The sequence below is a fragment of the Oncorhynchus gorbuscha genome, linkage group LG13 (assembly GCF_021184085.1).
Source record: "Oncorhynchus gorbuscha isolate QuinsamMale2020 ecotype Even-year linkage group LG13, OgorEven_v1.0, whole genome shotgun sequence".
Lineage (NCBI taxonomy): Eukaryota > Metazoa > Chordata > Actinopteri > Salmoniformes > Salmonidae > Oncorhynchus > Oncorhynchus gorbuscha.
Window position 1 is genome coordinate 31,791,146 of NC_060185.1, and position 72,089 is coordinate 31,863,234.

The 72,089-nt window shown below is 44.7% G+C and overlaps 1 protein-coding gene, 1 long non-coding RNA gene and 1 pseudogene across 4 annotated transcripts in view; 1 reads left to right on the forward strand and 2 right to left on the reverse strand.

The window, feature by feature from the left end:
* Positions 1 to 617: 617 nt before the first annotated feature.
* Positions 618 to 35,055, reverse strand: LOC123992723 (serine/threonine-protein kinase TAO1). 2 transcript variants are annotated; one of them, XM_046294178.1, is made up of 20 exons: positions 34,650 to 35,055; positions 29,264 to 29,520; positions 29,090 to 29,161; positions 23,075 to 23,176; positions 22,915 to 22,960; positions 22,706 to 22,802; positions 22,458 to 22,571; positions 22,213 to 22,304; positions 21,848 to 21,941; positions 21,645 to 21,726; positions 15,621 to 15,791; positions 14,896 to 15,096; positions 13,568 to 13,708; positions 12,770 to 13,006; positions 12,506 to 12,634; positions 9,776 to 9,979; positions 9,287 to 9,526; positions 7,056 to 7,268; positions 6,472 to 6,654; positions 618 to 6,192 (listed from the first exon to the last, which is right to left on the reverse strand). In XM_046294178.1, exons 2-20 carry the CDS (start codon positions 29,393 to 29,395, stop codon positions 5,659 to 5,661), a joined length of 3,084 nt encoding a protein of 1,027 aa, XP_046150134.1. In that variant the 5' UTR covers positions 29,396 to 29,520; positions 34,650 to 35,055; the 3' UTR covers positions 618 to 5,658. The 2 variants fall into 2 exon arrangements, with proteins under 2 accessions (XP_046150134.1, XP_046150133.1); XM_046294177.1 differs by having other exon boundaries at positions 34,536 to 35,055.
* A 7,014-nt stretch (positions 35,056 to 42,069) lies between these two features.
* LOC123992278 lies at positions 42,070 to 59,898 on the forward strand (annotated as a pseudogene).
* A 43-nt stretch (positions 59,899 to 59,941) lies between these two features.
* Positions 59,942 to 72,089, reverse strand: part of LOC123992725 — a 19,317-nt gene continuing 7,169 nt past the window's right edge. Inside the window, exon 3 of one of the 2 annotated variants that reach the window (XR_006831300.1) lies at positions 59,942 to 60,220. This is a non-coding gene — a long non-coding RNA (uncharacterized LOC123992725). Of the gene's footprint in view, positions 60,221 to 70,635; positions 70,788 to 72,089 lie in introns of those variants that run through there. The other variant, XR_006831301.1, reaches the window with a different exon arrangement.

Here is a 72,089-nt window from a genome sequence, read left to right on the forward strand (position 1 = left end):
TTTTTGTATAACGGTTTGATCGCGGGGAGGCACTAGTAATGTCTGCAGTTTTCGGTTTGGCTATTTGTTTCAATTGTATTAGTCTATAAATAAATCTCTTTGCCAAAATTCGTAATCTCCCCCATGTCTTATTCGACGAGTAGTTCTGAAATGTTTATTGCTTGCCTACAAACTGATTTGTTGGAAAGGTGGCATCCTATGTTGGTGCTACGTTTAAAGTTACGGCGTTATTCAATAAGGCCATTCTACTGCCAATGTTTGACTATGGAGATTGCATGGCAATGTGATAAATTTTATACACCTGTCAGCAACGGGTGTGGCTGAAATAACCAAATCCACTCATTTGAAGGTGTCCACATACCTCTGTATATATAGTATATATATATATATATATATATATAATATAAATTCAAAAACTATGGAATTAAAATGCAATGTCTGTTAGCACTGAAATTGTGCCATACATATTCCAAATTTGGCAAATGACAGTACAGGTAGTGGAATGTAATAACTGAACAAAGAATGGCAACCAGGCTCAATGATTCTGTACAAAGTGAACATTTTCTAACACAATGTTCAAATTTCTTATGCTCCAAATTGAAAAGACAGGACACAAATTATATACTAAAATTACTTTATTACAGCTGATTTCTGTTCAATATCCCTCTGCCAGCACAATAGTCATTATAATACAAACAAAATAGTAGATTTGATCCTAGTTTTATTCTTCTGTTTCATGAATCTTTTTACACATTTCAATTAACTTTTTTGTATATTGTTTTGGTGAAAATGTATGTATAATCTTCATAATCTTTCAGACATTCAATAACAGGTTTCACAATTTATACATTTTAATACAGGTTATATATGAGTTGTAGTGGTAATGCTGTGCCAAAGAAGAATACTGACATCCTCATAGAAATGGATCCTCTGTTTTCATAAGTAGCCTATCACCACTCAATCTTTTCAAGCCTCTACATTGACCATCTGACCAGAATCAAATAGCTCACATCATGCTATTTTTAAAATGTCATGCCATCAGGCCAAGCCAAAGGGAACTCTGGAGATGAAACAATGCAGTGGTGTCTGGGCTTGGCAGCTCTGGGATGGCACAGTGTTTGACCAGAGGGAGGACCTCTATTTTTCTTTAGCTGACACCATCAATGCTAAATTATAATTAAAACATTATTCAGGTTGGTGGAGAAGCCTTGGTACATCATTAAAACAAATATGACTAAAAAATATCTATGTAGTCTCCCTCAAAAAAAAATATTTAAAAAACATGAACAAAAAGGTGTGATGGATTGGCAATCGATCTCGTATGAGATGAGGTTTCATTGGCGGTTAGTGCTATCCGGGATCCTTGGGACATCCCTGCCCTAAACCCTAAGTATTTGAAAATGTCAACTCCAATGGGGTAGGGACATCCCAAGGACCATGGATAGCAAGGACCTTTCATTGGCCTGACATGTGAATTAACCATTGACCTAAGAAGCTGTTGACCTGAACATGGGCTAGGTCCCAATAATCAGAAATACCTTTTTTCCCCTGACCACTGATCATAGAAGACTTGTTCGGTATAAGCATTATAGTGGTAAATTAACCTATTGAGGTGTTTCAACTCTATGTGGTTATAAATGAAAGGAAACATGAGGTGGAAGGTTTTGGAGAGTATTGGGACACACTCACAGCCCTATGTACTGTAACATAATGAAACCCATGCCTGCTTTTTGGAAAGGACAGTTGGATATGATTCTGAGGCAGATATTGGAGAATTGTATTGGGGGATTAGAGTCTGCAACCATTTAAAACAAACTTCTCCTGCATCTCTTTGTGCCCGTAAAAAAATCAAACAAGTTTTTGCCGCACAATTGTAGCATCACATTCAACAAGAACAAACATCAGAATAGGTACTAATCTGGTGGATGTGAATGTAGAGGGTGGAGTAGAAGGACACACAGGAAGTACAGACTTACTGCAATGACAGGTGTCATGAAGGGTGCAATGACTAACAAAGTGTGTGACAGTAAAGGAAAATGACAGTGTAGGCTATGCATGCACAGGAAGCAGTAAGAGTCAGTGTACACACAACCAAGCTCACTTTTACAGACCCTCATACCAATCTCAACATTGTTTGATATTTGGTTAGTGTCTGTCAAGTTAAATAATGTTAGTCTTATAGATTTCTTTAAAAAAAAATGTTCTTCGTCACAAAGCAAGTTTAGTTAAAACGTTTAATCTCTTAAATTGTTGATATAAACAATATGAACATTTCACCCCACTTTAATTTCCTAAGATATCTGCAACATTAGGTCTTTTAAAGCCTTGTGGCCTTCTCAATATATATGTTTATAAAATGTTTTAGATTTCCATACAGAGATAGTTAACCTCATAGTAAATGCAGACTTGGTGATTGAGGGAATGGAGGGTGAGAAAATAAAGAGGGGAACCACAATGGCATAAACTCACCCATGAAAGAAGCAGTTTCATGGGTGAGAGAACGAGATCACATATAGAACCCACTGTGGGTGTCCAAGGAAATAACTACATAAGTGCTTTGCCACCTTTAAAAGATGGAATCCGCATTAGGGGAAACAGTGCCACTGTCCACCCCAGCACCTTGGTTATTCATTTGTGGACGAAACTGAGAGGTGCGTTGAGCAGTGTGGTAAAAAAAAAGTGTTTGTTGTTTGCAGTAACTTCGGTTGTTGTAACATCCCAAATGGACGTGGCAGTTTTACCATTAAGGATTCCAGCTTTAACCACTTTTTAACCACTCACCAACATAAGTGTAGAATGATCATTTAGTGCGAGTGTTATATTTACATGCAGAACACCAGTAACTAACAAGTATATGCGCTTCATTTACCTGCCACTGTTACTTTTAGGGTGATGAGATGGTCTCTTTTTTCCTGATTGCAGAGTTTTTAGTGTTGCTCAAGTTGTGGACCATTATCATTTTAAACACTGACTGCATTACATTAACCAGCTCCCACAACATGTACTCCTTGCCAAGCCTGCTGTCATGGTCAAAAACAGCCATTACATTGAGATTAAATCTTTCCCTTTCAAACATATTCTGAAATCATATATAATTTGTCCTACTTATGGAAGCTATGCTCTACTGTGCCCACTTACTTCATGTTAAACCTGGCATGCAACATTTAGTGCAAAGGGTGTTTTTTAACCAAGCATACAATAAAAGTCCTTTAACTATCCCTGTCACCATATACCATAATCTGGTTCGTTCTTGTCCAACACGAGTCCTCCATAGAGCCATATAAATAGGTCTACATACTGGTATGACTCTGCTAACTCACTTGTAATTAACCCCAGGTATTCAAATTCTCACTACGTATCTGACTTAAGGTAAACTATGAGCTAAACTTTTCAACTTCCCCACCTCAACCACATAATACAGACACACAATATTCATCCCTCATGTTGCTGTGGCTAAAATAAAGTCAAACTACCATGTGTTTTACTGTATACATTGTATGTACTGTATAAAGTGCTTTGACAAGGCAGCAGTATTTAAAGGCACTAAAATAAAATCAACTGATAAATTTCAGACTTCAGTTCTTATTAAAGGTATTACAGAGTCTTGGCTCTTGTATCGGACAATCATGTAGCCCATCATTAATTATACTGATCCCCTCCTCGATCATTCAGCCAACTAAGATGGAACTCACAATCTGTCATCCTCCGCACAGCAGACACCCAGAACCAGCCCTCAAGTACCTGTATGCATGATATTATCACCTTTAGAACTTCTGTTCAATTGATCACTTCACAAAACTCCTGATATGGACATCATTTTCAGAGGTACATGAGGATAGATGTTAGGATCCTCTCTTCCTGAATTACATCATTTTCATTGAATGATGTGAAATGTAATACAAACTTGGTTAACTATTTAATAAATCTGAGCTGAACTAAAACATAAAAAATATGCCAGTTTTACACTGAGAATAAATGATCAGTATCAGGGCATACAAAGGCACCATCTTACTGAGTATTAACATACATATACACTTTTAGCTGTTAGCTAAGCCTATAGTTTATTATGGATCTGCCATGTCCCTCTGATTTTGGCTGATGTAGTAATGCTATGAGAGACACCGACCCACTTGGAAACCCTAAACAACAGTGAAGATTTGGATCTACTGTCGGTGGGCTATTATGGCCTAAGGAGCGGTTGAAGACTGCAACCTAGTGGCCAATGCCACACACTACAGTAGTACAGAACAGCTGAATGTGGCCATAGTTGAAGCTATGGTTAGCCTGGACCCCTAGCTTTGCATTCGAAACAGACAAATACAAAGAGTAGCATCTAAAAACATTCATATTCTGCTTTAGTGTTCTTATTGGCAAATGGATAAATTAGCAGCTTAAACTCCCACAGGGAGGCATAAAATAAAATGCAGATCACTAAATGTTGGCAAAATGCTCATTGATATAAAAAGATTCACTGTCTGTTACTGCTTCTTCAATATATTAAATGTAAACATTTAAATCTTTCAAACTGCAAGTCTAACTGTGAAATTCACAACAAAAATCCTACCTCGATGATATGACATTGCTAAAAACAAACTTCTCTTGCTCTTACCAGCTGCAATTACAAACAACTATTATCTTTCTTTCTTAATAAAAAAAAGGAGAAATAATAACAGCCAAAATATAATTGATCTAATTCTACAAAACCCTCAGATTCTTGTATGTAAAAACGTTTAAGAAAATCCTATTCACAAAAATTCACCACATTCCTGCAACAGGGGTTGATAGTAAATAAGTTTGTGAGATGTTTAATAACAACTGCCTGGCTTAAAAGTAGGCTTGGCTACAACAACAAAAGCGAGTTTCATGGAAGCTGGCAAAAATACAAGCCAACAACATTGTGTCCCAGTGTTCCTCACAATCTCAAACCTAAAATCTAATGTCAAACCAACTTTCATTTCTTTCAGGTATTGTCAAGCAGCTCTATACGGTATCTGAGCAGTTTATTAAACCTCTCCCTGTTAAAACATTTTAGAATGCAAAACTTTCTTCAGATTTGAAAAAAGAAACAATCTCTGCGATTTAAAATGACCATAAAAGCAGGCTAGCATAAGGAGAGTAAACAAATAAATAATAAAGTAACTGATAGATAGATGGGCCAATATATTATCAAATTTGGAGCAGGGGCATTTCCTGGGCTGTCTTAGTTTGCTGTGATTGGTAGACACTAAGCAACTTTTAAATTAAAAGCAGTTGGCAGATGTCAAAAGGCTTTTTGACAGTGGTCTCTGTGGTGCAAAAGGAGAGCAGTGGCTATGGATAACACATAAATGTACATGAAAATTATTTCTAAGAGAGAGAACACGAAATAATAAGTATTTAGTGTTGACACTGAATGGTTTCTATAGAAACTGAAGAACTGATCTGTATGTGTGCTAATAAACTGATGTGTAGAGGGGTGTGCCTCTTTCAGCCCTTTTGACCTGAGCAACATTTATTTCCACACGCATTCACATCTGTACACAGGACAGGAGAGGAATAGGAGAGAGGGGATGAGAAATGTGTGAAAGAGAGGTGGAGGTGTAGTAGAGCTCAGCCCATACTGTCCCACTCTGCTCTGTGGACTTGGCAGCATCCTATTCTGACTCTGGGACTGGGAGTCTATGTGTAGGACAGGTGCGACCCGTTGGATATCTGAGAGTTGACGCTGGTGCTTCTGCTCATAGCCTGCTCACTGCGCCCCCCTGAGGCTGTCCTGCTCAGTGCCTGGGGGCTGTTCTGCACTCCTCCACTGCCTCTGGCCCCCAGGGGCACTGCCGAGGGGTGGCCCCATGGCTGAGGACCCCCGCCCCCCTGCATGCCTTGGCCCCAGGCTTGCTGCATGGGGGACCCTCCTTGACCAGAGTGATAGTGGTGTTGGTGATGGCTGCCTTGGTGCCCTGACCCTCCACTGCCCCAGTGTGGCCCTTGAGAGCCCCCAGAATGGTGCTGTGTCTGGGGGTGGGCCCAGCTGCCTGGGGCCCCTGGGAAGCTGTGGCTAAAGGCCTCTGGGGAGAGGTTGGACAGCACCATGTTGTTGAAGCCTAGACGCATGCTCTCTGAGTCGAACGCTTCGATCTCCCTGGCCTGGCGCTCCAGCAGGCTACGGATCCTCTCCGAACGCTCGTTCTGAAGGGCCAGCATCTCCTCCTCAATCTGAAGATACACACAGCTGCTCAGTATCATAATATTTTAATGTAAAAATAACACTGGTTTAGCAATGATAAGAGCAAACTCTGGAGCTTGAAATTAAATAAAGCCTCAATTTCAATTGAAGCTTTTTGCCACTAATACCACATTACTACATCCCAAATGGCACCCTATCCACTTAAAATGCACTACTTTTGACCACAGTGCACTATACAGGGAATAGAGTGCCATTTGTGACGCACACCATGTAAAAAAAAAAACTGTTCCCAGTATGGAAGATCAGACCTTCTGCTCCAGTAGGGCCCTCCGGAGCGACACTCTCTGCTCAAGGTCCTTCCGCTCACGGTCGTGCTGGGCATCAGTCTGCATCTTGATCTTGCTCTGGTAGGCGTTGAGTAACTCCAGCTCCTGCTGCAGCTGCATCCTCAGCACCTGGCACTGAGCCTCCTGAGCCTCATCCAGACGCAGCTAGAGACGAGGGGTGCCAGACAGGGGGTCAACACAATGTTAATGTGATACTTCGGGATTTTGGCAATGAGGCCCGTATCTACTTCCCCAGAGTCAGATGAACTTGTGGATACCATTTTTATGCCTCTGTGTCCAGTATGAAGGAAGATAGAGGTAGTTTTGCTAACGAGGATTAGCACAATGACTGGAAGCCTATGGTATCTGCTAGCGTGCTAGTTTGCAACTTCCTTCAAACTACAAGCAGAGACATAAAAATGTTATCCATGAGTTCCTATGACTCTGGGGAAGTAGATAAAGGACCTCATTGCCAAAAGGCCTATCATCAGTAGTCAGCTTTTTAGAAACATATCCCTCTCCTGCCTCCCTCCCTGCAGTGTTTTCAAGGTCTCTGTGTGACTCACAGCCTGTGTGGAGAGCATCTCGTTGATAGAGTGGTCGTACTGCTCAGCCAGGATGGCCAGCTTGCGGGTCTGCTCCTCCTTTAGACGCTTCAGGACAGCCTTGTGGTCAGACTTTGGTGTGCTCTCCAGTAGGTGGTTTCTCAAGGCCTTGTACTGTCTGGTCTGGATCTTACATGTGTCTTGGAACTGTTTCTTAATCTGGAGCTCTTTGGACTGGGACAGAGGGAGGGAGGAAGAGAGGACAAACAGAACAGTGAGGGGTCAGGTCTGGAATTCTTTGTGGACTGGGACAGAGGGAGGAAGAGAGGACAAACAGAACAGTGAGGGGTCAGGTCTGGAATTCTTTGGACTGGGACAGAGGAGGGAGGAAGAGAGGACAAACAGAACAGTGAGGGGTCAGGTCTGGAATTCTTTGGACTGGGACAGAGGAGGGAGGAAGAGAGGACAAACAGAACAGTGAGGGGTCAGGTCTGGAGCTCTATGGACTGGGACAGAGGAGGGAGGACAAACAGAACAGTGAGGGGTCAGGTCTGGAGCTCTATGGACTGGGACAGAGGAGGGAGGACAAACAGAACAGAGAGGGTCAGGTCTGGAGCTCTTTGGACTGGGACAGAGGAGGGAGGACAAACAGAACAGAGAGGGTCAGGTCTGGAGCTCTTTGGACGGGGACAGAGGAGGGAGGACAAACAGAACAGAGAGGGTCAGGTCTGGAGCTCTTTGGACTGGGACAGAGGAGGGAGGACAAACAGAACAGAGAGGGGTCAGGTCTGGAGCTCTTTGGACGGGGACAGAGGACAAACAGAACAGTGAGGGGTCAGGTCTGGAGCTCTTTGGACTGGGACAGAGGACAAACAGAACAGTGAGGGGTCAGGTCTGGAGCTCTTTGGACTGGGACAGAGGAGGGAGGACAAACAGAACAGAGAGGGGTCAGGTCTGGAGCTCTTTGGACGGGGACAGAGGAGGGAGGACAAACAGAACAGAGAGGGTCAGGTCTGGAGCTCTTTGGACTGGGACAGAGGAGGGAGGACAAACAGAACAGTGAGGGGTCAGGTCTGGAGCTCTTTGGACTGGGACAGAGGACAAACAGAACAGTGAGGGGTCAGGTCTGGAGCTCTTTGGACTGGGACAGAGGACAAACAGAACAGTGAGGGGTCAGGTCTGGAGCTCTTTGGACTGGGACAGAGGAGGGAGGACAAACAGAACAGAGAGGGGTCAGGTCTGGAGCTCTTTGGACGGGGACAGAGGAGGGAGGACAAACAGAACAGTGAGGGGTCAGGTCTGGAGCTCTTTGGACTGGGACAGAGGAGGGAGGACAAACAGAACAGTGAGGGGTCAGGTCTGGAGCTCTTTGGACTGGGACAGAGGAGGGAGGACAAACAGAACAGTGAGGGGTCAGGTCTGGAGCTCTTTGGACTGGGACAGAGGACAAACAGAACAGTGAGGGGTCAGGTCTGGAGCTCTTTGGACTGGGACAGAGGAGGGAGGACAAACAGAACAGAGAGGGTCAGGTCTGGAGCTCTTTGGACTGGGACAGAGGAGGGAGGACAAACAGAACAGTGAGGGGTCAGATCTGGAGCTCTTTGGACTGGGACAGAGGACAAACAGAACAGAGAGGGGTCAGGTCTGGAGCTCTTTGGACTGGGACAGAGGAGGGAGGACAAACAGAACAGAGAGGGGTCAGGTCTGGAGCTCTTTGGACTGGGACAGAGGAGGGAGGAAGAGAGGACAAACAGAACAGAGAGGGGTCAGGTCTGGAGCTCTTTGGACTGGGACAGAGGAGGGAGGACAAACAGAACAGAGAGGGTCAGGTCTGGAGCTCTTTGGACTGGGACAGAGGAGGGAGGACAAACAGAACAGTGAGGGTCAGGTCTGGAGCTCTTTGGACTGGGACAGAGGAGGGAGGACAAACAGAACAGAGAGGGGTCAGGTCTGGAGCTCTTTGGACTGGGACAGAGGACAAACAGAACAGTGAGGGGTCAGGTCTGGAGCTCTTTGGACTGGGACAGAGGAGGGAGGACAAACAGAACAGAGAGGGGTCAGGTCTGGAGCTCTTTGGACTGGGACAGAGGAGGGAGGACAAACAGAACAGTGAGGGGTCAGGTCTGGAGCTCTTTGGACTGGGACAGAGGAGGGAGGACAAACAGAACAGTGAGGGGTCAGGTTCCTACATAATGGCCGTTAACAGTAAAAGAAAACAACAATTTGTCTGTTAGTATACAATGTGTGCTCACCTTGAGGCTCTTGGGCTGCTGTCGGACCTCCATGACGTGTTTGCGTCGGAGCTCTCTCTCCCTCCTCTTGTTGTATTCCTGCTGGTTGGTGAGTTCTGTCTGGTGCTGCAGGCGGATCAGCTCAGCCCTCATCTTCTGGATGGTGTTGACCTGGCGGAACTCCAGCTCCTGCATGGACTCATGGTGCCGCAGCAGCATGGCATGCTCCAGGTCCTTCTGCGTCTGACGCTTATTCAACTCCTACACACAGACGGACAGGCAGGGAGGAGAAACCATACAGGTTAGGAGAAAACTGCATTCTATAAGACAAAGGGCAGTATTCGAAAGGAATGTTTGAACTATGTATAGAAGTAGGAAAATGAGCAGAACACACAGCTGAGCCATGGTTACAAAACGAAGACCGAGAGCAGGCAAGGGGACACTCTTTTGAGGAGATTGAGAGAAACAAGGGACTGTATGAATGAGAAGAGCTGAGTGATTACAGCTAACCTCTCTCACTAGGTCCTGCTCCACGTTGTGGCGAGCGATGAGGATCCTCCTCTTGAAGCGTCGACACTCCAGCTCTAGGTATTGTCTCTGTCTCCTCAGCAGGTTGGCCTCCTCCTCAGCCTGGAAGTGCTGGAAGTTCTCCTTCTGCTTGGAGAGCCACTCCTGCTTCTCCTTCTTAGGGGTCGACTGGTTCTCATTCAATTCCTAGTGGAAGAACAAGGGCGGACATTAGTTTAGTTCAACTGTCGTACCCCATCAGTAGCCAAAATAGAGCTTGTTTTTCCAATGTTTGCAAACAACGTAAATGTAAACAACACTGTATAGCCTCAAAACATGGTTAAAACTATCATTTAGATATCATGGATGGTCAGTGTATTTTTCTACGGCTGGCCATGCTTTCCACCTGGCTACTCCTACCCCGGTCAACAGCACTGCACCCCCCACAGCAACTCGCCCAAGCCTTCCCCATTTCTCCTTCTCCCAAATCCAGTCAGCTGATGTTCTGAAAGAGCTGCAAAATCTGGACCCCTACAAATCAGCCGGGCTAGACAATCTTTTCTTTCTAAAATTATCTGCCGAAATTGTTGCCATCCCTATTACTAGCCTGTTCAACCTCTCTTTCGCGCCGTCTGAGATTCCCAAAGATTGGAAAGCAACTGCGGTCATCGCCCTCTTCAAAGGGGGGGACACTCTTGATCCAAACTGCTACAGACCTTTATCTATCCTACCCTGCCTTTCTAAGGTCTTCGAAAGCCAAGTCAACAAACAGATTACAGACCATTTCGAATCTCACCATACCCTCGCCTCTCTGTTATGCAATCTGGTTTCAGAGCTGGTCATGGGTGCACCTCAGCCACGCTCAAGGTCCTAAACGATATCTTAACCGACATCAATAAGAAACATTACTGTGCAGCCGTATTCATTGATCTGGCCAAGGCTTTCGACTCTGTCAATCACCACATCCTCATCGGGAGACTCGACAGCCTTGGTTTCTCAAATGATTGCCTCGCCTGGTTCACCAACTACTTCTCAGATAGAGTTCAGTGTGTCAAATTGGAGGGTCTGTTGTCCGGACCTCTGGTAGTCTCTATGGGGGTGCCACAGGGTTCAATTCTTGGACCGACTCTCTTCTCTGTATACATCAATGATGTCGCTCTTGCTGCTGGTGAGTCTCTGATCCACCTCTACGCAGACGACACCATACTGTATACTTCTGGCCCTTCTTTGGACACTGTTAACAACCCTCCAGGCAAGCTTCAATGCCATACAACTCTCCTTCCGTGGCCTCCAATTGCTCTTAAATACAAGTAAAACTAAATGCATGCTCTTCAACCGATCGCTGCCTGCACCTGCCCGCCTGTCCAACATCACTACTCTGGACGGCTCTGACTTAGAATATGTGGACAACTACAAATACCTAGGTGTCTGGTTAGACTGTAAAGACCCACATCAAACATCTCCAATACAAAGTTAAATCTAGAATCGGCTTCCTATTTCGCTACAAAGCATCCTTCACTCATGCTGCCAAACATACCCTTCTAAAACTGACCATTCTGCCAATCCTCGACTTCGGCGATGTAATTTACAAAATAGCCTCCAATACCCTACTCAACAAATTGGATGCAGTCTATCACAGTGCCACCCGTTTTGTCACCAAAGCCCCATATACTTCACCATTGCGACCTGTACTCTCTCGTTGGCTGGCCCTCGCTTCATACTCGTCGACCAAACCCACTGGCTCCATGTCATCTACAAGACCCTGCTAGGTAAAGCCCCCCTTATCTCAGCTCGCTGGTCACCATAGAATCACCCACCTGTAGCACGCACTCCAGCAGGTATATCACTCTGGTCACCCCCAAAACCAATTCTTTCTTTGACCGCCTCTACTTCCAGGTCTCTGATGCCAATGACTGGAACGAACTACAAAAATATCTGAAACTGGAAACACTTATCTCCCTCACTAGCTTTTAGCACCAGCTGTCAGAGCAGCTCACAGATTACTGCACCTGTACATAGCCCATCTATATTTTAGCCCAAACAACTACCTCTTTCCCTACTGTATTTATTTTATTTATTTTGCACCCCATTATTTTTATTTCTACTTTGCACATTCTTCCACTGCAAATCTACCATTCCAGTGTTTTACTTGCTATATTGTATTTACTTCGCCACCATGGCCTTTTTTGCCTTAACCTCCCTTATCTCACCTCATTTGCTCACATCGTATATAGACTTGTTTCTACTGTATTATTGACTGTATGTTTGTTTTACTCCATGTGTAACTCTGTGTTGTTGTATGTGTCGAACTGCTTTGCTTTATCTTGGCCAGGTCGCAATTGTAAATGAGAACTTGTTCTCAACTTGCCTACCTCTTTAAATAAAGGTGAAATAAATAAAAAATAAAATAAAGTCCTTGCATCCATAACTCTGTCTATGAACTTAAGTGTGGTTACAATTTTTCCAGCCACACCCCTCATCCTCAGTGGGAGTATGCTTTGTTATCGTTTCAACTGCGGATTGCCGCTTTAAGCAAGTCGACATGGGAGCTTGCTGTCCATATTTGCACATTTTCTGTAGAGGTTTGTCATTCATTGAGTCTGTCTGACATACTGAGAGGAGTATCTAGGCAAGCAATGGTGCATATCGTGTTTTTTCTTGAAATGATATATCAATGATTGAAGCCTTTGTGTTCATCTGTGTTCATCTGTATGACCGTGTGTGATTCTCTACCTCTTTGAGCTGCTCCTTGCGGAGTTTGTACTCTCGTTTCTGGGACTCTAGGAAGCTGTTGAGCTCTTTCTTCTGCTGGCTCTGGATGTGCTGCTGGAACTTCTTCTCATCATTGGAAAAGGTCTTCGCCTGCAGAGACACAAAAATTAAACACTTGAACATTTCAAACAAGAATATTCAACAGAGACCTAGGGAACAGTAGTAGAATCTAGACAGAGTATGAATTATGAAGTAAGTATGGCGTAAGTGAGCAAACGACCGTACATCTTTCTCCATGGCGGCCTGGTGCTTCTTAATGAGTTTCTCCATCTCCTGGGCAAAGCTGTTCCTCTGGTTCTCCAGCTCTTTGTCCAGACGGAGCCGGTGTTCGTCCATCTCAGCCTTCAGCTTGTTCTCCAGGGCCATCAGGTGCTTCTGGTGCTGCCTCCTCATCCTCTTATAGCCTGACATCTGCTCTCTCAGCTCACTGTCCTGCTCGTGCTCCTTCATCTGACGGGTCACCTGGGGGAAACATAGGGCTTATCATAGAACTCTAGGTTCAGCTTATTATCTCCTACAGGAGCAGACACTTAAAAAACAGCTGAATTGGGCCTTTATCTCAATATCAAATTATTTCTGGGTAACAATTAAGTACCTTACCGTGATTGTTTTCAATTAAAATACTCAAAAAGAAAAATAAACAGTTTCTTAGCAAAGATCAATTTCTCAAGCAAGAATTTTGCTAGGACTGTCTGGGATGTATCTGAGTGGGGAGAGGAAAAATAAAAACTAGCTGTTATTGGCAGAGAGGTTTGGAACTCTTTCTTATTGGTCTATTAATCAATTTACCACCTGGTGATGTCACCAGGCATGCCAAAACTATATCCCACCAAAACAGGCAGAAATTTCAGGCAGTCTTTTCAAACAGCTCTTACACTAAAAGGGCATTATAATAATTATTACAATTCTACAGTATTATTCCATCTTCATAGGAAAAATCATGTTTTTGACTGCACTTGGCCTTTAAGGGTCCATTTTAAAATCATGTTATCTACAGTATCATTGTATTTCTAGGGCTCTTACCAGGGAGGCTGTGCGTATTGTGGCAAAGTGCTCACGATTGCGGTGGTGTTTTGGCCGTGGAGTGTGTGCAGGGGGAGACTGGGGCTCAGTGGGCGGCCGGCTGTTAGGTTCCGACTCTTCGCGATAAGTCGTCTCCTCCTCCTGAAGAAACAAATACAACATAGCACATTAACAGCATAAACAAATAATCTGTGAAAGGCACCAGGAAACACTATGTCTTGTATATCACTGAATCATCTCACTATTATTAACGCAGTGTCCAGTTATCCTGCGAGCAATGTTCCCTCTAAGATCCCCTGGGACTGCAGCGCAGAAGAAATATCAGCCTGCACCGAGAAGCACAAGAGTGAACTTCACTCAACTTTCTGGTGCTCCCCTTTAGTTAACACTATCAACATTTCTATTGTGCGAAATGTGATCAAATCAACGCAACATTCCCAAAACAAAACGAACTATGCAAGAGATACTCTACACAGACCGGTGCACCATAACCAATCAGAGCTGCAGTATCCCTATTTGCAAATCATTTGTATTTAACCTTTATTTAACTAGGCAAGTCAGTTAAGAACAAATTCTTATTTAAAATGATGGCCTACCCCGGCCAAACCCTCCCCTAACCCGGATGACGCTGGGCCAATTGTGCGCCGCCCTATGGGACTACCGATCACAGCCGGTTGTGATACAGCCCGGGATCGAACCAGGGTCTGTAGTGACGCCTCTAGCACTGAGCCACCCGGGAGTTAAAGGGGCAGTGTTGTATTTTGAGACCGGCTTGAATAAGCTAAGCAGCCAATAGACAGAGGGTAGCATAATTTGTCTGAATCTCTAATAATGGTATGAGAATAATAATGCATTTTATTTTGAAAAGTGGTTTCTTGCATCAAACAACAACATTTTCAGTTACCTCCTTGTGTGAAGGACAAATGGATAAACAGGTTGTCAATCCCTACCCGTTTCATAAATCTCATGGAATGTAGGCCTACATTGAACACCACACATCGGCTGCTACTGTAGGCTGAATGATGGAACAGCTATTTCCATGTTAAAATGTCATAAGATGCATTTTCTCGACTGTTTTTTTTATGGCAGGCCACTCTGATAGGCCTACATTATGATAAACAGCCACAGTAGCCTAATTGGTCACTATCATCACTGTAACTTAATGCGGGTACAGCCTCAGTGTTCACAGTAAACGTGTGCCAGAAGTTGCACAGAATTTTCACAACGTTCAAGTTTGCGCTCAGCAGACCAGAAATGTGTTTATAGTACCCCAGATAAATTGAGGGAACATTGCCTGCGGATCCAGCTCTAAGATCATCTCTACCCACCGGTTTGAGGTGAATGACGGAGCTGTTGGACATGACCGTGTGGTCTCCCTCCATCATGTCCAGTTCACTCTTGTCATCTCCGGCGTCGGTCAAGCTGTTGACAGAGCTGCTCTGGGAGCTGGCGCTGATCGACATACTGGGGATAGACTGGTTACTGCCAACGCTGCTCACTGTGCCTGTCCTGCCACCGTTCTCCGGTTCCTGGGGTCAAAACCATAACAACAGCAAGACACAGGTGAGTGAAATACTTTCTGAATGACAGTGCGTCAACTACAGCAGGTTATGAGCAGAAGATAAAAACAAACAACTGAATATTAAGAAAATCTTTAAGACCCACCAGGCCTACCTTAATATAATAATTAACTGTAATATTATAAGGTTAAGAGTGCATTTAGAGAAACTTATATTTAACAATTTACTTGTTTTAAACACAACTGAAGAGCTAACTATTCAAGCAGGTTTTGAATGTTTGATCGCTTAAAGTGGTTTGATGTATTGTGAATGTTTTTTCCTGTTTTTTCTTCTTTTTGTTGATGAATTTTGTTTGTGTCTTGTTTTCTACCTTATCGAGTGTGGGAAATACACTTTTACAAATGAAATATAATTATTATTAATATTATTATTATCCTACCTAGGCTTTTTTCAAAAGAGTATGATGGTTCTGGTATAAACCATGCTCTCAAACTAAGCTCCACAGGAGAGCAGAGCCAGATTGGGTGACTGACCTCCTCGTCTCCGTCCTGTGCCTCGGCTGCAGGGCCGTTGTGAGCTTCCTGGAAGAGGATCTTCTTCATCTTGCGGTACTGCAGGTTGTCCAATTCCCGCACCGCAACCTTGGTCCTCAGGATCAGGTCCATCAGGACAGAGTCGGGCCGCTCACGCTGCACAAACGCATGCTAAAAAAGAGGGAGGCAGAGGGACAATCATTTTCTTTTGAGTTGAGGGTGGGTATGATTCATGTTAATTTAAGGTAAACTCAAAATCAAGTGAACAGAGCTCTGTATCTGTCTTGGCATTGGTAGATCATGATAATCATAAATAAGATAGACACACTATACAATGAATTCGGGAAGTATTTAGACCGCTTTCCCACATTGTGTTACATTACAGCATTATTCTAAAATTGATTAAATATATTTTTTTTCTCATCAATCTACACACAACGCCCCATAATGACAAAGAAAAAAACAGGGTAAGATATTTTCGCAAATGTATTAAAAAAATAAAACATTTCATTTACATAAGAATTCAGACCGTTTATGCAGAGTGCTTTGGTGAAGCAGCTTTGGAAGCTATTACAGCCTTGAGTCTGCTTGGGTATTACACGACAAGCTTGGCACACCTGTATTTTGAGAGTTTCTCTCATTTCTCTCAGTCTGAGGTCCTGAGCGCTCTGGAGCAGGTTTTCACCAAAAATCTCTGCACTTTGCTCCGTTCATCTTTCCAAACATCCCCGCAGCATGATGCTGCCACCACCATGCTTCACCATAGGGATGGTGCCAGGTTTCCTCTAGAAGTAACTCTTGGAATTCAGGCCAAAGTTCAATTTTGGTTTCATCAGAACAGAGAATCTTGTTTCTCATGGTCAGCGGGCTGTCATGTGCCTGAGGAGTGTCATTTTTATTGAGGAGTGGTTTCCATCTGGGCACTCTAACATAAAGGCCTGATTGGTGGAGTGATGCAGAGATGGTTGTACTTCTGGAATGTTCTCCTATCTCCAAAGAGGAATTCTGGAGCTCTGTCATTGTGACCATTCAGTTCTTGGGGACAAATCAAGTTGTAGTAACATCAAGGATAAATGATTTACATTTTTTTAAACCTATATTTAACTAGGCAGGTCAGTTAAGAACAATTTCTTATTTACAATGACGGCCTAGGAACAGGGGGTTAACTGCCTTGTTCAGGGGCAGAACGACAGATTCTTACCTTGTCAGCTCGGGGATTCAATCTAGCAACCTTTCGTTACTGGTCCGATGCTCTAACCACTAGGCTACCCGCCGCCCCAAATGATCAATGGAAATGCACCAGAGTTCAGTTTCTGGACTCAAAGCAAAGGGTCTAAATATTACAGACTACAAAAGGGAAGCACAGCCACGAGCTGCCCAGTGACACGAGCCTACCAGACGAGCTAAATCACTTCTATGCTCGCTTCGAGGCAAGCAACACTGAGGCATGCATAAGAGCATCAGCTGTTCCAGGCGACTGTGTGATCACGCTCTCCGTAGCTGACGTGAGTAAGACCTTTAATAAACAGGTCAACATACACATGGTTGCGGGGCCAGACGGATTACCAGGACGTGTGCTCCGGACATGTGCTGACCAACTGGCAGGTGTCTTCACTGACATTTTCAACATGTCCCTGATTAAGTCTGTAATATCAACATGTTTCAAGCAGACCTCCATTGTCCCTGTGCCCAAGAACACAAAGGCAACCTGCCTAAATGACTACAGACCCATAGCACTCACGTCTGTAGCCATGAAGTGCTTTGAAAGGTTGGTAATGGCTCACATCAACACCATTATCCCAGAAACCCTAGACCCACTGCAATTTGCATACCGCCCAAACAGATCCACAGATGATGCCATCTCTATTGCACTCCACACTGCCCTTTCCCACCTGGACAAAAGGAACACTTACGTGAGAATGCTATTCATTGACTACAGCTCAGCGTTCAACACCATAGTACCCTCAAAGCTCATCACTAAGCTAAGGATCCTGGGACTAAACGCCTGCCTCTGCAACTGGATCCTGGACTTCCTGACGGGCCGCCCCCAGGTGGTGAGGGTAGGTAGCAACACATCAGCCACGCCGATCCTCAACACTGGAGCTCCCCTGGGGTGCGTGCGCAGTACCCTCAGTCCCCTCCTGTACTACCTGTTTACCCAGGCACGACTCCAACACCATCATTAAGTTTGCATACGACACAACAGTAGTAGGACTGATCACCGACAACGACGAGACAGCCTATAGGGAGGAAGTCAGACCTGGCCAGGTGGTGCCAGAAAAACAACCTCTCCCTCAACGTAACCAAGACTAAGGAGATTATTGTGGACTACAGGAAAAGGAGGACCGAGGACGCCTCCATTCTCATCGATGGGGCTGTAGTAGAGCAGGTTGAGAGCTTCAAGTTCCGTGGTGTCCACATCAACAACAAACTAGAATGGTCCAAACACACCAAGACAGTCGTGAAGAGGGCACAACAAAGCCTATTCCCCCTCAGGAAACTAAAAGATTTGGCATGGTTCCTAAGATCTTCTTCTACAGCTGCAACATCGAGAGCATCCTGACCGGTTGCATCACTGCCTGGTACGGCAACTGCTCGACCTCTGACCGCAAGGCACTACAGAGGGTAATGCGTACGGCCCAGTACATCACTGGGGCTAAGCTGCCTGCCATCCAGGACCTCTACACCAGGCGGTGACAGAGGAAGGCCCTAAAAATTGTCAAAGACCCCAGCCATAGACTGTTCTCTCTACTACCGCATGGCAAGCGGTACCGGAGTGCCAAGTCTAGGACAAAAATGCTTCAACAGTTTTTACCCCCAAGCCATAAGACTCCTGAACAGGTAACCCGGACTATTTGCATTGTGTTCCCCCCCAACCCCTCTTTTTACACTGCTGCTACTCTCTGTTTATCATATATGCATAGTCACTTTAACTATATATTCATGTACATACTACCTCAATTGGGCCGACCAACCAGTGCTCCCCCGCACAGTGGCAAACCGGGCTATCTGCATTGTGTCCCACCCACCAACCCCTCTTTTACGCAACTGCTACTCTCTGTTCATCAAATATGCATAGTCCCTTTAACAATATCTACATGTACATACTACCTCAATCAGCCTGACTAACCGGTGTCTGTATGTAGCCTCACTACTTTTATAGCCTCACTACTGTATAGAGCCTGTCTTTTTACTGTTGTTTTATTTCTTTACCTACCTATTGTTCACCGAATACCTTTTTTGAACGAATGGTTAAAGCCTGTAAGCATTTCCCTGTAAGGTCTATTCAGCGCACGTGACAAATAAACTTTGATTTGATATGATAAACTTTGATTTGATTTCTGTTTTTAATTTTGTATGTTAGTAAAAATGGCGTGAAAAAAACAGTTTTCACTTCGTCATTATGGGGTATTGTATATAGACTGATGAGGGGAAAAAAAACAATTGAATCTATTTCAGAATAAGGCTGTAACGTAACACGTCATGGGGTCTGAATAGTTTCCGAATGCACTGTATAAACAAAAGTATGCGGACACCCCTTCAAATTAGTGGATTTTGCCATTTCAGACACTCGTTGCTGACAGGTGTATAAAAAATCGAGCACACAGCCATGCAATATTCATAGACAAACATTGGCAATAGAATGGCCTCACTGAAGAGCTCAGTGACTTTCAACATGGCACCAACTGTTGCTACCTTTCCAACAAGTCAGTTCGTAAAATGTCTGCCCTGCTAGAGCAGCTCCGGTCAACTATAAGTGCAGGTATTGTGAAGTGGAAACATCTAGAAGCAACAACACCTCAACCGCGAAGTGGTAAGCCACACAAGCTCACATAACGGGACTGCCAGGACTAGCGAGTAAAAATGGTCTGTCATCGGTTGCAACACTTAATATCAGGTTCTAAACTGCCTCTGGCAGCAACGTCAGCACGATAACTGTTCATTGGTAGCTTCATGAAATGTGTTTCCATGGCCAAACAGCTGCACACAAGCCCAACATCCCCCATATGCAATGCCAAGCGTCGGCTGAAGTGGCGTAAAGCTCACTGCCATTGGACTCTGGAGCAGTGGAAACGCTTTCTTTGTCAGTCCGACTGACAAATCTGGGTTTGGCAGATGCCAGGAGAACGCTACCAGCCCCAATGCATAGTGCCAACTGTAAAGTCTGGTGGAGGAGGAATAATTGTTTGGGCTAGGTTCCTTAGTTCCAACGAAGGGAAATCTTAACGCTACAGCATACAATGACATTCTAGACCCTTCTGTGCTTCCAACTTTGTGGAAACAGTTTGGGTAAGGCCGTTACCTGTTTCAGCATGACAATGCCCCTGTGCACAATGCGAGGTCCATGCAGAAATGGTTTGTCGAGATCGGTGTGGAAGTACTTGGCTGGCCTACACAGAGCCCTAACTTCAACCCCATCAAACACCTTTGGAATGAATTGGAATACCGACTGCAAGCCAGGCCTAATCGCCCAACATCAGTGGCCAACCTCACTAATGCTCTTGTGGCTGAATAGAAGCAAGTCCCTGCAGCAATGTTCCAACATCTAGTTGAAAGCCTTCTCAGAAGAGTGCAGGCTGTTAAAGCAGCAAAGGGGGGACCAACTCCATAGTAATGCCCATGATATTTAATGCCCCCAGGTGGTGAGGGTAGGCAACAACATCTCCACCCCGCTGATCCTCAACACTGGGGCCCCACAAGGGTGCGTTCTGAGCCCTCTCCTGTACTCCCTGTTCACCCACGACTGCGTAGCCACGCACGCCTCCAACTCAATCATCAAGTTTGCGGAAGACACAACAGTGGTAGGCTTGATTACCAACAACGACGAGACTGCCTACAGGGAGGAGGTGAGGGCCCTCGGAGTGTGGTGTCAGGAAAATAACCTCACACTCATCGTCAACAAAACTAAGGAGATGATTGTAGACTTCAGGAAACAGCAGAAGGAACACCCTCCTATCCACATCGATGGAACAGTAGTGGAGAGGGTAGCAAGTTTTAAGTTCCTCGGCATACACATCACAGACAAACTGAATTGGTCCACTCACACAGACAGCATCGTGAAGAAGGCGCCTCTTCAACCTCAAGAGGCTGAAGAAATTTGTCTTGTCACCAAAAGCACTCACAAACTTCTACAGATCACAATCGAGAGCATCCTGGCGGGCTGTATCACCGCCTGGTACGGCAACTGCTCCGCCCACAACCGTAAGGCTCTCCAGAGGGTAGTGAGGTCTGCACAACGCATCACCGGGGGCAAACTACCTGCCCTCCAGGACACCTACACCACCCGATGTTACAGGAAGGCCATAAAGATCATCAAGGACATCAACCACCCGAGCCACTGTCTGTTCACCCCGCTATCATCCAGAAGGCGAGGTCAGTACAGGTGCATCAAAGCTGGGACAGAGAGACTGAAAAACAGCTTCTATCTCAAGGCCATCAGACTGTTAAACAGCCACCACTAACATTGAGTGGATGCTGCCAACACACTGACACAACTCCAGCCACTTTAATAATGGGAATTGATGGGAAATTATGTAAAATATATCACTAGCCACTTTAAACAATGCTACCTTATATAATGTTACTTACCCTACCTTATTCATCTCATATGCATACGTATATACTGTACTCTATATCATCGACTGCATCCTTATGTAATACATGTATCACTAGCCATTTTAACTATGCCACTTTGTTTACATACTCATCTCATATGTATATACTGTACTCGATACCATCTACTGTATCTTGCCTATGCTGCTCTGTACCATCACTCATTCATATATCCTTATGTACATATTCTTTATCCCCTTACACTGTGTATAAGACAGTAGTTTTGGAATTGTTAGTTAGATTACTTGTTGGTTATTACTAAACTGTCGGAACTAGAAGCACAAGCATTTCGCTACAATCGCATTAACATCTGCTAACCATGTGTATGTGACAAATAAAATTTGATTTGATTTGAATGACGAGCAGGTGTCCAGATACTTTTGTTCATGTAGTGTATATCGGAGGTCTTACATTTAAAAGTTCCTCAGAGTTGGGCCTGTCTTGGGGGAATTTCTGAAGGCAAGAATCTACAAAGTTTCGGAAGTAATCCGTCCTGAAGTGAGAGATGGGGGAAAAGATTGAAGAGTTAGTTTCGTTCTCACCATGACACACTTTAAAAGCGGACAAATTCCTTCTCCTAAAAGAATCAACTCTGATGAAGCTACATGACGTACCATTCACTTGACTGCAGTGTGGGGCTTTCATTCTGCGCTATGTGATACAAGGCACTCATCGCATTCATATTGAACAGTGGAGGTTTTCTCTCAGCTAGAAAAAAAGATCAGAGAAAACAATAGGTTACCAGGATCCACTAACAGCCAAACATAACAAGGAGGACAGTGGGGAGGAGAAGAACTAGGAAGACAGACAAAACCTTGCACATGTATTATTTCAACCAGTATGAAAAAAATGAAAAATAGGTATACTTTCTTTACCGGCCAGAAATTGGTTTGAGATATGGAATGAACAAAGGAGAACATTAAAACAACAGGAGAGCTAGAGTTGAACCAGAGCAGAGTACATGGACTAAAGAGTTTACCTAATTCAATGCAAGTTATCCCCAAAGACCAGATGTCAATCTTCCCATCATATTGACCCTCATCCATAGCCAGGATTACCTCTGGGGCCATCCTGAGGAAACATACTCATTTTAATGACCGTTACACCGCTTTTGATTTGATGGAAAATATTGAATGAGACTATAGAGGGTGCCCCATTTCAGAATTCTTCCCCATGTTTCAAACACCATCCATTTTTCTTGTACATTGGAATTCTGCCACTCACCAATATGGCGTCCCCACAAAAGAGTTGGCTGGAGAGACAATGGAGGCAGAACCAAAATCTGCAAGTTTCACCTGGCCAGGCTCTGTCAGCAAGACGTTCCCTGCCTTAATATCTCTGTCAGACAGACAAACAGAGGAGAGCGATTATGGCATTAGAGCTTTGTTCCACTGGCACAGGCACACTCCCCCCTAAGGGCACAAAGAAGTCAGTCTAGCACATCCACATATACAGCTACTAGCACTACTCACCGGTGAATCATGTTGTGGGAATGAAGGTAAGCCAACCCCTGTAGAGCACCGTGGGTAATCGCTGCTATTTCCATTTCTTGTAGAGGTTTCTTGTGAACTACAGAATATGTAGAGATAGAGGTGATGAGAGTGCTGCAAATCATGGTGAAAACCACAAAGAAGAACTCATCTTATAAATCATCACTGTGTCATAAAAACTCCCATCTTACCTTCCAGGACATCAGAGGCAGAGCCTAGACAGTATTCCATCACCAGCTACAGAGACAGAAAGAGAGTGTTATACAGGGTTACCTAATGTACCTGTTTCCGAGTATTCACAATAGCATTTTGACCTATTGTTTATATTTTCCATTCAGATAACACTCTTACCCAGGCAGTGTGCTCTCGCAGATAGCATCCCTTATACTCTATGCTGTTTGGGTGCTGTATTCTCTGCAGAAACTTCACCTCCTTGATTATGTCTTGCCATTTCTGTAAGGTAAAACAGTGGAACGATTACATCATGCTTGCGTAACAAGCTCTAAAAGGGCCAATCTGCAGTTGAAGCAATTAGCATTCACCCATCCTCTTGTTTTGGTAAAAAGCTGAGGGATGCGCCTGGAGAAATGTACTGACCATCCAAGATATCACATTTATAGTTTTAAGAATGTTTTGACGCTATACAGTTTGTTTACAATTACGATGCTTACAAATACTGGAGTAAAACAAGGTTATATTTGGGGTTCTGATGGGGTACGACAGTTAAACTAAGCTCATTAAGTATTTATAAAAGTTATATTCTTCAAGAATCAATAGGTATATCATTCATTTAGAAGTCCAAAAATGGATCTAGCAACTGCAGATTGCCCCTTTAAACAATAAGGACAGAGATGCAGGCTGGAACTATGTGTTCTACATGGAACTTTAGTTACTTCCCTTTGAGTTCCACTCTACTTCTTTGGGTTAATGAATTACCCAATCCAGTCATTTTGTCAGATTCAAATCTGATTATCAACTGTTTTTAGACTGCACTTCAGGGAACAGGCCACTGATTTGCAATTCCACTACTTTAAGCAAATAAGCTAGATGTTTTAACTGCTGAGAAACACAAAAAATCCCCTTGAAGACCAAAATGTAGAGAATCTATAGGCCTAAAGCTCCAAACTCAATGAGGAAAGGATCATGAAGGAATAGGCCTTGTTAGATTAGATGCTATTGAGCCTTTTCACTGTAAACCAATATTGAGACAACAAACAAAACATCTATAACAGCCCTGCACTGTCTCAACTCATTGAAGTTGGGTAACCTTTAAAACGAGGCACAGAACAGGGCTCCGGGCAGCCGAGCGGAAATGGAGGAAAACTCGCCTCCCTGCGGACCTGGCATCCTTTCACTCCCTCCTCTCTACATTTTCCTCCTCTGTCTCTGCTGCTAAAGCCACTTTCTACCACTCTAAATTCCAAGCATCTGCCTCTAACCCTAGGAAGCTCTTTGCCACCTTCTCCTCCCTCCTGAATCCCCCCCCCCCCTCCTCCCTCTCTGCAGATGACTTCGTCAACCATTTTGAAAAGAAGGTCGACGACATCCAATCCTCGTTTGCTAAGTCAAACGACACCGCTGGTTCTGCTCACACTGCCCTACCCTGTGCTCTGACCTCTTTCTCCCCTCTCTCTCCAGATGAAATCTCGCGTCTTGTGACGGCCGGCCGCCCAACAACCTGCCCGCTCGACCCTATCCCCTCCTCTCTTCTCCAGACCATTTCCGGAGACCTTCTCCCTTACCTCACCTCGCTCATCAACTTATCCCTGACCGCTGGCTACGTCCCTTCCGTCTTCAAGAGAGCGAGAGTTGCACCCCTTCTGAAAAAACCTACACTCAATCCCTCCGATGTCAACAACTACAGACCAGTATCCCTTCTTTCTTTTCTCTCCAAAACTCTTGAACGTGCCGTCCTTGGTCAGCTCTCCCGCTATCTCTCTCAGAATGACCTTCTTGATCCAAATCAGTCAGGTTTCAAGACTAGTCATTCAACTGAGACTGCTCTTCTCTGTATCACGGAGGCGCTCCGCACCGCTAAAGCTAACTCTCTCTCCTCTGCTCTCATCCTTCTAGACCTATCGGCTGCCTTCGATACTGTGAACCATCAGATCCTCCTCTCCACCCTCTCCGAGTTGGGCATCTCCGGCGCGGCCCACGCTTGGATTGCGTCCTACCTGACAGGTCGTTCCTACCAGGTGGCGTGGCGAGAATCTGTCTCCTCACCACGCCCTCTCACCACTGGTGTCCCCCAGGGCTCTGTTCTAGGCACTCTCCTATTCTCGCTATACACCAAGTCACTTGGCTCTGTCATAACCTCACATGGTCTCTCCTATCATTGCTATGCAGACGACACACAATTAATCTTCTCCTTTCCCCCTTCTGATGACCAGGTGGCGAATCGCATCTCTGCATGTCTGGCAGACATATCAGTGTGGATGACGGATCACCACCTCAAGCTGAACTTCGGCAAGACGGAGCTGCTCTTCCTCCCGGGGAAGGACTGCCCGTTCCATGATCTCGCCATCACGGTTGACAACTCCATTGTGTCCTCCTCCCAGAGCGCTAAGAACCTTGGCGTGATCCTGGACAACACCCTGTCGTTCTCAACTAACATCAAGGCGGTGGCCCGTTCCTGTAGGTTCATGCTCTACAACATCCGCAGAGTACGACCCTGCCTCACACAGGAAGCGGCGCAGGTCCTAATCCAGGCACTTGTCATCTCCCGTCTGGATTACTGCAACTCGCTGTTGGCTGGGCTCCCTGCCTGTGCCATCCTGTGCCATTAAACCCCTACAACTCATCCAGAACGCCGCAGCCCGTCTAGTGTTCAACCTTCCCAAGTTCTCTCACGTCACCCCGCTCCTCCGCTCTCTCCACTGGCTTCCAGTTGAAGCTCGCATCCGCTACAAGACCATGGTGCTTGCCTACGGAGCTGTGAGGGGAACGGCACCTCAGTACCTCCAGGCTCTGATCAGGCCCTACACCCAAATAAGGGCACTGCGTTCATCCACCTCTGGCCTGCTCGCCTCCCTACCACTGAGGAAGTACAGTTCCCGCTCAGCCCAGTCAAAACTGTTCGCTGCTCTGGCTCCCCAATGGTGGAACAAACTCCCTCACGACGCCAGGACAGCGGAGTCAATCTCCACCTTCCGGAGACACCTGAAACCCCACCTCTTTAAGGAATACCTAGGATAGGATAAAGTAATCCTTCTCACCCCCCCCCCCTTAAAATATTTAGATGCACTATTGTAAAGTGGCTGTTCCACTGGATGTCATAAGGTGAATGCACCAATTTGTAAGTCGCTCTGGATAAGAGCGTCTGCTAAATGACTTAAATGTATGTAAATGAGGCAACCGTTTCCTGGAGAACACGTTGTGTCATCACACCACTGATCAAATCAAATGTCATGGGATTAATAGATCATATTGTTTGTACTCCATGCCTACATTGTCACACAATTATCTGATTTACATATTTTTGAGCCAACTGTGCATTTTTTAGAAAAAATAATGCTATTTGCAAGTAAGTGAGAAATGCTAACTAACAAAACTAGAATTATGAAAGGTGCTGTAACAAAGTAAGCTTAACCTGGTAACTGATAACAAGTGTGACATTTTTGGCTGAATCTGTTGTGTTATAACTAGTGTTGTGACGATACCATGTGGAGAAAACAATCTGTGGCCTAGCATCCCGTTTCCCCCTGTACCCCAGCCCCTTGTTCACGTTTTCACTGAAATGCACACTTCTACTGATTACAACACATATTGAATTTAATGTCACACATTCAGTGTATAATATAATACTGCATAGACTGGCTGATTTGCTCCTATTTGCAAAGGCCTACCTGTGATTTGTCTGGAGGAAGGAATACAAATGCATAATGATCTGCATGTAACTATGTCAGTAAGGGGAAAACACTGCATAATGATCTGCATGTCACTGTGTCAGTAATGGGAAAACACTGCATAATGATCTGCATGTCACTGTGTCAGTAAGGGGAAAACACTGCATAATGATCTGCATGTCACTGTGTCAGTAAGGGGAAAACACTGCATAATTATCTGCATGTCACTGTGTCAGTAAGGGGGAAACACTGCATAATGATCTGCATGTCACTGTGTCAGTAAGGGGAAAACACTGCATAATGATCTGCATGTCACTGTGTCAGTAAGGGGAAAACACTGCATAATTATCTGCATGTCACTGTGTCAGTAAGGGGAAAACACTACATAATGATCTGCATGTCACTGTGTCAGTAAGGGGGAAACACTGCATTATTATCTGTTTGTTATTGTATCAGTAAGGGGAAAACACTGCATCATGATCTGCATGTAACTGTGTCAGTAAGGGGAAAACACTGCATAATGATCTGCATGTCACTGTGTCAGTAAGGGGAAAACACTGCAAAATGATCTGCATGTTATGGTGTCAGTAAGGGGAAAACACTGCATAATGATCTGCATGTCACTGTGTCAGTAAGGTGAAAACACTGCATAATTATCTGCATGTCACTCTCAGTAAGGGGAAAACACTGCATAATGATCTGCTTGTTATTGTGTCAGTAAGGGGAAAACACTACATAATGATCTGCATGTCACTGTGTCAGTAAGGGGAAAACACTGCATAATGATCTGCATGTCACTCTCAGTAAGGGGAAAACACTGCATAATGATCTGCTTGTTATTGTGTCAGTAAGGGGAAAACACTGCATAATGATCTGCTTATTATTGTGTCAGTAAGGGGAATACACTGCATAATGATCTGCATGTCACTGTGTCAGTAAGGGGAAAACACTGCATAATTATCTGCATGTCACTCTCAGTAAGGGGAAAACACTGCATAATGATCTGCAAGTCACTGTGTCAGTAAGGGGAAAACACTGCATAATGATCTGCTTGTTATTGTGTCAGTAAGGGGAAAACACTGCATAATGATCTGCTTGTTATTGTGTCAGTAAGGGGAAAACACTACATAATGATCTGCATGTCACTGTGTCAGTAAGGGGAAAACACTGCATAATGATCTGCTTTTCACTGTGTCAGTAAGGGGAAAACACTGCATAATGATCTGCATGTCACTGTGTCAGTAAGGGGAAAACACTCAATCGGTTAACACAGACACACACTCTCTCTCCCTTCCTCACAGTCTCCCTCGCTCTCATAAACACACACACACTCTCTCTCTCCCTTACTCTTGTAATTGTTTTATTTAACCTTTATTTTAACGAGGCAAGTCAGTTAAGAACAAATTCTTATTTACAATGACGGCCTACACGGCCAAACCCGAACGACGCTGGGCCAATTGTGCGGGACTCCAAATCACGTCCGGTTGTGATACAGCCTGGATTCGAAACAGGGTGTCTGTAGTGATGCCTCTAGCACTGAGATACAGTGCCATAGACCACTGCGCCACTTGGAGCCCAAACAAAACACACACCACTCTCTCCCTCTCCCAAACACACTGCTCCCAACTTTTAAAGCATTAGGCACCAAACAGAATTTAAGGAGCACCAGAAAGAAATAGATTGTTGATATAGTTTATTCTTACTAGGCCTATATGAATCCTACCTTTGAAGCACACCTCATGAGTAGCAGACCCTTTCCCTTTCTTCCTGTGCCAATCAAATTTGCTTAAACCTAGTCAAGTTACCAGGTTGTTAGCTAGCTAGGTAACATTACTGAACAACGTTGTTCGTTATCAAACCAATAATTAGAAACCCAGGATTAGTTAACAACAGCCCGCGACATGGTTTATTTAATAATTTAAAATGCGCGTGAATCCTGAAAGAAAGAAAAACTGGAAATATGGGTGATATTTTGTAACTGTTTAGGCTAGAAACAAGCCGTATTCGTTGCTGTAAAGCTGCAACCATGCCTGGGGCAAAGCGCTGCTCCATTCCCCTCTCTGACACTCAGAGGCTGCATGACAGTGAACTTGCAAAGACTACTCAGACTGGTCTGTGTGCTCTTGGTTAAAACATGCGATGAAATTATATAATGTGCCAAAATTTCTCGCTTAGCACACTGCTAACAACAGGAGACTCATCAGGGTCTGGGTCTGCATCCCCGCTCGCCATCACGGCGAGGAATAGATGTACATGGAGGGCGGACGGAGAGAAGCAGGTGACAGGGCTGGTAGGGGATGTGGATGGCTGATTACAGCTGCAACATGTGATATGTGCTTGAAAGTGAAGTGGATATCATTGGACTAGTAGTATCACATGAAACAGCACTACGGTATTCTAAATTTAGGTACCATAACGTTTTGGTGCAGTGATATTACCAAAGTACCGGTATACCGTACAACACTGGTTATAACTGTTTGATGTAACACCAACGGCATTTGGTGCACAGTCAGTCTCTTACCTCGTTGGATTGTTTTCCACTGTACGACATCTTCTTGATGGCCACCACCTCAGTGGTCCGCACATCTCGTGCCTGAAGAAAAATACAGTCAACATCCTGCCCTATATCTTAAACAGTTCTGAATGTAAGTCCAGCTCTGTTACTAAGCACAGAGTGGCGGGTCCGAGTACTCACAAAGTAGACTGCACCGAAGCTGCCATGTCCGATCTCTCGCAGGTCTGAGAACAGTTTCTCAGGGTCCTCCTTGAAGAAGAGCTCAGCAACATCGGGGTCTTTCAGGCTCCCCGCCCGACTAGTGTTGGGCATGCTGAGGGGGGGACGTGCCAGTGCCGCCACCGCCGCGGCCAGGGATTATCTGGATATGCGACAGCGACGTGACAGCCCCCACCGACGGTTCATCTGCAGGACAGTGGCCTCATACGTGTACACACCTGGGGGGATGGAGAGGACAGAGAGCGAGAATAGGACTTTTAATACTGATTAACTAATGCTGAAAAGCCTACATGGGGGACGGGGCAGCCCTAAACTCAGAATAAGCCTCCTTTCAAACCTTTTCCTGCACAGTCAGTATCGGGCCATGTAACCATGATAACTAAAGAGGCACTATTCTGAAAAAACAAAAAAACAAACACTGTCTCTAGCTAGGCTTCCATCCAATTGGCGACAGATTTTCATGTGAATATTCTAAAATCTGCATAAAGAAAATATATGCATTTTCCCAACAGTGATATCTCCATCAAACTGACTTATTGAGGATAAAAATCAGTGCGTGATGACATAGTGCACACAAAATGTACTTTTTTTGCTTATGTTTTCATCAACCCGAATAAAAATCTAATGTTGAATGTGTTTCCATCGCATTTTCAACTCTATCAATAGTTTTGTTACTCTGGTCTTGTCACTTGTGTTTAAACCAACAGCTCGCAGATACAGCGTGGTAGGCTAGTCTACATGAGATTATTGGGGATACAAGCAAGAATATTTATTAGTCAAACTGCAATCATGCATCGGTCCTCATGTCACCAGAATCAGACCCTCTATACTTATTGGAAAGGAGCATCAATATCATTGTGCACTTTCACGACCCTGTGAAGTTAATACAATTTTTCATCTGTAGCCTAATAAAAACTACGACTCGACACCATATCATCGCTCAACTCCAAGATTACTTTGATATGATGGTTAATATTGCCCTTAAAAAGGTGTTTCTGTAACAGCTCTCTTCTATCTCCTCCTCTGACGAAGAGATAGAACAAGGATCGGACCAAAATGCAGCGTGATGATGATTCATGATATTTTAATGAAGGAAAAACTATACAAACAGAAACTACAAAAATAACGAAATGAAATAACGAAAACCGAAACAGCCCTATCTGGTGCAAACACAAAGACAGGAACAATCACCCACCAAACTCTCACAGAATATGGCTGCCTAAATATGGTTCCCAATCAGAGACAACGATAATCACCTGACTGATTGAGAACCGCCTCAGGCAGCCATAGACTACGTAGACACCCCACAAAACCCCAAGACAAAAACACACCACAATAACCCATGTCACACCCTGGCCTGACCAAATAAATAAAGAAAACACAAAATACTAAGACCAAGGCGTGACAGTTTCCACCATCATCTCTCACATAATATATTTTACAGACACAAAAAGATTCCATCATGTCAAACAAACAAATTGTCTACATTTAAAAAATTGTACCGAAACCTCCTGTTCCCATCACAGCTGTCATAAAAATTATATGTATGTATGTATATATATATATATATATATGGTATGACTTTACTCGCATAAAAACTGTATATGGAAACACGGTTCATGTCATTATTATTTTTGCATGAGGGAGAGGAAGTGCAAAGGAGACTAGAGGTCGACCGATTAATCGGAATGACCGATTAATTGGGGCCGATTTCAAGTTTTCATAACAATTGGAAATCTGTATTTTTGGACACCAATTTGGCCTATTTTTTAATATATTTTTTTTACACCGTATTTAATCTTTATTTAACTAGGCAAGTCAGTTAAGAACACATTCTTATTTTCAATGGTGGCCTAGGAACAGTGGGTTAACTGCCTGTTCAGGGGCAGAACGACAGATTTTTGTCAGCTCAGGGGATTCAATCTTGCAACCTTCCGGTCAGTCCAACGCTCTAACCACTAGGCTACCCTGCCGCCCCTGTATTATATTAAGTTAAAATAAGTGTTCATTCAGTAGTTGTAATTGTCATTATTACAAATAAAAAAAAATGTTTTAAATTGGCCAATTAATCAGCATCGGCTTTTTTTGGTCCTCCAATAATCGGTATCGGCATTGAAAAATCATAATAGGTCGACCTCTAAAGGAGACACCCTCGAGTGGCAGAGTTGTGTGCAGTCTTCGGTCTCAAAGGTTTCCTCAGGTGTAAAAATTCAGTTGTGTCATCATCGGTTTGAGAGAGAAATAACACCAGTGCTGTGCCTTCAACTTTTTTGGCTCAGTCCAGTGTTCTCTCCCTCGGATATGACGCACGCCATGGGATGCTTTAGGCAGACGATGAGAAAGAAACTAGTGTGCCTGCCATGTCCAGCCCATTACTGTAGGATCATGGCCCTCTGAGCATCCCTGGCTGCCACAGGAGAGCCTAATAATAGGAGCGAGGGATGGGCACACTGGCCAGTGACGTCAGGCTGAGCTCTGGAGAGTGGCCAGTTATAGCTCTCGGTCCATTCCGGCAAACGAAGTAGGAAGAGACCACAGTCTCCTGTTTCCATAGAAACAGCAACTACTGTAAGAAAGCCAGTGGGCTGTGTCCTGGCTGATAGACAGAGGTATGCAGACAGACAGATGTAAGGGGGAAACAAAGAAAATAGTCCTGCAGCTGATAACCTCACACAAAGAAAACCCAACATTACAACACAGTAGGTGACTAAGGAATGGATGATATGAGCTATGCACCATACCATCCATAACATAAAACTGGCTAGTTGATAGACCTGTATGGTCAAGACAGACATTTCCTCAGTCAATTGATTCAAATATATATTTAGGGGGTATTTTCCATCCTCAAAAAAAAAACTGTTTTTACTAGGCCTATTCCAACATTGCCAGAGGAAGACCAACAAGTGTGGTAGTAACATGTTGCTCCTATGGTTCATAGCTGCCTGTGTAACATAGCCACTCCTCGACAATACCAGAAAATTGACTAGGCTACAGTGCCAATTTGTTTTTGTAATTCAAAAACATTTCTGGCAGTAACACAATATGTCACTGTCTGTATGCCTCAATAAACATGTAACTTATCTCTGGCTCTTAAACATGATGTAATTGTTGATAGCTAACTAGTTATCTGAGGAAGGTTGACTGTGCCCAGCCAGCTCAGATGATCAGCTGCACACAGACGACATACTGAGCAACACTCTCCCTCTGACGCCAGAGTCACAAGACTGTTCCTTTCCTTCTCGGCCTGGGAGGAACAGCACAGCCGGACTCTCAGTCCCTCAGGCACAGCAGGCAGACATCCTTTGTCCCACTGGACGACTCACTCACTACCCTGTTGTACAGATACAGCCACAGCCCTGAAATAAAGTCTCATTAACAGCATGGGACTGTGGCTTTATTGCCATTGTTGTTTACTACATTGTTGTTCATGAATGAGCCTTGTTGTTGTAGCCTATCTCTCATGATGATGACGTTTTGAACAGCAGGGTGCATGTGAGAGCAGTGACAGCGATGGTAACTGATACATTTAATGAAACACTTTGACATGCCACACAGACAGACAGACAGACAGACACAGAGAGAGACAGAGACAGAGGGAGAAAGAGAGAGACTGCAAGAATACAATCGGAGGGGACAACAAAGCTGGAGGGATGGAATTCCCTCTGCATGCTGTCACTGCACTGCATTTCTCAGCATTTCCTGTTCGCTCAGCTATAGGCCCTGCTGGGAATTGTTTCAGGCAGTAAGACTATTCTATCGTAGCTTATACAGCCCTAGCAATGGTGTTGCTTTGGAGCTCTTAGAGGGGAAAACTATTGTATTATATGTGTAAGTGTAATGTGGTCTGTGATGGGCTAATCAATCATCTCATGTATTCACAATGCAAGGCTGTAGATACAAACATGGCCATCCTTATTGCCTATCCCTGGGACCTATTTGTGTCTCTCTCTGGAGTATCCAGGACACTGTTTTTGAAGTGAATTGAAATGCAATTCATGAATTGATAAATCCTCAGTAGAAAACAATTAGCAATATTCAATTAACTTCCTGATTTGAAAACTGAATTGATCCAACCCCTTTGTTTTCATGATTATATAAGAGCCCCATAAACAAATGAAATGAGTATGAACACATAGCAAACTCATTTCAGTTCACACGGTGAAGTGGCACCCACTTAATTGACCAAACCCCCCCCCCCAACACACACACAAACTGAACCAGGGAAATAACTATTATTAATCAATATGCAAGGAGGACATCATATTTAATGTGCCTTCCAGCATTCATGGAGCCTTTAGGCCAACGTTAACGGATTGGGGCATATTAATGTCACAGCTAACAAATCCAATCAGAGGGGTCCAAACTAGGGTAATAGCAGCTAGATGGCAATGCAAACTGTTGCCAAGTGCTGTCTCATTATTTAAAATAATAATAGCCAGGCTTGTGCACTTGTAGGTTTATTAAAATGCATTTAGTAGTGTTCTGTTCTTATTAATGATGTGTACCTATTGCACAAGGACTGGAACACCCAGCATTTGTAAACCAATTTTATGTGGATCAAAGAAACAGATGACATAAAACACACTATTGTTTACCTTCTGATCTTTGCAATAGATGCAACATATACCTAATATGTACCCTAGTTAATGTGACAGTATAGTAGCAAGATTGTAAATGGACGAATGGCGTTCAAGGCAAACTCATCATTGAGAAACGTCCCTAGACTCCCATTTGCTTGCTCACTGGCAAGCTGCCCAGCAAATGCTAGTAGTGGCATAGCTAACACATACCTAGCTAGCTATAGCCAGGACATTGCTCGAAGTTCTGTCAGAACTCTCCAAAACATTTAACATTACTACGAGACAATGCTGCCAACTTTAGTAGCAAGCTATGTAATTGCTTTACTAATGTCAACAAACTGGAAAGTTACCCGTAGCTAGTTACCTACACCCCATTCGAGTAGTTCGGTCGATGCAGCAAAGAAAACGTGAAGCAGCTAACTAGTACTACTGTTAGCTAACGATGTTACTAGTAACGTTAGCTAGCCATAGAAGCCAACTTAGTTTCTTACGTGGTGTGCAAGCAATACATGGTGATATGACAAGTGTTGTAGGTATACGTGTATTTTAGGGCTACGTTGCAAGTACTGTTTACCACCGTATCATTCACATTTTAACCCGTTAAAAATGTGAGGCTAGCTATCATTAGCTGCTGCTAGCCAGTTTAAACTCACCCTTCCGACGGGCCTGGCTGGTTTGAGCCGAGCAGAGAATGTCGTGTGGTTGAACCAATTGTGGACAGGAAGAGTACTGGACGTGTGTTTTTTACTCTATTATATTTTCCTTACACTGATTTCTGATGTTTTTCAAAGTTGTCAACCGATTTGTTGATTTAGATTGGCTGTGTAGAGTTGGCAAAAAATCTCCACCCTTGCCTTGGACTAACGGGGGCCCAGATTGTCGAATCCCGTACTACAGGCAGATCCCAAAGATGGCGGCCGTGCTTTCCACCGCCTCCCTCCGTGACAAATACGGTGGGGAAAAATGTGAGGGAAGCTCAAGGAGCACCACGAAAACAACTACACTGAAAGCGACCGCACCCTTGATATCGTCGGAAAATTGGAGAGGCCTTTTCTTTGAATGAGAGTAGGAATATGTTCAATATTTCACAGTGTTTATGCTGGGATTCTCTCCCGTCCTCCTTCAATTCAATCTGTTTCTGGAACGCCAGTTCCGCCCTATCGCTGTAAACTCCCTCTGACCCATTCATAATTATACCGTCATTGCTCTGACCCAATACTCTGACCTAAACGCATGGAACAGCTACCAAAACCCCTATGAGAGGTGACAATGCAGTTACTGGTCTGCAGACTAAATAGTTTCTCTAATTACTATGGACAAAATAAAATGGCATGCCCATATAGCATAACAAGTTCTTGAAGCTATGGACATTGTTTTTACAACTTTTCCCCAGCATTACTTAGCATGATGTAGCTCTTTTACATTTTTATTTAACAATATTATTTCATCTTTATTTAACAAATTCTTATTTACAATGACGGCCTACCAAAAGGCAAAAGACTTCATGCAGGGACGGGGGCTGGGATTAAAAATAAAAATGACAAGAGAGACTGCCTTTTGGTAGGCCGTCATTGTAAATAAGAATGTGTTCTTAAATGACTTGCCTAGAGAAACCACAACACAACATAAAGAGACCTAAGACAACAACATATTATAGCTCTTGAGAACCCAAGCAGACCAAAGGTGGTTTACAGCCGGTCCCAAATGTGATGCAGTTGGAGTCATGTTAAGGGAAAGGCATTTCCATGAACATCACTGAAGTTGGGTTCAATTAGTGCAATTTAGTTTCAGACAGATACATTATTGGAATATCTAACAAATTATGCCGATGGTCATAACTAGGCTATTACAGATTGACCAATTGTGAGTCCTACTATTCTATTTCGACAGCCCAAAGAAAAGGAAAACAGACAATGTATTGTATCAGTGATATTAGTAGGCCTAATATGAAGTGCAATGAGAGACTGGTCAGGGACCATATCACCTCCACCCTACCTGACACCCTAGACCCACTCCAATTTCCTTACCTCCCCAATAGGTCCACAGATGACGCCATTGCAGTTACACTGCACACTGCCCTAACCCATCTGGACAAGAGGAATACCTATGTAAGAATGCTGTTCATCGATTACAGCTCAGCATTTAACACAATAGTACCCTCAAAACTGGTCATTAAGCTCGAGACCCTTGGTCAGGACACCCTATGCAACTGGGTCCTGGACTTTCTGACGGGCCACCCCCAGGTAAGACTTTTTCTTGGTTTGCTGCTCTTGAAGGATTTTTTTTTCATGTGTAGCGCATGAAGTGAAGTCAATGTCTGTAACATTTTACAAGAAAACACCCTAATGGAATATTAGGGACTTGTGTAATAACACTGTAATCACACTAGTTATAACATAGCAAATTAGAATGAATTACATTACAGGCTAATCCAGTTGATCCTACATTAAGAAAACCTTTGACTAATTCATGATTATACGGAATGTGAAACAGTAACAAAAAGCTGGTGACAACATTCTCTTCTAAACTACAGTGAACTAATCAGTGCTCCAAATAAGCAGTTTATACTCTTGTTTGGCTCCCATCCAAATGGCCAGCCCTACCAATAAGGCTGCAGCCTCTCTTTATCCAAATGGCCAGCCCTACCAATAAGGCTGCAGCCTCTCTTTATCCAAATGAACAGGAAGCCTTTCAGGCCATGTCATGAATGGGAGATACAAAAGTGATGTACTGCAAGTAAAAATTCTGATGCCAAAGAAAAAAAGGTGATCATGAAGAATACAATGCTGTATATGAAAGGTGCATCCAGATTAAGATAAAGAGGATTTTAAAAGATACTCCTATTAAATGTACCCTTTTACAAGAGGACACAATTTAGAAAGAGGCTGGATGATAGGGCGCTAGATGTAGCCTATCCCAAAGCTGTTCAAGTGTTTGCTAAGAAGAAGAAAACTGTGAGCTCAGTAGTGCTATACTGCCTAGAACTTCCTTCATCCTATCTCTGCCTCTAGGCATTTCCTGAGATAGGTCTGAGTGTGCTGCCTCTGCCCTATTTAAGGGCTTTATTGGCATGGGAAACATATGTTAACATTTCCAAAGCAAGTGAGTAAATAATAAATTAAAGTGAAATAAACAATAACAATTACAAGTAAATATTACACAGTTCAAACTTCATATTATGTCTATATGCAGTGTTGTAACGATGTGCAAATAGTTAAAGGGGAAAATAAATAAACATAAATATGGGTTGTATTTACAATAGTGTTTGTTCACTTCACTGGTTGCCCTTTTATTGTGGCAACAAGTCACATGTCTTGCTGCTGTGATTGTACACTGTGGTATTTCACCCAGTAGATATGGGAGTTTATCAAAATTGGGTTTGTTTTCGAATTCTTTGTGGATCTGTGTAATCTGTGGGAAATATGTGTCTCTAATATGGTCATACATTTGGCAGGAGGTAAGGAAGTGCAGCTCAATTTCCACCTCATTTTGTGGACAGTGTGCACATAGCCTGTCTTCTCTTGAGAGCCCTTTCTGCCTACGGCGGCCTTTCTCAATAGCAAGTGAACTACGTCATCAAAGTTGGCATGCCGTCACACGAGCGCGGCGAAAATGGTGTCTGGTGGAGAACAACAACAGGGCCGCATAAACGTAGCAAGCATCGGAGGAAATGAGAAATCAAACGGGAGAACAAGGGTACGTTTGTGACGGAGGAATGTGTCCCTTTCTGTCGCTGGTTGTAGCCATGGACGTGCTGCTGCTGTGCTGCCGAACACGTGCTTCAAATTCTGTTTCGAACTGTTAGCTGTGACAAATTCATGTCATCAGATGTGGGAACTCCATACTTTCAGTGGTCGATTTTAGCATGTACAGCTTGGTGGGGCAAACACAAAAACACGTTTTGGGGATACATGACAGCAAAGGCACAACACTAAATAATACATTAATTGTACATCTATCCCTCCAGTGATCATGCTAAATTGTAATTATTTATCCTCTATGGCCTATTTATTGCCTACCTCCATACTCTTCTACATTTGCACACACTGTACAGTTTTTTTCTATTGTGTTTTTGACCGTACGTTTGTTTCTGTGTAACTCTGTGTTGTTGTTTTTGTCGCACTGCTTTATCTTGGCCAGGTCACAGTTGTAAATGAGAACTTGTTCTCAACTGGCCTACCTGGTTAAATAAAGGTGAAATAATGACAATAATAATTGCGCTATGACGGTGACAAACGGTGTCCACATACTGTTAGGGCGTACTGTCCCAACATCTTACCACTGCCGCACCAGGCTAACAACAGAGCCTTGTCTGGCAGCAAAACAGTTCATTTAGCCGAATTTACTTCCTTTAAAAAAACAGCTGAAATGGCTGACTTGCTTAACCCTTGTTGTGTTCCGGTCTGTGGGACCCATTTTCAATGTTTACTAAAATTGGATAAGAAAAATGATACAATAAATAATGTTTTCAATCTGAGATTCGTTGGCCTTTGGTCATTTTCTGCAAAGAACATGTAAAATGTGCTGTGCACTCCCTACTAATGTATATTACATATGTGGACCTGAGGGTAATAAAAGTGGGTGAAAAACAGTAAGTAAGGTTTGCTATGTGCCTTCACTCTGTCTTCTTCCTCCCTGGGCCTGCTGTTTCAACATATCACCAATTGCCTGTCTCCTGCTTTTCTCACACACTTTACCCTTTGTAGTGTGTGAAACTACACAATGTCTTGTGGGAACCTGCACAATGTTATTACAGTACATTATTTTGATACATTGTACACAATTCTGTATTTTCCCACACTCTATACCAGCCAGGTGCAAATTGTGGGAGTAACACAACAAATATATAGCTTTGCATGTGTGGCTCCTTACCACAATCAATCAGTATGGCAAAAGTAATCTCTCCTCAGAGGGCCTAACAAATCATTTTTGCAGAGAGAGCTGGTGTGAGCTAGTGTGGAAGGAGCATCTTCCACTTTGGAAGATGAAGAATTTTCTGAATATGAGGATCATGTCTCTGTCAATTCGGAGTCTGACAGTGAGTTGGAAGAAGAGGATGAGATTGACCCTCAGTCAGCCCGTCAGCAGCCAGCCTAGGACCAACCCGTTGGCAACCAGCTCATCAACAGCCTGCAGGAGAAGAAATGTGGACATCAAAGAATTCTGAAATTAAATGGTCTTCTTGCCCAAGGAATGAGCCACCCCGCATGGCTGCCAATGTGATAAGGATGCAACCAGGGCAGATGAGGATGGCAGTTCCTCATGTCTTCTTTTGAACTGTTCATCCCAGACACCATCCAGAAAATCATTCTGGACTTCACTAATTTGGAGGGAAGGTGTGATTTTGGAGAGGGAGATGGACCAAACTCATTTACATGCATACTTTGGAGTTCTTATCCTTGCTGGTGTTCAGATCCAATGGGGAATCAACAGAATCCCTGTGGGATGAAGAAACTGGCAGATAACTTTTCTGTCCAACAATGTCTCTGGAAAATTTCCACATTATTTCCAGGATTATCTGCTTTGATAACTGAGACACCAGACCAGCTTGGCTGCAGAGAGACAAGCTAGCTGCAATCTGGTCAGTGTGGGACAGACAAGTGAGTGGTCCGCCTTCCCCTGTTTTACAACCCTGGTGTAACGGTTCTCCTCGTCATCTGAGGAAGAGTGGTCAAGATCGGACCAATGCGCAGCGTGGTATGTGTCCATGTTAATATTTAATAAATCAACTGAACACTGAATAACAAAACAACAGAGAGTACACAAAACACTAAAGAGGAAATAACTACCCACAACTCAAGTGGGAAAAACAGGCTGCCTAAGTATGGTTCTCAATCAGAGACAACGATTCCCATCTGCCTCTGATTGGGAACCATACCAGGCCAAATACATAGAAATGGAAAACATAGAACACAAAACATAGAATGTCCACCCCAACTCACGCCCTGACCAAACTAAAACAGAGACCTAAAAAAGGAACTAAGGTCAGGACGTGACACCTGGGCCCAACGTTACTGTTGATGAACAGCTTATGCCATTTAGGGGCTGCTGCCCCTTCAGGCAGTACATACCGTCTAAACCCGCAAAATATGGAATCATGATCTGGGCTGCTGTGATGCTGCTTCATCATATGGGTGGAACTTGCAAGTGTATACAGAGAAGCCATATAGAGGAGGCCCTGAGAAAAACCAAGGGATGTGGGTTGTCCTGGACTTGACACAGGGACTCTGAGGCCACAACATCACATGGGATCATTTTTTTACTTCGCACAAGCTGGGACAGCAGCTCCTCAAGAGGAAGCTGATGATAGGAACAGTATGAAAAACCAAGCCAGAGCTCCCATCTTAGCTGTTGAATACACGTAACAGGCCTATCAATTCCTCTAAGTTTGTGTTCACGGCCGACACATCCCTATTGTTCTACGTGCCAAAGAAAGGCAAAAATGTGGTACTCATGAGTACGCTGCATAGGGATGGGAGAATCTGTGGCCAGGAACATCAAAAACCAGAAATCATAATGGATTACAATGCCACAAAAGGAGGAGTGGACAATTTAGACAAGTTGGTGACTATTCTACTGTCACACTGTACGCTACTGGTGGAGAAGTCAGGTGCAGGAGAGCAGAGAGTTGTGAACAGGAGCACACTTTATTATTTATTTATTGCAGAGGCAATAAAACAGACAGACGCCACAGCGTCAAAACCTGCATCCAAAGGTAAAAGTGCTATGCGCGAAACTGTCACAAAAATTTAGCAAATAATAAATGTTGTACAATAAACATCCCTCGTGAAAAGCCACGGAATAACGGGGAAAAACCCAGTGTAAAGGTTTTCTTCTGGTGAAAGAGAGGCGGACCAAAATGCAGCGTGGTGGTTATTCATGTTTTTAATAAAGACGACTATACATGAACAGACTATACAAAACAAGAAAAGTGAAAACCTAAACAGTCCTATCTGGTGCAAACACAGAGACAGGAACAATCACCCACAAAACCCAACACAAAACAGGCTACCTAAATATGGTTCCCAATCAGAGACAATGACTAACACCTGCCTCTGATTGAGAACCATATCAGGCCAAACATAGAAATAGACAAACCAGACACACAACATAGAATGCCCACCCAGCTCACGTCCTGACCAACACTAAAACAAGGAAAACACATACGAACGATGGACAGAACGTGACACCCAGCCTGGCGCGTACACACAAACATGTAGCAAAAATAATTTCACACAAAGACATGGAGGGGAACAGAGGAATAAATACATGCAGTGTGATTAGGGAATGAAAACCAGGTGTGCCGGGAACAAGACAAAACAAATGGAACAATGGAAAAATGGAGCGGCAATGGCTAGAAAGCCGGTGACGTCGACCGCCGAACGCCGCCCGAACAAGGAGAGGAGCCGACTTCGGCGGAAGTCGTGACATCTACAATGTAGAAAATAGTAAAAAATAAAGAAAAAACATTGAATGATGAGTAGGTGTGTCCAAACTTTTGACTGGTACTGTGTATATATATATATATATATTACATTGTTTGCAAACTGATATTTGACATGTATTAATGACAAAATAACAACGAGCCCCCCCTGCCCTGAATGACGGGTCGGCACTGCATACTCACTGCATACTTACTCAAATCCAGGCTGCATCACATCCGGCTGTGATTGGGAGTACCATAGGGCGGCGCACAATTGGCCCAGATTTGTCTGGGTTTTGCCGGATATGCTACAGCCTGGATTCAAACCAGGGACTGTAGGTGACACCTCTTGCACTGAGATGCAGTGGCTTAGACCGCTATGCCACTTGGGAGCAACAGCAATGAGCAAACAGTGGTTGTATTTGATGAATGCTTATTGAAAATGTATAGATTTCAGCAAACAATGAAAGGCACGCAACTACAGAGGACGAACATGGGTACATGGTAGGCGTTTCATAATTTACATTTTTGAAGTATTGACCTTGGGCAAGTCCATGTAGTAGGAGCTAGATTCCAAAAAAAGCCTTTGGTGGATCATCAGAAACCTCCTTCACCATGGAGAGGCGTTTAGTCCATTACCCTTACATCAACTGTAATTGTCTATCTGCTAGTGCACATGTTGGTAGCCATGCCCTTTCATTTGTTTCCATCCTGATCTGTCATTCACCTTTGAATGAAGTCATCTCCAACAGTCGATGACGTCGATGACTGCTCTTACCAAAAAACAGAAGAAAGAGGCGAGAAAGCTGGACAAACGACACAAAGCCATCCAGCTACGGCAAAATAAGAAGGACCTGGTAAGATGCATTTGACACAATGTCACTTTGGAACCACAGCGGTATAAATCAGGCAAGTTAAAAGTAGAGTCAGCTTTATGACATTGCAACGATCAGCACTGCACATATTGAGATCACGACACGATGCAAGACTTTGCAGTCACAAAGAGTATATGCTACAATGTGGTAGATATGGGACCATAACAGAGGAGAAGTTCAGCATCAATACACTCTAGTTGTTGTGGAAATCAGCACAATATTGCTATTACTTCGTACATTGCTGAGTCTACCTTAAATGCTAAGTGTCTGTCCTGTCCAGGTCCTGGCAGAGAAATGTCATCTGGGCAGCAGGAATGGTCTCCCACCTGGTGGCTGTGTTGGCCCTCCATGCAGGTGTAGATGCTGAGGCTGTGACCAGGCTGCTGTGGTGTGAGGAGGCTGGCTGGCTGGTGAGTGAGGAGAACAGTGTGTATGAGGTCAGTGACAGGTTTAGCCTGGTCATGGCCCGCTTCAAACAGAGGTTCACCTTCCTCCACCCAGACCCAGGTAGCTCACCGACTTGGCTACAACATTGTGTTTATGTTGTCGAAACTAAAGTTATATAGATACTGACTATAGTTTACGTAAATGAAAGTGTAATCCATGTCTGGATGTACTCAACAAGTATAAGGGGCATTCTGAGTCATTCATTTACATTTGACATTTTATTCATTTAGGGGACGCTCTTATACAGAGCGACTTAAGGCATCCGCATTCTTCCCATCCGAAACAATTTAGAAGTATTTGTGCATATATTATGATGACGTTTATGTTAGTTTTGGAATTGGGGGGTGGTGCATTTTCTGGGGGCAAGCTGAAGTTCGGAGCCGAAGTCTACGCTCCTTCGTTGGTGATTGGTCAACAGTAGAGATTCTTCTATAACGAGAGACAACTCACTTAGATGTACATTTTTTTCATTGAGAAATACTACACCAAACATCTTAGTTAGATGCTAAATTAGATCTCTGCAAAAACATAATTTAATGATAGATTTTTTTGAGATATCTTAGATCAATTCTGACTATTTTGAGGAAGTGTACACTTGCTATGCTGTCTCAAAATGGACAAACAGTACTATTGTCGTTATATTTACATTTTTTAAGCAGAGGTTTTCTAAGGGAGTATGCAAGCGCACTCATTCGGTTCGGCTAGCCGGGTTTGGCTAGGCACCAGCCGAACTGAAGCTTGACTCCTTTTGTCACGCCTTGGTCATTGTATTTTGGTTATATATTTGATCAGGCCAGGGTGTGACATGGGTTTATGTTATAGTGTATGTTCGTATTGGGGTTTGTAGTATTTGGGATCGCGGCTGATTAGGGGTGTTGTATAGGCTTGGCTGCCTGAGGCGGTTCTCAATCAGAGTCAGGTGATTCTCGTTGTCTCTGATTGGGAACCGTATTTAGGTAGCCTGGGTTTCGCTGTGTATTTCGTGGGTGATTGTTCCTGTCTCTGTGTAGTGTTCACCAGATAGGCTGTAATAGGTTTCTCGTTCCGTTTGTTGTTTTTGTATGTGTTATAGTTATTTAGTTATTTCATGTTACGCTCTTCATTCATTAAAGTCATGGGTAACTACCACGCTGCATTTCGGTCCGACTCTCTTTTGACAAACGAAGAACGCCGTTACACCTTTACAGGAGCAATTAGGGTTAAGTGCCTTGCTCAAGGGCACATCGAAAGATATTTCACCTAGTCTACTCGGGGATTCGAAACAGCTACCTTTCGGTTGCTGGCCTAACACTCTTAACCACTAGGCTACCTGCCTTCATTCGATGCTGACGCTAGTTCTAATAACATAATCTCTGACTCTATTCTCTCCCTTCTCTCTCTAGTTGACGCACTCTCTACTGGATGTGGTGAAGGTAGCAGATAGTCTGGTGTTTGTGCTGGACTCTACAGAAGGCTGGGACAGTTATGGAGACTACTGCCTCAGACTCTTTGAACAGGGGCTACCAGCCCATTGTAAGCTTCCATTCAAGCTATCCAAAAAAGATGCTCACAGTGCGCTTGATTTTTTTCAACTTGTTCTCTCCCCTTGCATATTAGATAAATGTTTAGCAGATGACATACTGTAGATATTATACTGATTCCTTTACTCCAAATCTCAACTACCCCATCGATTTTTTTTCTCTGCATCCATTGTCATCTCTATCCTATATAACCCCCATTTCTCTCTCCCCCAGCTCTGTTGTGTCAGGGTGTTTCAGACCTGGCAGTGAAGAAGTTTGGGGACTCACGGCGGGCGCTAGCCAAGATATCCAAAATCCGCTTCCCTGAGGCGCACCTCTTCCCTCTGGACTCAGACCAGGACGCCACACTGACTTCAGACACCTGGGAGCACAGAGGCAGAGGAGGTTGGGCTTCTGCTCCCGTTGGCCTCGCCTCCTGGGCCAGCAGGCCCTACACCCCCAACAGCTCTGAGAAAGGGAGAGGGGAAGCCCCCACGGGCCTGGAGACCCTGCGTGTGTCTGGGTATGTCCGAGGCTGCCCTCTGCAGGTGGACAGGCTGGTGCACATCTCTGGGTTTGGAGTCTTCCAGCTCAGTCACATCGAATCGCCCATAGACCAACTTCCCCTCAACTATGACCGCCCGTCCTGCCAAGCCTGGGAAGGAAGGAGACGTAGGCATTCAGGTGGGTCAGTTTCTCCCTCTCTCTCTCTCTTAGGGCTCAGTTCCCCCGGGAGGGGAGAGAAATGGTAGGATTGGAGGGAACGTATTTAAGTTCACACAGGACAAAAGATAGGATAGACTGACCCTAGCTCCCTGGCACATACAGGTGAAGTCGGAAGTTTACATACACCCAGGTTGGAGTCATTAAAACTAGATTTTCAACCACTTCACAAATTTCTTGTTAACAAACTATAGTTCTGGCAAGTAGGTTAGGATATCTATTTTGTGCATGACACAAGTCATTTTTCCAACAATTGTTTACAGACAGATTATTTAACTTATAACTTCACTGTATCACAATTCCAATGGGTCAGAAGTTTACATACACTTAGTTGACTGTGCCTTTAAACAGCTTGGAAAATTCCAATAAAGGATGTCATGGCTTTAGAATCTTCTGATAGGTTCATTGACATCATTTGAGTCAATTGGAGGCCTACCTTCAAACTCAGTGCCTCTTTGCTTGACATCATGGGAAAATCAAAAGAAATCAGCCAAGACCTCAGAAAACAAATTTTAGACCTCCACAAATCTGGTTCATCCTTGGGAGCAATTTCCAAACGCCTGAAGGTACCACGTTCATCTGTACAAACAATAGTACGCCAGTATAACCACCATGGGACCACGCAGCCATCATACCGCTCAGGAAGGAGACTTGTTCTGTCTCTTGGAGATGAACGTACTTTGGTGAGAAAAGTGCAAATCAATCCCAGAACAACAGCAAAGGACCTTGTGAAGATGCTGGAGGAAACAGGTACAAAGTATCTATATCTACAGTAAAATTAGTCCTATATCGGCATAAGCTGAAAGGCCGCTCAGCAAGGAAGAAGCCACTGCTCCAAAACCGCCATAAAAAAAGCTAGACTACGGTTTGAAAATACACACGGGGACAAAGATCGTACTTTTTGAAGAAATGTCCTCTGATCTGATGAAACAAAAATAAAACTGTTTGGCCATAATGACCATCGTTATTTTGGAGGAAAACAGGGGAGGCTTGCAAGCCAAAGAACACCATCCCAACCGTGAAGCACGGGGGTGGCAGCATCATGTTGTGGGGGTACTTTGCTGCAGGAGTGACCGGTTCACTTCACAAAATAGATGGCATCATGAGGGAGGAAAATTATGTGGATATATTGAAGCAACATCTCAAGACATCAATCGGGAAGTTAACCTGTTACTCCTACCCCCTACTTTTTTGAACATTCTGTTAAAAATCGCGCAACATTTCAGCGCCCTGCTACTCATGCCAGGAATATAGTATATGCATATGATTAGTATGTGTGGATAGAAAACACTCAGACGTTTATAAAACTGGTTAAATCACGGCTGTGACTATAACAGAACGTGCGTTTCATCGAAAAGTGCAGGACAATCTGATCACTGAAAACGGGAAAATATATCCATGCGCCATTTCAACCCATTGTTAAACGTGATCCACATTAAATGGGGCCGAGGTTGCAATACCTACAGCTTCCACACGATGTCAACAGTCTTGTCATTTGCCTACGATTTGTTTCTTGGTCAAACACACACAAGGCAGCGCAGTTCTTCCGGTCTCCGACCGGATATTTTGGTTGAGATTTACCCGGACATTATTTCCAGACGTACAGCTATAGAATATACATCGCCTCGTGATCAATTTGATCACTTATTAACGTTTACTAATACCTAAAGTTGCATTACAAAAGTATTTCGAAGTGTTTTGTGAAAGTTTATCGACGACTTATTTAATTTTTAAAAATGACGTTACGTTATAAAACACTATTTTTTTAGTTGATCACACAGTCTTCATAGATCAATATCTAGGCTATATATGGACCGATTTAATCGGAAAAAAGACCCAATAGTGATGTGTATGGGACATCTAGGAGTGCCAACAAAGAAGATGGTCAAAGGTAATGAATGTTTTATATTTTATTTGTGCGTTTTGTGTAGCGCCGACTATGCTAATTATTTTGTTTACGTCCCCTGCGGGTCTTTTGGGGTGTTACATGCTATCAGATAATAGCTTCTCATGCTTTCGCCGAAAAGCATTTTAAAAATCTGACTTGTTGCCTGGATTCACAACGAGTGTAGCTTTAATTCAGTACCCTGCATGTGTATTTTAATGAACGTTTGAGTTTTAACGAGTGCTATTAGCATTTAGCGTAGCGCATTTGCATTTCCAGATGTCTAGATGGGACGCCTGCGTGTCAGGTAGGAGCAAGAGGTTAAAGCTTGGTCGCAAATGGGTCTTCCAAATGGACAATGACCCCAAGCATACTTCCAAAGTTGTGGCAAAATGGCTTAAGGATAACAAAGGACAAAGCCCTGACCTCAATCCTATAGAGAATTTGTGGGAAACTCAAAAAGTGTACGAGCAAGGAGTCCTACAAATCTGACTCCGTTACACCAGCTCTGTCAGGAGGAATGGGCCAAAATTCACCCAACTTATTGTGGGAAGCTTGTGAAAGGCTGTCAAGTTTGTCATTAGGAGTAGACCAAGATGCAGCGTCGTATGTTTCCATCCTTTATTTTGGAATAGAAAACTTCAAAACATCAAAGCGAACAACGGAACCGTGAAGCTATAATAATGCTCACAGGCAACTATACATAGACAAGATCCCACCAAGCACAATGGGGAAATGGCTACCTAAATATAATCCCCAATCAGAGACAACGATAAACAGCTGCCTCTGATTGGGAACCATACGAGGCCAACATAGATATACAATTCCCCTAGATAACCCAACCTTAATCACACCCGACCTAACCAACATAGAGAATAAACAGCTCTTTATGGTCAGAGCGTGACAGTACCCCCCCCCCCTCCTCCTCCCCCAAAGGTGCGGACTCCGACCGCAAAACCTGACTCAATAGGGGAGGGCCCGGGTGGGCATCTACCGTCGGGGGCAGCTCCGGTGTGGGCCAAAGTCCCCACTCCGCTCGTGAATACGTCATTGGAGGAAATGGACCGTAGATCGTCGCCGGGGACTCTGGACCGTGGATCGTCGCCGGAGGCACCGGACCTTGGATCGTCACCGGAGGCTCTGGACCGTGGATCGTCGCCGGAGGCTCCGGACCTTGTATCGTCACCGGAGGCTCTGGACCGTGGATCGTCGCCGGAGGCCCCAGACCGTGGATCGTCGCCGGGGACTCCGGACCGCGGTTCGTCTCCGGGGACTCTGGACCGCAGACTGTCGCCGGGGACTCTGGACCGCAGACTGTCGCTGGAGGCTCTGGATGGAGGACAGTCGCTGGATGTTGCGGACCGTCTCAGGAGGTTCCGGACCGTGGACCGTGGAAACGTCGCCGGAAGCTCTGGACTGTGAAACGTCGCCGGAAGCTCTGGACTGGGAACTGTTGCCGGAAGCTCTGAACTGGGAACTGTCGCTGGAAGCTCTGGACTGGGAACTGTCACCGGAAGCTCTGGACTGTGGAGGCACACTGGAGGCCTGATGCGTGGGACCGGTACAGGTGGCACCGGGTTGATGACACGCACCTCAGGGCGAGTGCGGGGAGGAGGCACAGGACGTACTGGACTGTGGAGGCGCACTGCAGGCCTGATGCGTGGGACCGTTACAGGTGGCACCGGGCTGATGACACGCACCTCAGGGCGAGTGCGAGGAGGAGGCACAGGACATACTGGACTGTGGAGGCGCACTGGAGGTCTAGAGCGTAGAGTTGGCACAACCCATCCTGGCTGGATGCTCACTTTTGCCCGGCAAGTTCGGGGCGCTGGCACAGGACTCACTGGGCTGTGGAGGCGCACTGGCAACACAGTGCGTAGAGCCGGCGCAGGATATCCTGGACCGAGGAGGGGTACTGGAGACCAGGAGCGCTGAGCCGGCACAACCCGTCCTGGCTAGAAGCTCACTTTCGCACGGCAAGTGCGAGGAGCTGGCACAGAACGCACCGGGCTGTGGATGCGTACTGGAGGCACATTGCGTATCTCCGAAAAACATGGTGCCTGACTGGTCCCACACTCCTCACGGCGACTGTCTCGATCCAGACACCAAACCATCCACTCTACCTCATCCCTCCCCTCAACTATCTCACAATACTCCTCGCTCAGTCTATTTCAATATTCTTCTTCGCTCTCAGACTCGCCCCTCGGCTTCGCCGACCACTCCGTGTGCCCCCGCCAATTTACTTTTTGAGGCTCCCTTCCGTCGTGGCCGCGAACCCCGGTGTCGTCGTTGTCCTTCCTTCACCTCTTGCATCTGCTTCCATGGAAGGCTTTCGTCTCCTGCCATTATCTCCTCCCAGGCCCAGGATACCTGCTCCTCCTGGCCATATATGTGATATGTTTCCATCCTTTATTTTGGAATAGAAACCTTCAAAGAACAAAACAAGAAAGCGAACAAACGAAACGTGAAGCTATAATAATGCTCACAGGCAACTATGCATAGACAAGATCCCACCAAGCACAATGGGAAAATGGCTACCTAAATATGATCCCCAATCAAAGACAACGATAAACAGCTGCCTCTGATTGGGAACCATACCAGGCCAACATAGATATACAATTCCCCTAAATAACCCAGCCTTAGTCACACCCCGACCTAACCAACATAGAGAATAAACAGCTCTCTATGGCCAGGGCGTGACAAAGGCTACCCAAAACGTTTGACCCAAGTTAAACAATTTAAAGGCAAGGCTACCAAATACTAATTGAGTGTATGTAAACTTCTGACCCACTGGAATGTGATGAAAGAAATAAAAGCTGTAATAAATCATTCTCTCTACTATTATTCTAAACATAAAGTGGTAATCCTAACTGACCTAAGACAGGGAATTTTTACTTGGATTACATGTCAGGAATTGTGAAAAACTGAGTTTAAATGTATTTGGCTAAGGTGTATGTAAACTTCCGACTTCAACTGTCGACTATTGCAGCATAGATACTGGAGGCTGAGACGCGGGGGTCGGGGGACACTGTGGCCCTGTCCAACGACACCCCTGGACAGGGTCAACCAGACAGGATATAACCCCACACACTTTGCCAAAGCACAGCCCCCACACCTCTAGAGGGATATCAACAGACCACCAATTTACTACCCTCAGATGAGTCTGAGTATAGCCCTCTATAGCCCTGCCTCCAGCTGTTTTCTTAGAAATTCTAGGGACAATAAGGAGGCCTGCGTCTTGTGACCGTAGCATACGTGTAGGTATGTACCAAATCGGAGAGATGGGTAGGAGCAAGTCCATGTAATGCTTTGTAGGTTAACAGTAAAACCATGAAATTAGCCTTAACAGGAAGTCAGTAATATTACTGAAGTAACATGATACAATTTTTTGGTTCAAGTCAAGATTCTAGCAGCCGTATTTAGCACGAACTGAAGTTTATTTATCAGTTTAGCAGGAGAGTATATCATTGCACTAGTCTAATCTAGAATTGACAAAGGCATTGTTTAGCTATTCTGCATTTTTGTGCACAATATTTCAGATTTTTGCAATGTTACGAAGATGGTCACAGCTTATCACTGGCTGATATCATTACATACAAAATTGACAGTGATTTAATTAATAATTGACAAACTATAGTGAAGGCATTTATCAGTGCTGCTTCTGCTTGTTGGCAGTACGTGCTAACTGTGATCTCTATGTGTTTCAGGATGGTGGTGTTGATGAAATGGAATCAGTGCGGGTGCTGATGAAGGCAGACCCAGCTCGCAGGGAGAGTCTGCAGGCCGAGGCAGAGGTAGTCCCCATGGATGGAGAGCAGACCTGGCCCACTGATACTGAACTGCTGGAGGCTGAAGGTAAAGGGAGAGAGATGGCAGAGTTATACAGGGTCGTTACGTTGAATTACATGTTAGATCTATGGTCGCAGTGCTGTTGTTGGCATCCATTGTATGGGTACTTTGAACTGGTTCATGTCAACACATTGAGTTTATTATTGTCTCTGGGTTTACAATGTAATGAACTTCTTTCATAAATGTTCTCCTTCCCCCCTCGTCCTCCCCTCAGAGGTCAGAAAGAGCAAGCGTGCTATGAAGGTGCCTAAGGGGGCATCAGACTACCAGGCCACGTGGATTGTGGATGAGGAGGATGAGAATGGTGAGGAGGATGAAGTGAGCACGGACGATGAGGAGGATGATGACGCGATGATGGACGAATCCATAGATGAAGAGGACCTTGACTCTCAGGTGGTGTGTAGTGAATACAATCCACAGCCTGGGAAACTGAAAAGTCTGCACAGAAGAATAGTTATGTATGTGTTTGTTTACATGTTTGTTTACCCTCTGCCTGTTGCGATAGTGAAACCACTAAAGGAAAGCGTAAACAGTGTAAGGTGTAAGGAGAAGAGGGTGATCCTACAGTCTGAGTTGATTGTTGAGACGTCTGAGCTGATGTGGGGTGATGCGGAAGACGTCAGGGGGAAGCAGCTCAGACAGGACAGTGATTGGTGTCCGGACAGTGTGTGGTTGGGGGTGGAACAAAACAGTGTATATGTAACCCGTGGTTGGTCTGCGGCGCAGCACCACTGTTTGTTTTCTCAGTGTCTGCCTCTGGGCTGTAGTGCCAGGCTGCTCACCGTGGCAACAATAGTGTTTGGAGCAGGGGTCCCGAGAGAAGCCACCTGATTTCCTGCTCCGCGGACACAACTTCCTGTCTGGACCAAGGGAGGGACGGCCATTTATTTAAACAGCCTTGCTTGAAAGAAAGGGGGAAATTCGTCTTTGGAGAAAAGGTTCAGCTCCATTTATTTTCTTTAATCGTTATTAGAATGTGTTTGATGTTGGGGCTAGACAGGATTTAACATCTAGGAGATGTTAACAATGGAGGAAAGGGTGCTGGGGATGATCATGATTATTATTATTATTACAGCTGGAGTTGTTCTGAAGGTTGTGAATCGACCCCATGCAGTGTGGATCCCCCCCCCCCATGTATCTCTTGCTTACTCTAATGCCACTTCTGTGAGAACCACTTTTACACTTCCTTGGGCCAACACCATTAGGTTTATAAATAGTAGAGGTTGACCGATTATGATTTATCGACGCCGATACCGATTATTAGAGGACCAAATAAATAAAAAAATGTATTTGTAATAATGACAATTACAACAGTACTGAATGAGCACATATTTTAACTTAATGTAATACATCAATAAAATCAATTTAGCCTCAAGTAAATAATGAAACATGTTCAATTTGGTTTAAATAATGCAAAAACAAAGTGTTGGAGAAGAAAGGAAAAATGCAAAATGTGCCATGTAGGAAAGCTAACGTTTAAGTTCCTTGCTCAGGACATGAGAACATATGAAAGCTGGTGGTTCCTTTTAACATGAGTCTTCAATATTCCCAGGTAAGAAGTTTTAGGTTGTAGTTATTAAAGGAATTATAGGACTATTTCTCTCTATACCATTTGTATTTCATTAACCTTTGACTATTGGATGTTCTTATAGGCACTTTAGTATTGCCAGTGTGACAGTATAGCTTCTGTCCCTCTCCTCGCTCCTCCCTGGGCTTGAACCAGGAACACAATGACAACAGCCACCCTCGAAGCAGTGTTACCCATGCAGAACAAGGGGTACAACCACTCCAAGTCTCAGAGCGAGTGACATTTGAAACGCTATTAGCGCGCACCCAGCCAAATAGCTAGCCATTTCACATCGGTTACACCAGTCTAATCTCGGGAGTTGATAGGCTTGAAGTCATAAACGGCGCAATGCTTGATGCACAACAAAGAGCTGCTGGCCAAACGCATGAAAGTGCTGTTTGAATGAATGCTTATGAGCCTGCTGCCTTAAGTCAGACTGCTCTATAAAATCATAGACTTAGTTATAACATAATAACACACATAAATACGAGCATTAGGTCATTAATATGGTAAAATCCGGAAATCATCTCGAAAACAAGACATTTATTCTTTCAGTGAATTACGGAACCGTTCTGTATTTTATCTAATGGGTGGCATCCATAAGTCTAAATATTCCTGTCACATTGCACAACCTTCAATGTTATGTCATAATTACGTAAAATTCTGGCAAATTAGGCGGCCCAAACTGTTGCATATACACTGACTCTGCGTGCAATGAACGCAAGAGAAGTGGCACAATTTCACGTGGATTTCTTTTAGCTAAATATGCAGGTTTAAAACTATACACTTCTGTGTATTGATTTTAAGAAAGGCATTGATGTTCATGGTTGGGTACACATTGGAGCAATGATACGCACCGCATCGATTATATCCAACGCACGCTAGATTATATCCAACACACGCTAGATAAACTAGTAATATCATCGACCATGTGTAGTTAACTAGTGATTATGATTGATTGATTGTTTTTTATAAGATAAGTTTAATGCTCGCTAGCAACTTACCTTGGCTTACTGCATTCGCGTAACAGGCAGTCTCCTCGTGGAGTTGACAGTTCATGTCAGAGCAAAAACCAAGCCATGAGGTCGAAGAAATTGTCCGTAGAGCTCCGAGACAGGATTGTGTCAAGGCACAGATCTGGGGAAGGGTACCAAAACATTTCTGCAGCATTAAAGGTCCCCAAGAACACAATGGCTTCCATCATTCTTAAATGGAAGAGGTTTGGAACTACCAAGACTCTTCCTAGAGCTGTCAGCCTGGCCAATCTGAGATTAAGGTAGCCCCCCGCACCTCTCTAAGGGGTTGGGTTAAATGCGGAAGACACATTTAATTTGAATGCATTCTGTTGTACAACTGGCTAGGTATCCCCTTTCCCTTCCCAAACGGGGGTCTTGGTGCATCTGTGCAGCACTCCACCAATCAGGCCTTTATGGTAGAGTGACCAGACTGAAGCCACTCCTCAGTAAAAGGCACGTGACAGCCCACTTGGAGTTTGCCAAAAGGCAACTAAAGACTTTCAGATCATGAGAAACAAGATTCTCCTATCTGATGAAACCAAGATTGAGCTCTTTGGCCTGAATGCTAAGTGTCAGGTCTGGAGCAAACCTGGCACCATCCCTACAGTGAAGAATTGTGGTGGCAGCATCATGTTGTGGGGATATTTTTCAGCGGCAGGGACTGGGAGACTAGTCAGGATCGAGGCAAAGATGAACAAAGCAAAATACATAGAGATCCTTGATGAAAACCTGCTCCAGAGCGCTCAGAACCTTAGACTGGGACGACGAAGGTTCACATTCCAACATGACAACGACCCTAAGCATACAGCCAAGACAACGCAGGAGTGGGTACAGGACAAGTCTGAATGTCCTTGAGTGGCCCAGCCAGAGCCCGGACTTGAACCCGACCGACCGAACAGCTCTGGAGAAACCTGAAAATAGCTGTGCAGCAACCTGACAGAGCTTGAGAGGCTCTGCAGAGAAGAATGGAAGAAACTCTCCAAATACAGGTGTGCCAAGCTTGTAGCGTCATACCGAAGAAGATTGGAGGCTGTAATCGCTGTCAAAGATGCTTCAACAAAGTACTGAGGAAAGGGTCTGACGACTTATATAAATGTGATTTTTTTTTAAATTTAATTTGTAATAAATTAACAAACATTTCTAAACCTATTTTTGCTCTGTCGTTATGGGATATTGTGTGTAGATTGAAGAAAAACAAATTTTATCAATTTTAGAATAAGGCTGTAACCTAACAAAATATGGAAAAAGTCTGGTGTATATGATGTAGTATGTATATACAGTAGCTCTACAGTAGAAACTAGTGATGGGGGGATCGATACATTTGCATATCGGGATATTATTTTTGACAATATATTGTATTGACAATGTCGCAATATTATTTTTGCGCCAGATGACTGTACTTTCACCAAAATTCCAGCATATTTCCTTCATAGCTTGTTAAATAGGGAGCGAATTTTGTTTTCAGCACTTTTATTTCAATGTCTGAACAAAACTTGTTTTCTCATGGCTGTCTCTTGTCCCTCTGCAGCAGACATATAGTGAGCAATATGTTTGGAACATCGAGTCATAATAAAATCACAGTATCTAATCGCAATACATATAGAATTGTGAGAATCGCAATACATATAGAATTGTGAGAATCGCAATACATATAGAATTGTGAGAATCACAATACAATTCCCAGCCCTAGTAGATGCTGCCTCAGGTGGTGGTTCGGAGGAGGAGGAGGAGCTGAATTCCACATCAAACAAGGGTGGATCAGACCAGCGCTATGATGAGCACATGGATGAGGCAGAGGAAGGGGAGGGGTTAAAACGCTACAGGGAGGCTCGGGCCAATGAGATGTTCCCAGATGAAGTGGACACACCTCTAGACCAATCGGCTAAGAACAGGTAAGGGCATGACAATGATATTGTCTATCAAATACACAGTGGCCCCTTTTCCTTCAGTACTGTACAAGACCCTCTGCTCTTAATGTAGGCTACAACACAGCGGGGCCGTCTAAGCAAAATCATTCAAACGATCCATGAAAAAGACATGTAACATCCACAGTCACCCATGACTCACATACAGGTAACTGACAAAATAAAGGAAACGCCAACATAAAGTGTCTTAATAGGGCGTTGGGTCACCATGAGCCAGAACAGCTTCAGTGCCCCATGGCATATATTCTAAGTGTCTGGAACTCTATTGGAGGAATGCGACACCATTCTCACACGAGAAATTCCATAATTTGATGTTTTGTTGATGGTGGTGGAAAACACTGTCTCAGGCGCTCCAGAATCTCCTATAAGTGTTTGATTGGGTTGAGATCTGGTGACTGAGACACACACACACCGTTTAAACCCCCTATGGTCTTTTGAGACCCCTGAGATCTCTTCTAGCCGTAGTAGCCAAAATAATGGCAATTTCTGCATTTTTATACATAACCTTAAGCATGATGGGATGTTAATTGCTTAATTAACTCAGGAACCAAACCTGTGTGGAAGTACCTGCTTTCAATATACTTTGTGTCCCTCATTTACTCAAGTGTTTCCTTTATTTTGGTGGTTACCTGTACGTTGAGTTTATATTTACATTTGTAAAAATGGTCAAGCAGAATGTGATAACCTTGATGAACAGCTCATTTCCAGCCAGTGACTTGATCCTGGCCTCTGGTCAAAGAGTCAAAGCACTCCAAGATGTAACATTTCCTTTAGCAACACGCAAGGGAAAGTCTGAGGAGGGAGGAATGTACCAAACTTGTCTGAAACATCTGGTCATATGTAGTAGACAATGCCTTCGAGTTGTTAACGCCCAAACTTTACTTTCCAGGACGTCCTGGCCCAGCGTAATTATTTAGCTATACGTTGACGTTGCTAATTTCCTGTGTGCTCAGGTTCCAGCGTTACAGGGGCCTGAAGAGTTTCCGCTCCTCCCCCTGGAACCCTGTGGAAAACCTGCCTGCAGACTACTCCCGCATCTTCCAGTTTCAGAGCTTTGAGCGCACAGGCCGCCGCATACTAGCTGAGGCTGCTCAGGAGGAAGAGGGGGCCATGGTATGAGTCTGCCGTGTGTGTGTGTGACATCCTGTTTCAACCCTGTCCCCTCTCTGTGCCCCCCCATCCATTAACCCTGCTCTGCTCTCTAGGTGGGCTGGTATGTGACCCTCCATGTAGTGGATGTTCCCCCCACAGTGATGGAGAGTGTCCAGGCAGGCAGGCCTCTGGTGCTGGTCTCCTTACTGCCACATGAACAGAAGGTATACAGTATTGGCATACTCCTGAATGACTGTCTTAAGTCTGAAAGTTAAGAATTGTAACCCATTTCTGCTGTAAAATATGTTGCTAAAAGTGTACACAAACTACAGAAGAGTAATAGAAATTCTGAATATATATATATTTGTATATTAAAAAATATGCACTATATATACAAAAGTATGTGGACAGCCCTTCAAATTAGTGGCTATTTCAGCCACACCCGTTGTTGACAGGTATATAATATCGAGAGCACAGCCATGCTATCTCCATAGACAAACATTATACATTAGGCAGTAGAATGGTCTTACTGAAGAGCTCAGTGACTTTCAACATGACACCGTCATAGAAAATTCCAAAAAGTCAGTTTGTCTAATTTCTGCCCTGCTAGAGCTTCCCCGGTCAACTGTAAGTGCTGTTATTGTGGAGTGGAAACGTCTAGGAGCAACAACGGCTCAGCCGCAAAGTGGTAGGCCACACAAGCTCACAGAACAGGACCACCAAGTGCTGACGTATTAAAGGACGTATTAAAAATCGCCTGTCTTCGGTTGCAACACTCACTACTGAGTTGCAAACGGCCTCTGGAAGCAACGTCAGTACAATAGCTGTTCATCGGTAGCTTCATGAAATGGGTTTCCATGGCCAAGCAGCCGTACACAAGGCTAAGATCACCATGTGCAATACCAAGCGTCAGCTGGAGTGGTGTAAAGCTCACCACCATTGGACTCTGGAGAGTGCAAGAGTTCAACTATCTGCTGGAGAGTTCAACTATGTGTCAAAAGTTTGGGAAAGCCCTTTCCTGTTCCAGCATGACAATGCCCACGTACACAAAGCGAGGTCCATACAGAAATGGTTTGTCGAGAGCGGTGTGGAAGAACTTGACTAGCCTGCACAGAGCACTGACCTCATTCCCATCAAACACCTTTGGCATGAATTGGAATGCTGACTGCGAGCCAGGCCTAATCTCCCAACATCAGTGCCCAACCTCACTAATGCTCTTGTGGCTGAATGGAAGCAAGTCCCTGCAGCAATATTTTAACATCTAGTGGAAAGCCTTCCCAGAAGAGTGGATGCTTTTATAGCAGCAAAGGGGGGACCAACTCCAAATGAATACCCATGATTTTAGAATGAGATGTTTGACGAGAACGTGTGTGTGTGTATTTGTGTGCGTGTGTACAGTGCCTTCGGAAAGTATTCAGACCCTTGGACTTTTTCCACATTTTGTTACGTTACAGCCTTATTCTAAAAATATATATTTTTAAAAATCCTCAGCATTCTACACACAATATCCCATAATGACAAAGAAAAACAGGTTTTTAGACATTTCTGCACATTTTTTTAAAGTAAAGTACAGAAATACATTATTTACATAATTATTCAGACCCTTTGCTATGAGACTCAATTGAGCTCAGGTGCATCCTGTTTCCATTGATCATCCTTGTTTTTTCTACAACTTGATTGGAGTCCACCTGTGGTCAATTCAATTGATTGGAATGATTCAAAGGAATTGTCCGTAGAGCTCCTAGACAGGATTGTGTCGAGGCACAGATCTGGGGAAGATATGTGACTCTTCTCAGACTCTTCCCAGAGCTGCCCGCCTGTCCAAACTGAGCAATCGGGGGAGAAAGACCTTGGTCAGGGAGGTGACTAAGAACCCAATGGTCACATTGACAGTGCTCTAGAACTCCTCTGTGGAGATGGGAGAACCTTCCAGAAGGACAACCATCTTTGCAGCACTCCACCAATCAGGCCTTTATGGTAGAGTGGCCAGACTTAAGCAACTCCTCAGTAAAATGGTTACAGCCCGCTTGGAGTTTGCCAAAAGTCACCGAAAGATTGTCAGACCATGAGAAACAAGATTCTCTGGTCTGATGAGTCCAAGATTGAACTCTTTGGCCTGTAAAATTTGCTAACATTTCTAAAATCCTGTTTTTGTTTTGTCATTATGGGGTGTTGTGTGTTGACTGATGAGTCTAATAACATGTGGAAAAAGTCAATGTGTCTGAATACTTTCCGAAGGCACTGTATGTAGATAGATAGAAGTTCTAATTCTAACAACCCTAGCTTCTGGTCTTATTAACACAATAGTTCATCAGAAACTATTCTTCCAGTTCCTTACCCCTTGGTTTCTTTCTATCCTCTGTGATCAGATGTCAGTGATGCACATGCTGTTGAGGAGACACTCCATCAACACAGACCCTATCAAGTCTCAAGAGGAGCTGGTGTTCCATTGTGGATTCAGGAGGTTCAGGGCCTGCACCATCTTCTCCCAGCACACATCAGGTTAGGGGACCTGGCTAAACTGCACCATTTATGTCTTGAACAAAATTATCTATTGAATAAAAAGTATGGCAAATATGCTGACATTGTGGGGAGTATTGTGAGTTGGCTAGCCTTCAGCACTTTAGCATTAACAAAGCAAGTGATGGAACCATGTCTACAGTCAGTGTTCGGCTCAGTGTTGTATCTAACCTGTGATTGGCTCTCTCTCCAGCCGACAAGCACAAGCTGGAGCATTTCCTTTCGAGATGACGCCCCCACGGTGGTTTCTGTAAAAGCCCCCATTACATTCCCCACCGCTGGGGTGCTGCTCTTCAGACAGAGGGAGGATAGTAAGGGCCTGGATAGAGTGATGTTTGGCTGAATTAGTATATCTATCTGTTTGAAGATGGGGAAGGCCAGAGGAACACACTGCCATGTTTTGCTTCTGTGTTCATATAAATGTTTGTGTATCTGATGTGTAGCTGAATTAGTATCTCTGCCTGTGTTTGAGCCTGTATCTCTCCTGGGCTCCCGAGTGATGCAGTGGTCTAACACACTGCATCTCAGTGCAAGAGGTGTCACTGTAGTACCTGGTTCGAATCCAGGCTGTATCACATCCAGCCGTGATTGGGAGTCCCATAGGGCGGTGCGCAATTTGCTCAGCGTTGTCTGAGTTTGGCCGGGGTAGGCCGGCATTGTAAAAAAAAAGGTTCTTAACTGACTTGCCTAATTAAATAAAAGTTAATAAATAATAATAAATACAATTGTCTCCCCCAGGCATGCAGAACCTGGTGGGTACAGGTAGTCTACTGAGCTGTGACCCCCAGCGTGTGGTACTGAAGAGGATCGTGTTGAGTGGACACCCTTTCAAGATCAACCACCGGTCCGCTCCCGCTCAGCCCAGTCAAAACTGTTCGCTGCCCTGGCCCCCCAATGGTGGAACAAACGCCCTCACGACGCCAGGACAGCGGAGTCAATCACCACCTTCCGGAGACACCTGAAACCCCACCTCTTTAAGGAATACCTAGGATAGGATAAGTAATCCCTCTCACCCCCCCCCCTTAAGTTTTAGATGCACTATTGTTAAGTGACTGTCCCACTGGATGTCATAAGGTGAATGCACCAATTGTAAGTCGCTCTGGATAAGAGCGTCTGCTAAATGACTTAAATGTAAATGTAAATGTATGTCTGCAGATACATGTTCTTCAACAGGGGTGAGGGGTCACTGAGCTGAGCACTACATGTTTCCCAATAATATCCCCATAACTTCTCACAGTCTGTTGCAAATGGCACCCCATTCCTTTGATAGTGCACTACTTTTGACCAGGGCCCATAGGTAGTGCACTATATAGAGAATCTGTACCATTTGGCACACAACTTCTGTCGTACTACCAATGTGGCGATGTAGGAAATGGCTCTGACTCACCTGTGGTTTACATGATGTATCTTCATTTGAACTGACCTCTGCTCTTTTCTCTCTGGTAGATGACATCCTGTGGTTTAAGCCTGTTGAGCTGAGAACCAAGTGGGGTTGGAGAGGACACATCAAGGAGGCCCTAGGTACAGAGAAAACATAAACCTTGTCAATATGTCGCTGGACATATGACCCCTATGTACCTCTTCCCCTGCCCTGGGTCAAGGGAGAAGGGACTCCCTTGACCAAGATGGCGTAGCAGTCGAACGTTTTGTCGTGTCGTCTCCCTTGTATATATCGTTTTTTATATTTTTTAAACATATTTTTCTTCGCATATCTTTTAAAACATTTTGTTAAACGTCAACTTCTCAATACTCTCCTGCAACCCGCCTCACCCAATGTAGGTATTTTCTTCTAAAGTACTTATATCTACTTTGGATCCGAAAGCCCTCAACTGAAGCTAGCCAGTTAACTACCAGCTAGCTACCAGCTATCAGTCAGCAAACCATTGCTAGCATCAGATAACCTTTAGCTCGGAAAGCTCTCGCCAGTTCGAACAACGCGACTCAAACCAGAGCATAACGGACCTATTATTTTTTAGCACCGGATTCCCACCGGATTCCCACCGCAAACGGAACATTTTCAGCTGGATTCTTCACAATTAGCTATCTAGCTAACCGCAACCCCGGATGATTACTCCTGGCTAGCGTTTCCACCCACTTAGCTTGAAGCTAGCTCAGCCAGAGCTCCTGTGCTACCACCGAAGCATACTCCTGGGCTACAATATCCGGACCCTCGACCGGTCTATCGATGTCACCGCATGAAGAGGAATAAACAGACTCACCCCATCGCGACGTCCTTGCTTGCTAATTCGGCCTGCTAACTGCTAGCTTGTTTAGCCCCGGTCCGCTAACTGCTACCTTGTTTAGCCCTGGCCCACTAACTGTTAGCCTGTTAGCACAGGCCTGCTAACCGTCTGAATCGCCGCGTCCCAAACACTTCCGGTAACCTGCCAATGTGATACGGAATCGCCATTATTTTTTATTTTTAGAACACACTCAAGAACCTCCAGAAGCTAACCAGCTAACTAGCTACAAGCTATTTAGTCATTGTTAGCCACTGCTAACTGTTTTTTAACCTGGATAACACTCGCCAGTCCAGCTTCCCTGCCCCATCCACCGCTGCCCCTCCTGGACACTGATCACTTGGCTACAAGGCTGAAGCGTGCTAGACTGTCCATTAATCACAGTACTCCATTCTGCTTGTTTATGTTTTATCTGTCGGCCCCAGCCGCACTCAGGCTCTGTGTGTAGTTAATCCGACCCCCCCTGCCGAGCCTACGCCATTTTACCTGCTGTTGTTGTGCTAGCTGATTAGCTGTTGTTGTCTCACCTACTGTTTTAGCTACTGTTTTAGCTAGCTCTCCCAATTCAACACCTGTGATTACTGTATGTCTCTCTCAAATGTCAATATGCCTTGTATACTGTTGTTCAGGTTAGTTATCATTGTTTTAGTTTACAATGGAGCCCCTAGATCCACTCTTCATACCCCTGATACCTCCTTTGTCCCACCTCCCACACATGCGGTGACCTCACCCATTACAACCAGCATGTCCAGAGATACAACCTCTCTCATCATCACCCAGTGCCTGGGCATACCTCCGCTGTACCCGCACCCCACCATACCGCTGTCTGCGCATTATGCCCTGAATATATTCTACCATGCCCAGAAATCTGCTCCTTTGATTCTCTGTCCCCAACACTCTAGGCAACCAGTTTTGATAGCCTTTAGCCGCACCCTCATACTACTACTCCTCTGTTCCGCGGGTGATGTGGAGGTAAACCCAGGCCCTGCATGTCCCCAGGCACCCTCATTTGTTGACTTCTGTGATCGAAAAAGCCTTGGTTTCATGCATGTCAACATCAGAAGCCTCCTCCCAAAGTTTGTTTTACTCACTGCTTTAGCACACTCTGCTAACCCTGATGTCCTTGCCGTGTCTGAATCCTGGCTCAGGAAGGCCACCAAAAATTCTGAGATTTCCATACCCAACTATAACATCTTCCGTCAAGATAGAACTTCCAAAGGGGGAGGAGTTGCAGTCTACTGCAGAGATAGCCTGCAAAGTAATGTCATACTTTCCAGGTCCATACCCAAACAGTTCGAACTACGAATCTTGAAAATTACTCTCTCCAGAAATAAGTCTCTCACTGTTGCCGCCTGCTACCGACCCCCCTCAGCACCCAGCTGTGCCCTGGACACCATTTGTGAATTGATTGCCCCCCATCTAGCTTCAGAGTTTGTTCTGTTAGGTGACCTAAACTGGGGTATGCTTAACACCCCGGCAGTCCTACAATCTAAGCTAGATGCCCTCAATCTCACACAAATCATCAAGGAACCCACCAGGTACAACCCTAAATCTGTAAACAAGGGCACCCTCATAGACGTCATCCTGACCAACTGGCCCTCCAAATACACCTCCGCTGTCTTCAACCAGGATCTCAGCGATCACTGCCTCATTGCCTGTATCCGCTACGGAGCCGCAGTCAAACGACCACCCCTCATCACTGTCAAACGCTCCCTAAAACACTTCTGTGAGCAGGCCTTTCTAATCGACCTGGCCCGGGTATCCTGGAAGGACATTGACCTCATCCTGTCAGTTGAGGATGCCTGGTCATTCTTTAAAAGTAACTTCCTCACCATTTTAGATAAGCATGCTCCGTTCAAAAAATGCAGAACTAAGAACAGATATAGCCCTTGGTTCACTCCAGACCTGACTGCCCTCGACCAGCACAAAAACATCCTGTGGCGGACTGCAATAGCATCGAACAGTCCCCGCGATATGCAACTGTTCAGGGAAGTCACGAACCAATACACGCAGTCAGTCAGGAAAGCTAAGGCCAGCTTCTTCAGGCAGAAGTTTGCATCCTGTAGCTCCAACTCCAAAAAGTTCTGGGACACTGTGAAGTCCATGGAGAACAAGAGCACCTCCTCCCAGCTGCCCACTGCACTGAGGCTAGGTAACACGATCACCACCGATAAATCCATGATTATCGAAAACTTCAACAAGCATTTCTCAACGGCTGGCCATGCTTTCCGCCTGGCTACTCCAACCTCAGCCAACAGCTCCCCCCCCCCCCCCGCAGCTACTCGCCCAAGCCTCTCCAGGTTCTCCTTTACCCAAATCCAGATAGCAGATGTTCTGAAAGAGCTGCAAAACCTGGACCCGTACAAATCAGCTGGGCTTGACAATCTGGACCCTCTATTTCTGAAACTATCCGCCGCCATTGTCGCAACCCCAGCCTGTTCAACCTCTCTTTCATATCGTCTGAGATCCCCAAGGACTGGAAATCCTGCCCTGCCTCGAAAGCTGCCACAGTCAGACCTATATCCATTCCCTCTTCAAAGTGGGGAGACACCCTGGACCCAAACTGTTACAGACCTATATCCATCCTGCCCTGCCTATCTAAGGTCTTCGAAAGCCAAGTGAACAAACAGGTCACTGACCATCTCGAATCCCACCGTACCTTCTCCGCTGTGCAATCTGGTTTCCGAGCCGGTCACGGGTGCACCTCAGCCACGCTCAAGGTACTAAACGATATCATTACCGCCATCGATAAAAGACAGTACTGTGCAGCCGTCTTCATCGACCTTGCCAACAAGGCTTTCGACTCGGTCAATCACCATATTCTTATCGGCAGACTCAGTAGCCTCGGTTTTTCGGATGACTGCCTTGCCTGGTTCACCAATTACTTTGCAGACAGAGTTCAGTGTGTCAAATCGGAGGGCATGCTGTCCGGTCCTCTGGAAGTCTCTATGGGGGTGCCACAGGGTTCAATCCTCGGGCCGACTCTTTTTTCTGTATATATCAATGATGTTGCTCTTGCTGCGGGCGATTCCCTGATCCACCTCTACGCAGACGACACCATTCTATATACTTCCGGACCGTCCTTGGACACTGTGCTATCTAACCTCCAAACGAGCTTCAATGCCATACAACACTCCTTCCGTGGCCTCCAACTGCTCTTAAACGCTAGTAAAACCAAATGCATGCTTTTCAACCGTTCGCTGCCTGCACCCGCACGCCTGACCAGCATCACCACCCTGGAAGGTTCCAACCTTGAATATGTGGATATCTATAAGTACCTAGGTGTCTGGCTAGACTGTAAACTCTCCTTTCAGACTCATATCAAACATCTCCAATTGAAAATCAAATCAAGAGTCGGCTTTCTATTCTGCAAACAAAGCCTCCTTCACTCACGCCGCCAAACTTACCCTAGTAAAACTGACTATCCTACCGATCCTCGACTTCGGCGATGTCATCTACAAAATTGCTTCCAACACTCTACTCAGCAAACTGGATGCAGTTTATCACTGTGCCATCCGTTTTGTCACTAAAGCACCTTAGACCACCCACCACTGCGACTTGTACGCTCTAGTCGGCTGGCCCTCGCTACATATTCGTTGCCAGACCCACTGGCTCCAGGTCATCTACAAGTCCATGCTAGGTAAAGCTCCGCCTTATCTCAGTTCACTGGTCACGATGGCAACACCCATCCGTAGCACGCGCTCCAGCAGGTGTATCTCACTGATCATCCCTAAAGCCAACACCTCATTTGGCCGCCTTTCGTTCCAGTTCTCTGCTGCCTGTGTCTGGAACTAATTGCAAAAATCGGTGAAGTTGGAGACTTTTATCTCCCTCACCAACTTCAAACATCTGCTATCTGAGCAGCTAACCGATCGCTGCAGCTGTACATAGTCTATCGGCAAACAGCCCACCCATTTTTACCTACCTCATCCCCATACTGTTTTTATTTATTTACTTTTCTGCTCTTTTGCACACCAATATCTCTACCTGTACATGACCATCTGATCATTTATCACTCCAGTGTTAATCTACAAAATTGTAATTATTTGCCTACCTCATGCCTTTCGCACACAATGTATATAGACTCCACTTTTTTCCTATTGTGTTATTGACTTGTTAATTGTTTACTCCATGTGTAACTCTATGTTGTCTGCTCACACTGCTATGCTTTATCTTGGCCAGGTCGCAGTTGCAAATGAGAACTTGTTCTCAACTAGCGTACCTTGTTAAATAAAGGTGGAGAAAAAAAAATGCTGGATGATTTTTACATAGAGTAGGTCTGTTGCAAGAGGTGTAATGTATGGGTTTTGGAGTCTGTTCTGATGGACTTGCATGGACTGTGGCGATGACATTTTCACTCCAAGAGAAGGATTGTCATTTGTATTAAATAAAACCAATCAGACCAAATCACTTGTTTATTTTTATTTCATTAGAAAACGTCCTTGTGGTCCAGTTTGTTTCCTGGCCATTAGATGGCAGCAGTGTATAAGAGGAAACAGGCTCTTTGTTGCAGTGACTGATAACTGGGTAGAACTGAACTCACTGATTATCTGAGATTCATGCACTGTCATGTCCCTGTACTCAAACACTAAAAACGTGAAAAAACACAAATAAAATGTTGAGGCATAATCAGAGGGAGCATGTTCAGATCAAGAATACTGTTGTACAGATTCCATTCTCAATTTCAACATGTTTGGCACATGAATTACACAGAAATAGATCATCTGCACAACAATGATCACAATTTTGGATGAACTAGCTTGCCTTTCCTATTTAGGTCCATTGCTCACTCTGTTTGGGGAAGTCTTCTCCAGCTCCTTCCACTGCCTTTCCTATTTAGGTCCATTGCTCACTCTGTTTGGGGAAGTCTTCTCCAGCTCCTTCCACTGCCTTTCCTATTTAGGTCCATTGCTCACTCTGTTTGGGGAAGTCTTCTCCAGCTCCTTCCACTGCCTTTCCTATTTAGGTCCATTGCTCACTCTGTTTGGGGAAGTCTTCTCCAGCTCCTTCCACTGCCTTTCCTATTTAGGTCCATTGCTCACTCTGTTTGGGGAAGTCTTCTCCAGCTCCTTCCACTGCCTTTCCTATTTAGGTCCATTGCTCACTCTGTTTGGGGAAGTCTTCTCCAGCTCCTTCCACTGCCTTTCCTATTTAGGTCCATTGCTCACTCTGTTTGGGGAAGTCTTCTCCAGCTCCTTCCACTGCCTTTCCTATTTAGGTCCATTGCTCACTCTGTTTGGGGAAGTCTTCTCCAGCTCCTTCCACTGCCTTTCCTATTTAGGTCCATTGCTCACTCTGTTTGGGGAAGTCTTCTCCAGCTCCTTCCACTGCCTTTCCTATTTAGGTCCATTGCTCACTCTGTTTGGGGAAGTCTTCTCCAGCTCCTTCCACTGCCTTTCCTATTTAGGTCCATTGCTCACTCTGTTTGGGAAGTCTTCTTCAGCTCCTTCCACTCTTTCCTATTTAGGTCCATTGCTCACTCTGTTTGGGGAAGTCTTCTCCAGCTCCTTCCACTGCCTTTCCTATTTAGGTCCATTGCTCACTCTGTTTGGGGAAGTCTTCTCCAGCTCCTTCCACTGCCTTTCCTATTTAGGTCCATTGCTCACTCTGTTTGGGGAAGTCTTCTCCAGCTCCTTCCACTGCCTTTCCTATTTAGGTCCATTGCTCACTCTGTTTGGGGAAGTCTTCTCCAGCTCCTTCCACTGCCTTTCCTATTTAGGTCCATTGCTCACTCTGTTTGGGAAGTCTTCTCCAGCTCCTTCCACTGCCTTTCCTATTTAGGTCCATTGCTCACTCTGTTTGGGAAGTCTTCTCCAGCTCCTTCCACTGCCTTTCCTATTTAGGTCCATTGCTCACTCTGTTTGGGGAAGTCTTCTCCAGCTCCTTCCACTGCCTTTCCTATTTAGGTCCATTGCTCACTCTGTTTGGGGAAGTCTTCTCCAGCTCCTTCCACTGCCTTTCCTATTTAGGTCCATTGCTCACTCTGTTTAGGGCTCACTCTGGAAGTCTTCTCCAGCTCCTTCCACTGCCTTTCCTATTTAGGTCCATTGCTCACTCTGTTTGGGGAAGTCTTCTCCAGCTCCTTCCACTGCCTTTCCTATTTAGGTCCATTGCTCACTCTGTTTGGGGAAGTCTTCTCCAGCTCCTTCCACTGCCTTTCCTATTTAGGTCCATTGCTCACTCTGTTTGGGGAAGTCTTCTCCAGCTCCTTCCACTGCCTTTCCTATTTAGGTCCATTGCTCACTCTGTTTGGGGAAGTCTTCTCCAGCTCCTTCCACTGCCTTTCCTATTTAGGTCCATTGCTCACTCTGTTTGGGGAAGTCTTCTCCAGCTCCTTCCACTGCCTTTCCTATTTAGGTCTTTACATTTTATTCCCATATTGTAATTGTTTTTTTTGTTTATTTTAAGCAGATAGTGTACATTTCTGACAAAACAATTTGTTCCTGTTCAATTAATTGTATTGATTGAAAAAGTTTATTCTAAACACTTGGTCGACTGCTTATATCCTCCACACTAGCTACAGTCAAACCTTTACACAGTGCACCGCCCCCATCTCCTCGGTTGTCTCTCCCCGACCTGAAGACTCCATTTCATCACCAGTCAGACTCAAGCAGAGAGCGCATGACCCCATGTTGGTCTCTCTGGTTCCCCAGCGCTCAACAGTTTTACATCCCTCCCCATCCTCATCTCATGCTTTATGCTCCTCAGAGAAACAGTGATTTATGAATTGTAATATTTATCATAAAACTGCGCTCTTGCATGCTTGCAGCTCCATTATTCATCCGGGGTCTCTGTTGGGACTGCACCAAAGAGGCATGCCAATATGTCTGGGAAACTAGAAGGTGAAGACTTGGGGTTGGAGAAGCGGAACATGATCCAAGAAATGGAGGGGATCAAAAGTTCACTGTGTACATTTTTTCATACTGCGAATTTGATTACAGTGTGGAAAAAGTTGAAAAATAAAGATTAAACAATCGCACGAGTAATGCCTCTTTATTGCCTTGGGGGGCACGCCGGGAGCCCTGGACAGTTTTTCTGAAACACTCCATTTATTATCAGCTTTTTTGTATTTACTCGTGTGGATGGAGGCAAGGGCACTGAACAGTGATGTGTTGAACACCTCTAGTTTAAAGCTGAAGGAAGGGGTGTGGTGTGGCTGTTCTAGCTCGCTGTTCATGATCAGGAGGGGGGGGGGGCAATATCCCCACCCGCCATGGAGAATGTCCTTAAAGTAACACGTAAAAGAATGGGACTATGTCTATAGACAGCGTACACAGAATTTCCCGCCGACACTATCAATTTGAAACAGATAAAAATGCAGTTGTTTAGAGACCAACGGCGATGTGGTAACACAGTGGAATCCAGCCTAAAAATAAGTGAAGTGTGTGCTTGGTACTGCTGGGTGCTGGCCATGGTCAGAAGGAGTTAACTAACGCGACTGACTGAGGCCTGCTCTGCTTGCTGCAGGAATGTCCTGTGGTTCCCAGTTCACTGCCACCACACTTAGCTGGCTCCCACTGAAGATATAATGGGTGAGATTTTTCCGTTGGATGTGTATAAAGAGAGAGGGGGCTAGTCAAGGAGTCAGAGATAAGGGAAGAACCCATCTAGGGGTGTTCAGATGGAGAGAGAGAATGCAAAAGGGATCTATAGAACTGGGAAATTAGAATAAGAGCTGAAGAGGAAGAGGGAGAGCTAGGTGATGTGGGTGAGGGAGAAGGAAAGCGAGAGTGTCTGGCGTTTATGGATAGCAGATGTGGCGCTGTGGGGTTTTGGCAGGGGCCAAGCACGCCTGAATCCCGCACCGGCTGGGTGGCACCGGGTTGAGAGGGAGGTCACTGCACCGCAGCACACAGCACATAAAACACAGAGAGGGAGAGAAGGGAGACTGCCTGGGCCTCACACACCAGCCTGGGACTCCAAGGCTGTGAGGGTGAGCCAATCACACTCACAAACACTATACATTCTTAGGTTGAGAAAAAACAATGATCTCTTAGACCTGGGATTTTAAAATTGGCCTGAGGTACTGCAAATGAGGTACAGCAAGGGGTCCACAATTGTGAAAAAAAATATTTGATGAATATCGCTAGCTGCAACAGAATACATACCATCGTGGATACAATTTGTATTTGTCTGTGTCCAGTATGAAGGACGTAATAGGTATTTTTATGAGTCAATGCTAACTAGCATTAGCGCAATGGCTGCAAGTTTACAGGAAAAGTTAGCATGCTAGCTATTCCTTTGATCCAACTCTGAGGATGTAGATAAAGGGCTTCCTTGACAAATTCTTGAACTATCCCTTTAATATGGAGGAAATTACAGTTATTGGTGCTAATTACATGGGTTTTTCTGTATAGACAATTCTTAGGCTGGCTGTCTAAGTGGTAATTTAGTTGACACTGAAAAACAGTTTGTGTCAACTTCAACAACCAAAACCAGATAGGAAGCATGCAAAAAAAGATATTGAACTATATATTTTTTTATTAATACCATCTTTGAGAACAAACTATCAAAATAAAAGCTAGACAGTCAGGGATAATATATATTTGTTTAATTAAACAGGCATTCAGGCCACATACCCATTGATTTTATTATAATGTTTGAGCAGAAGAACATAGCCTTTCGAATGGCAAAATGCATAGAATTGCAGGAAATTTGCTTTAAAACTGCTAAATTTTCTCTGAGCTCCATGCCAAACTGTAGAATTGGTGAAAATTTGCTTTACAACAGCAAAATGCTCTCTACGCCGACAAGATAACTTTCCCGTTCTAGTTAATAGACTACGTTAGAGTGAACTCTGGAGACGTCAAAATAATGAAACTATCTACTAAAATGTTCATTTAAGGGTTACGGTATAGGCAGGCATAAGCTAAGGAAAACAAACACAATTTAATTTTATCGATGGCAATTTGAATGCAGAGATACCGTGACAAGATCCTGAGGCCTATTGTCGTGCCATTCATTCACTGCTATCACCTTGTGTTTCAGCATGATAATGGAAGCTGAAAATGTCCCAGTTCTTCCATGGCCTGCATACTCACCAGACATATCACCAATTGAGCATGTTTGGGATGCTCCGGATCGATGTGTATGACAGCGTGTTACAGTTCCCGCCAATATCCAGCAACTTCACAAAGCCATTGAAGAGGAGTGGGACAACATTCCACAGGCCACAATCAACAGCCTGATCAACTCTATCAGAAGGAGATGTGTGGCGCTGCATGAGGCAAATAGTGGTCATACCAGATACTGAATGATTTTCTGATCCACGCCCCTTCTTTTTTTAAGGTATTTGTGACTAACAGATGCATATCTGTATTTCCAGTCATGTGAAATCCATAGATTAGGACCTAATGCATTTATTTAAATTGACTGATTTCCTTGTATGAACTGTTACTCAGTAAACTTTTAAATTGTTGCATGTTGCATTTATATTTTTGTTCAGTGTATTATTATTTTTTCATAACAGATGATGGGAGTCCCTGTGTCGCCGGTTTGCCTGGGAGGGGGTCCCTGGGTCGCCGGTTTGCCTGGGCGGGGGTCCCTGGGTCGCCGGTTTGCCTGGGAGGGGGGTGTCGGTTTGCCTGGGGGGTCCCTGGGTCGCCGGTTTGCCTGGGAGGGGGTCCCTGGGTCGCCGGTTTGCCTGGGCGGGGTTCCGTGGGTCGCCGGTTTGCCTGGGAGGGGGTCCCTGGGTCGCCGGTTTGCCTGGGCGGGGGTCCCTGGGTCGCCGGTTTGCCTGGGAGGGGGTCCCTGGGTCGCCGGTTTGCCTGGGCGGGGGTCCCTGGGTCGCCGGTTTGACTGGGCGGGGACTGGAGGCGGGGACCAGTCTTAGACCACTAGAAACCTAGTAAACTCGTAAATGATCAGTGCATCAAACAGTTAAGTAATGACACAGATTTCTTATGTCAAATGGATCAGTAATGTTCCCTCAGTGGTTGGTTCTCCATACAGTGAAACATATCATTTGATAATGTGGGTAGACTGGGAATGTTCAGCCACACCATAGCTCTGCATTGAACTCATGGCAGGATTGTTACAGCGATGCTAGAAAGTAGGCCAACCACATGTGGCCTGACCCATTCTTACACTGTCTATTTTCTTATTATCAATCCATCCTCAACACTTTAACACTGTGAACATACCAGACTAGGGCTGATAGAGGATCACACCGGACACATCTCTTACCTCACACTACCACTCTCACCATTAAGATATCACAATGTCTTATCATAAATCCTGTATTTCCCCCCGATTGAATATACTCTCCCAAACTTTTCTATCACCTCACACTTTATTTTGCTCTTTCCTTTACGATATCCCACCCTCTCTTTCTTGTTCCCCTTCTTTCTCCCCCTTAGCCTGGTCCTGACTCCCTGGTTCCTGGGGCCTGGCCAAGGCGTGTGTCCCTGGAGGAGCCAGCAAGGAGATGGAGAGAGGGGGCAGCGAGGGGGCGAAGAGACAGGCTCCAAAACCACAGCTGCAGCAGTCTTTCCTTCCCTCCTCTCTCTCTCTCTCTCTCTCTCTCTCTCTCTCTCTCTCTCTCTCTCCTGTCCTCTTTCCCTTCCCTTCCTCTCTCTCTGTCTCTCTTCTCCCTCTCTCTCTCTCTCTCTCTCTCTCTCTCTCTCTCTCTCTCTCTCTCTCTCTCTCTCTCTCTCTCTCTCTCTCTCTCTCTCTCTCTCTCTCTCTCTCTCTCTCTCTCTCTCTCTCTCTCTCTCTCTCTCTCTCTCTCTCTCTCTCTCTCTCTCTCTCTCTCTCTCTCTCTCTCTCTCTCTCTCCTGTCCTCTTTCCCTTCCCTTCACATTGTAAGGAACTGGCCTGGCACACTCCCCAGCTCTGCCATTAATCAGGGAGTGAGGGGTAGTTCAGCGTGTGTGTGTGTGTGTGTGTGTGTGTGTGTGTGTGTGTGTGTGTGTGTGTGTGTGTGTGTGTGTGTGTGTGTGTGTGTGTGTGTGTGTGTGTGTGTGTGTGTGTGTGTGTGTGTGTGTGTGTGTGTGTGTGTGTGTGTGTGTGTGTGTGTGTGTGTGCGCACATGTGGCTGAATGTGTGTGTTTATGCGTATGTTTGTGTGTGCTGATAGAGAGCTGGATGGAATGGGGGTGATGGTACAGAGACCAGGACCTCCCAACAAAGCTGAAGAGTTCACCCA

Excerpts from the sequence above, each read along its gene's own strand:
- LOC123992723 (XM_046294178.1), bottom strand. The coding sequence starts at position 29,395 with ATGCCCAACACTAGTCGGGCGGGGAGCCTGAAAGACCCCGATGTTGCT. Across the intron at positions 21,942-22,212 it reads GATAACTTGCATTGAATTAG|CTGAGAGAAAACCTCCACTG; the intron begins GTAAACTCTTTA and ends CTTTTTTTCTAG. Across the intron at positions 6,193-6,471 it reads GGGCCCTACTGGAGCAGAAG|ATTGAGGAGGAGATGCTGGC; the intron begins GTCTGATCTTCC and ends GTGTATCTTCAG.